Source organism: Manis pentadactyla, chromosome 7 (assembly GCF_030020395.1).
Source record: "Manis pentadactyla isolate mManPen7 chromosome 7, mManPen7.hap1, whole genome shotgun sequence".
Lineage (NCBI taxonomy): Eukaryota > Metazoa > Chordata > Mammalia > Pholidota > Manidae > Manis > Manis pentadactyla.
In genome coordinates this window covers 4,629,577-4,701,665 of record NC_080025.1, presented here as the reverse complement: position 1 = coordinate 4,701,665, position 72,089 = coordinate 4,629,577, and the positions used below count along the sequence as shown (strand labels likewise).

General features: G+C 39.9%; 2 long non-coding RNA genes across 3 annotated transcripts; both read right to left on the bottom strand.

Moving 5' to 3' along the window:
* Positions 1-24,043: 24,043 nt before the first annotated feature.
* On the bottom strand, positions 24,044-38,881 carry LOC118916995 (uncharacterized). 2 transcript variants are annotated; one of them, XR_008998665.1, is made up of 6 exons: positions 38,711-38,881; positions 37,666-37,859; positions 35,531-35,703; positions 30,420-30,580; positions 24,212-24,397; positions 24,044-24,123 (listed from the first exon to the last, which is right to left on the bottom strand). It is a non-coding gene; the product is annotated as an uncharacterized LOC118916995 (long non-coding RNA). The 2 variants fall into 2 exon arrangements; XR_008998664.1 differs by lacking the exons at positions 24,044-24,123; positions 24,212-24,397; positions 30,420-30,580 and adding an exon at positions 31,580-31,802 and having other exon boundaries at positions 38,711-38,870.
* A 23,185-nt stretch (positions 38,882-62,066) lies between these two features.
* On the bottom strand, positions 62,067-71,149 carry LOC130684409 (uncharacterized). Its single transcript, XR_008998663.1, has 4 exons — positions 70,931-71,149; positions 67,041-67,176; positions 65,366-65,495; positions 62,067-62,639 (listed from the first exon to the last, which is right to left on the bottom strand). It is a non-coding gene; the product is annotated as an uncharacterized LOC130684409 (long non-coding RNA).
* Positions 71,150-72,089: the final 940 nt, after the last annotated feature.

Here is a 72,089-nt window from a genome sequence, read left to right as displayed (position 1 = left end):
TATCAAGGACAGCAGCGCCAGGTCAAAAGGGCAGACAGGCCTCCAGGGACCTCAGAGACACCCCTGGTGCACTTGGGCCCCTGCCCACCACCCCCAGCACCACAGACTTGAATGAGGACTTGGAAGACTGGAGTTCCTTGCATCAACCTGCTGCCAACCCTCTCCAGCTCCCCCCACTGCGGCCCACCTGGCTTAGTATCTGTGTGGTGGGCCCCAGGCGCACCCCATCCAGAGCAGGTGCAGCTGCCAGAGGGCCTCATCTTTCCTGGCCCACTCCGACCCAGCTCTGCACCCCCAGGGCCACCCGGTGACTGCTGCCAGAAGCAGGGGGTAGCTGGAGGGCCATTCAGCATCCAGAGCAAGCGAACTGGTGGCAGGGAGGTCAGATGACCCTGTCAAGAAAGTCTTCGGCTCCCAAGACTACCCAGATCAGTGGGCAGCTGGCCAGGTGGGCAGCCCAGCAGACTCCCTATCTACCTGTACCTGGCCTACTTGCCCCAGGGGTAGACATGGGGTCTTGTTCCCAGTATTTGGGTCTAGGGCAAGCACAGGACCTGCGGGGCTGCTGGCCACAAGCAGCAGGGCCACCATGGCCTCTACGTGAGCCCTGACCCTCACCTTTGATTTGGTGGCAATGCCTGAACTGGGCACTAAAATGATGATTTTCAAGTGACAACACACATCTAAATTTGTGAGTCCTCTCGCCCCACCCTATCACTCTGCCTGTGTGCAGCCTACGGGAGTCATCATCCCAGATGCCTTTCACGCATTTTTATGAAGCTTTAAGACATATACCCATAAAAGGGTTATTAAAATTCTACCTGTCTTTATGTTTCTACATTGGTGTTACATGGCTAAGACTCAGCCCTAACATCACACTCCATTCAGTGCTTTTGCTGACTGTGCTGCACAGTTTTACGTGAACATACCAGTTTATTCATCCACTCTCCTGAAGAACACTGAGTCATTCAAGGAGACCAGCTTTGAGCTTTTATACAGTCTTGTATGCCTCTTTTCCACGCCTCTGTTCCCAATGGGCTCAGAGTCCTCACTGCTTTCAGAAAAGGAAGATGACCCAATGCTCTTTACACATATTCTTCCCATCCAGGCTTATGAGATACATATTTCAATCTAGGTGATCTATCAAACTGACTATTGATCTTGAATCCACGAACAGTCTCTGTTTACAGAACACCAAAACAACAAGCTATTTTTGCCTAATTTAAACTACTGGTTAACTCAGTGGAAAAGTAAATTACTTACACAAATTATTGGAACTAACCCATCAAATGAGTGCAAACACTGCACACAAAAGCTCCACAAACCCCCAGCAGTGGTAGGCTTGAGGCTGTCTCTCACTCTCAGATGAGAAGTTGACAGAAAAGGACTTCTACCCCTTAAGACTCCCTGCTCCTGACTGACGCAGAGATTCATCCCCAGCCTGAAGTGACCAAATCAAGAACGCACAGCCGGCACAAAAAGACAAAAATGTCCTCCTGTGTTTCACAGCACTGAGCAGTAGCATCATCCCATTTCTTCTTCAACAAGCCTCCCCAGAATCTGAAGCAGACCTCGCAGAGCTTCCCCGCCTGGTTGCATCCCTGGCAGATGTAAGTGCACAGTGCTAATCAGCGCGAGTGCACCGAGACGCAGACAAGAGGGAAATGAGGATGTGAATGCTCCCAACAGGACACCACCTTCTGATCTCAAAGACTTTAACATTCCACAAGTGGTGCAGAACCAAAGAATGTTTCACTAGTTAAGACATTTGTGTTTTGGACTGCTCGTGACAGGATGGGGGCTTGGTTGGGGAGTGAGTCCAGAGGACGTGTAAGCTCTATTGATTCCAGATGACTTAATCCACTTAATATTCCCAGAATTTCTGTTTCAACCAAGTTTGAACAAAATATTCAGAGTTTCTTATTCTCTACTCTTTCCATTTCCTATAATCTCTCTGGAAATTGGGACTTTTTCTCTCTAGCCTAGCAGATTATATAGTAATCATTTCTTTCACTCTTTCGATAATTATGTATTGAGTTAGAATGATGTACCAGATACTCTGCTAGATCCCAGAGATATAATGCCAAAAAAAAAAAAGAAAAAGTCTTTTCCCTTAAGAATTTTAATTATTTTCACTGTGACATGTCATGATTACAAGGAGGCAGTGGTGGTCGCTGATCTATTCTGGGCAGTGTGTGAAAAAGAAATGCTCCTTACAGAAGTCCAAGTGCACTGAAGAGAGAGCTGAATGACGAGCAGTTACCTAGGGAAAGGACATGCCCTGTCGCTGCTTCTCTTTCTGTCTCTTCCAGGAGGTAAGCGGCAGATCAGGACCCACACCCACGCATTTTGCTTTAGAATCGGTGCTCTTAGCTAGTGCATTAAACTGCTTCTCAGAGGGTAAACTGTGTGCCCGCTGTTTCCATATGCTAGCTCTCTAATTGTAACTCTGTAAGTCAGAATCATCACATGAGGAAAATGAAATTACAAAGTGAAGATACTGGAGTTAACTGATGAAGCAAATGTCAAGGCTGTAATGCAAGTAAGTGGAAGAAACAATTTTTCAAACCAGATCTGCTTGATCCCTAAACCAAGCCTTTTTCTGATATTCCTCATCTACTCCTCCTTGTGGATTGAATCCAAGTGGGTCCATCCAACTCTGAAGCCAAGTTCCCAGTCACAGATGAAATATAATCTCACAGTTACGGCGTAATCAGGATCATGGAATTTCAGTTAGGTCTTATTTTTTCTATACAAAATGTATGGAGCAATGAAGTTGGATTAAGTATGACTTTTATGCAAAAACAGTTTTGTATTTCTCACTTCCCTCTGCTTTGATAATTTTTGATGGCAAAAGTTCATCATTTGGAATATCTAATTCTAGTCACGTATTTATAGCTCAAGACATTTATGCGGTGATTAAACCCAACTGTGTAGGATCACCAAACAGTGAATGAAGACCTAGTCCCGAATCGCTGAGCGTCCAGCTTTAACTACGTAAAGACTGTGGCAGTTTAACAAGGGTTTAATAAGGGTTGTCATTAGCTAAAACCCATCCCACTGTCCTCGGTATTTCTAGAATTTTGCTTTCATGAGTGGAGAGGGCTAAGCTTGTGAACCCAGCCAAGCAAGCCAGAATTCTGAGTCCACCCACACATGCTTTCAAGGCCCCTTGAACAGGAATAACACAGCCTTTTGTGCAAGTTGCCTCAAGTACTACTGAGGTCATGGGCTTGATCCACTGGATTAGCAAAATGAAGCAGATGCCAACATCGCTTTCAGCCAAGCCCCACGCACTGAGCAGGACACCTGCAAACACTGTCCCTACACACCTGTGCCTACATTTCATTGTGCATAATTTCTCTTATTGGGTAGGTTGCTTTAATAATAATTTTAAATATTTCAACCCACTGTTCAAATGTCCATGAGTATACATTCGCTTAATTGTTTAAAAATAGATCCTGGGGATGACTGTTTACGTTAAAAATATTTCTCCTAGATAATTATATATTATTATGATTGTGGGCTTGCATTTGGCACTGTCTGTGCAAAGTAATAACCAATACATTAAATATGACATTATAAATAAACCACATTAGGTAAATGGGCAGCTGTGAAGTGTGTTTCTCAGCAGATAATTCTGTATAGCCTAGTTTCCCATCTGCCCAGCAGTTTCCTAGAAGCTGCCTAGAATGCCTAAAAATAATACAAGAGAAAGCAACTTTTTCTTCCTTAAACATATTTCCCCTGTTTTAAATATAATATATAACAGTCTACTAGTGCAAATGGATATTTCCCCAAATTTTTTGCTTTCTTGGGCAGTGTAGACTAAGACAGCTATGGCAAGAAAAAGCAATACTGATCTTTTCACTGTGAGTTTTCACTTAAAAACTTCAGATAAATTGAGGTTTGACTGACAAATGTTTAAGCCTATATCCCTGGAGAAGCTCCTATCCTTTACCTGCAGATGACACAGACTAAAAAAACTTTGTACGACCAATTCAGAAATAACTAGCCCACTCCTAGGATGGCCTTGGACTCTGATGGTGACACATGACCAAGCACACTGGAAATATCCTTAAAGGTATTTCCAGTCTGTTAAGTCTGTTAGTTGCAACAAGAAAAGTCCAGCAGTATTCTTTACATTCACAGTTGTGTTATTCTGACATGCTAATAAGAACTCAAAGAAAATAATCATTCTGGGGTTAAGTCCCACCCATCTTCTAATCTCTCATAATATTGATGGGCCAGGTAGCAGCCTTTCTCCTAAAATTTGCTTTCATTTTCAGTCCCATTATCTTTTTTTATGGCTCTCTAAAAGATATATAAACACACTGTGCCAAGGAACATAATTCAGTAATTGTAGCTCAACAAGGCATTTGCTCTATTTCCCTACGGAATGTCCTGCAAATCTTTATCTCCCTTAAGAAACTGACCGAGTCATACCTGTCAAAAACAACACGCTGCTATGTTTGGCATTTTCCCAAGTTGTACTAGGGAGACTTTGAATTTGAATTTGCTATCTTAGCTTGAAATATCTCAACTCTACTATGAAATGGGACAAACAGCCAGAGAGGTGGGGTGAGGTGCATACATATGTTTTGGAAGAGGAAGCTGGAGTCTTATCTTCTGCAATGTGTCACTGGCTAAGATTTTTAACTTAAACATACAAGTTCAAGTTCACACCAGACTTTACTTCTTAAAATTATGACTTACTGAGGTACAGAAAAATGCAAATAGCTTATAAAAATGAAACTGCTTTTGTTTTGCTGTCTCATGGGTCTTGTAACTAGAAATGTTTCCAAATTCCCCTACAACATGTATTATTAAGCTATTGCCACACCCCTTCCCCAATCATTAAAAGAGGTATATTAGAGAAATAAGTTAATTCCCTCATTACATGATAAAAGCATCTTTTCAATGTTTGCTCAAATTTACTTCTGTGTATAAGAGTTGTATTTATAAGAAAATGCTTACCTCAAATGTCTGCTGAAAGAGTTGCTTTTCACCTTTGGTTCACAATAACAACTTCTTGGAGAGCCACACAGAGGTTTTTTCATGGTTAAGCAGCGCTCCTGACTGAAACCCAATATCCAACACATTGCAACTGACAGAGCCTCCAGCTGAGAACATTCTGGAACTAAGGCACAGGAAACTGAAAAGTAACAAAGTAAAATTTACTTGAAATTCAGTGAGCCAATAGACACTTGTTAGCCTAACAGGACCCAGCAAATACCAAAAGCATAATAGTATGAATGAAGCATCAAAATACAGAGTTTGAGGAAGTTCTGGGGGAAGTGTAGCACAGGATGAATTAAAAGCAAGGAGTTTGATCAATGACAAGGTTTACCACATCAGGAAAACTGCTTGAAAAATATTTCAAATCTGTATCATTTTACTTTCAAATTTATTTTAAACTTGCTTTTTCAAATGGAAAATAAACTACCTGTATGCTTTGCAGTAAACTGAACTTTGATACTAATTAGTTACAGTTGAGTGTTTTTCAGTTGCCATCTGTTTCACCTTCCTGAAATAGATTTGGATTCCACATAGCATCTACATTTTAGAGGAGTTTTTTTTCAAGTAATGTATGGACTTTCTAGATATTCTGTAGCATGCCAGAATTTCATAATTTGGCAGTAAAATGTATAGGTGGTTATGTATAGACACACACACTCTCTCTTAAAATATACTTTAAAATTCATGCTTTCATGTTATCTTAAAGTATTATGGTCTCATGAGACCAATGTGCTTCTTTAAAGAGCATCATTCACACTTTATTCTGTTTTCCACTCCAAAGACACTGTTTTCAGCATTAGACCCTAGCTTGGAAAAAAGTCTGCCCCCTGTTCACAAGCAGCTTTCCCTTCATAGTTCTCCACATCTCACAGAAATAACTAAGAACTAAGAAAGGCACTGGATCCTTCGTGGTCTTCAGCACAGCCACGTGATGGTCCTACAGAGGGGGGTAACTCTACTGATGGTACCAGCTTTCTCAGCTTCCTGGCTACTCAAGTTCCACAGAGTCGGGCAGTGCTTTTCCCACATCCTCCCTTTCAGCACCCAGCACGAAGGCTGCAGCGCTGGGTAGAGGACAGTGCTGCCCTGGCAGGGGAGGAGCTTGAGGCTGCCATCAGAACAAAGGTGACAAGCAGGGTTCTGAAGTGCCAGTCATCAGACCCCAACCCCCCAAAGATGACAGGTACTAAGGCAATGATTTGGGAAGCTGAGAGTACTGAGGCCACCAGGGAATGGGGAAACAGTCTGAATTCAGATAGAAATGTCTTCTAATTCAGAAATGGGGACATTATCCCCAACTTTTCATATTCTCACATAACATTTCTTTCTTACTCTCTGCATACACTTCTGTAGATACCAAATTACTTGAGTTGCCAAAATAAGAGTTGATCAGTCTTTGAATAAATAGGTGGTCATCTCTGGAACCTACTGAAGAACTGAAATGTGAGTGAGCCAATGCTCATTTAGACTGATACAGCTCACATACTGAGCTACATACGTGAGCTGTACTGGTCATTCTTTATAACAAGCCAGTGAGACAGGTTCATTACCCTGTTTTTCCAATAATGAAAAAGAGAACAAGAAAGATTAAGTAACTAGCCCAAGGATACACAGCCATTAATTCCCCAAACAGTGTGGCTCCAAATCTTATTCTTTCTTCTCTTTCCAGTATAAAAGTCAGACAGAATGCTCAAGTGAACTCAGTCTCATCTGAATTTCTGTTGGCCTCAGGTGTCAAACTTGGTAGCCCTTAAATCTACTCAGATGATAGAATGACCATTAACTATAGTAGATACAAATATTGGAACTAGTTACAAATAAGTAAAACAGGTAAATATCACATCAAAATATCAACTTCTGGCTTCTCTTGAAAACATCCTACACCCATTCATAGACTATAAAAGAAGCTACTATGGAAGTCCACGCATCTGAACTTAAACTCCATCTAATACCAGACTGTGAATATGGAACCAGACTATTAAGGAACATGTAGCTGCCAGTCAGGAAAAACTACACTAAACATATGCTCACAATTTTCCTTGCCCATTGCCACTTTCATCGTCATTCGTGGAGAAAGCATCTGCTTTAAACAAAGATCTAACCATTAAATGGGAGCAGGACTCTGCAGGCTTAGGATCCACTTAATCTTCACTTGACAAATACCATGTGAAGTGCTGGGGCTGCAGAGCAGCTGGGCTGCGTGGGCTCTTTGGGGGCTCTGCATAGCGGCATTCCTCCCTGATTCTGCCCGGCAGGAAAACCCACCTGAGACCTTCAAGGTCTTTTCTATCCAAGATCTACTGGCCAAGATCTCTGCTTCTCACTGAAACTAAATGCCCATTGAGCACTCCTGCACTCAGCAGAAGCTCTGAAATATAATTCTCTGGTCCCAAAAATGTCCAAATGCTAGAATTATGTGATGATTGAGATGTTTATCTCTTTGTCAAAGGGAGGTCCATTTCCCGTAAGTAAACTCTTGGTGGGCAGGAGGGTATCATTTATAATCCTACATTTAAACACACAAAATTGAATAGACGTTGTGGGACTTTCTGTTTAACTAAAAACAAAGATGTTTCCTTTAACCTGATAAATGTTAGCAGTTTTCTATAAGCCCATGCCTCTGGTCCCACCCGTCACCCCCTTTCTCATGTTTATTTCTGCTTTATATTTTTTATATCCTGAACCTCTGGCTTTCTTCAAGAACTCTTCCCATTGTACTTCGTGGAATTCATGCTTCCTCCAATAGGACACGATCCGCTGGTTACCATACATCTTTATTTCTGCTCTTGCATTTGGTTATCAGAGGCAGCATGATGTGTTCAAGAGCACTGGATCTGAGACAGTGAACAGTGAGAGCTGGGATGATTTACTCTAAGCCGGATGTACATGGATATATAGCTTCAGTGTATGTGAGGTTTCTGAATCTGTAAAATGGGAATAGCACTGACCTCATATGCTTAAATGAACATGAAATGCAATAAAACATAAAAAACACTTAACTGCGGTGCCTGGCAACTGGTGCTCAATAACTTTTCTTTGCATAACTATCAAGAAAATGTTGAGTTCTCTTATTCAGTTGATGTGGAAGCTAATAAAAACTGTGTTACTTGTCTTGCATCAAGAAACATTATTTCGTGGGAAGTATTTCGTGAGGAAATAAAAAATCTTCAATCTGTACACAGTATGGCAAAACACACCTCAAAAAAAAGTACAAATTTTCAAACATGACTTTTAACCTTAGGTAAAATGCTTCTGCCTTTTTTTTCCAAACCCATAAAAAGTTTTTAAAGATTGCAACTGAGTCTTACCTCAAAGACTCTTTGATAATCCAAGTTAAGTAAAATATTTTGTGCACTAACATATTTAATTCAATGGGCTTTTTTTTTTCCAACTTAACAATACAGGCTTTGGTGAAAGAAGCTATAATTCAGACAGTACCTGAAAAAAAAAAAAGAGGTTAACATTACATGTTCTATGTGCTATGATTGAATAATCGAACCAAATGAGAAGGAAATTACAAACAATCCTTTGAGGATCATAACTTACAGAAGTAGAAAGTAAGGGTGAAGAGGTTAAGTAACTTGCCTGAGGCCATGCCATTAGCGGTCAGTCAAAGCAAGTAGCTGAGGCAGCGTTAGAATCCAAGTCTGTCTGACTTTGAAGTTCTTTCTACTACATACACCGTTCAGCACTCTCCCATTGGATTTTCAAGGCCCTCTTCCTCAGTATCGCAAAGCTGAAATCTGAAGCAAATGCACAAAATACGATTATTCTTAACTCATAATATACTGCAAATAGTTTCAGGAATCTTTATTTTTGAATACCAATACTCTAGGGCATTGGTTCTCAAGGACAATTTTGCTCCCCAGGGGCTATCTGTCAATGTGTGGAGACATTTTGATGGTCATGACTAAGGGGAAGCGGGTGTTGCTACCGCTACAGGCCTCTAGTTAGCAGAAGTTAGTGATACTGCTGAGCGGCTTACAAGGCACAGAACAGTGACTGAAAAACCCTGATCGAGGGGCTTCTGCTTCATGGCAAATGATACAGTTTAACTCACCTTCCCACTGACAACAAATTTATAAGTCAATGCAATATAAGGCAATATTTTTCAAAATACTGAAAAGATAGTGAAGAATTATGGGAAACAGGCAATGACCTCAGCAAGGGCAATACTCTAGCCTAGCACACAGAACTGTTTTGCCTCAAGGGCAATCTCTCTTCAGAAGAAAAACCACTATCAAGCTACACTCTGGTTTGGGTGGCTTTTCAGGAAGAAGGGAACAAATCTCAGGGACCACTCAACATAGAAAATTAGTGTGCATCCTCTTTCAATGTAATATGGGAAGCAAGGGCTGTACAGCAAGGGGTGCTCTGAACTAGACATTAGTCAGCCTTTGTGCAGACCTGAGACCCAAATTTGTATTTTCTTACGCTCTAATTTTTACTTACTATTAGACTAGTAGTACCTAGAGGTGCTTGGCAGAAGCTAATGAAAATTGTCTTTTCAATATGGTACAGTTTCATTAGGACTCAAAATTTCTTAGAAGCAATTTTTCAACTACAGTGACCATCACTCCATCAAAAACCACCTGATGCATAAGTAAACAAATCCCCGTGACATAATGCTATCAAAATAACAGAGAACAGAAACTCAACATGTTTGGATAACCTGACACAGACTATAAAATAACTGTGCTCACTATGGCTGGTGGGCATTCCTACAGGCCACCCTATTTCGATCTGTCCTGCTTCCAGCACAGGAGAGGGTTACACTTCCCCTTCTCATTAGAAATTAGGAACACCCATGTTGCCTTTCTGTCTCACCTCTTGATGGAGCAATTTTGGCTTTAGTTATATCCAGAAATTACAGGCCCAATGGTTATCTGAAATGTTACCTGTAATAATTCACTTCTGCATTAATGTGCAACACACCGTGACCAAGTCAAAAGCAATTACTCTGCGGACAGAAGGAGCACTTGTTCGCAGACCATCAATACGCCTGATCACAGGAGGTCCCTGTGGGCCTCCAAGAGGTCTGTCTGTCTTCAGGCATTCCGCTCACCAGCCTCCCTGACTCTCCAGACGAGCCTGGATGTGTCTGAATTACAAGGGACTGTGGAGTCCAGACACCAATTTAATGTGACACTTAGATATTTATGTTTGTTTCTTATCTCCCTAAACAGCTTTTAACTTCTTGATGGAGGAAACTACTCTTGGTCCAGACTACTTCTCCTATAATTCTTACAAGGCTCAGGGCACAGTACATAGCAGGCAATATACTTTTGGGTGGGAGTTGGGGATGAGTGAACAAATCCTAAAAAAGGTTTTCACATAATGACCCCAAAAGTAATGTTCCAAAAAGGAACAGTAATAGTAACATAAAGTTTCAAAAGAAGTTGAAAGATGCAACCAAAAATACAGTTTTAAGACCTCAAATATGTGTATTGCAGAGATCAAGAACAGACCTTTTAAGCAAACCCAGGCAATTTGGGGTCTTTGTTACTTAGCAGAAGGTCTTTACCACGAAGGACACTGTTGAGATGATAATATTCTCTAAAAAGTAGCCTTACCTTAGGCTTGGCTTAGATCTCTACAGGAAAGAGAATTCCATAAACAGAGTTCAAAATGGTCTCTGCTTTGTGTAACCAGGTTTGTCTAGGGAATATGCTCTCTATAGTAGGAAGAGGCTAAAGAATCATTTAAAGCAAGAAAATAGTTTCTCTTAAAATCTTGTGGTTGTCAATGCCCACTTCAAAACCATTAGCTGACTAGTGCATCTTTCCTTTTGAAATATATTTTATTAAGAGACTGTGTATCTATTTAATGTGAACTTTCTTTTTGTGGTGATTTGTTATGCCATTTAAAGTGCTGAATGTCTTAAGTGAGGTTTGATTCATCTTGAATCATAGAAAACATCTACTACGCTAGAATTTCACAGCAAATAATACAAGGGATTACCTTGTATGTATTTAGTGTCTAGAAACACAGGTTTTCTTAAATATACGAAACATTTGACTCCCTTTTTCCTTTCACAGATGGAAATCTCTCACCGTTTGCAGAAACATCTTTCCTTCAGGGTGCATGCTGCAGTAAGAGACGGGTACACATCAGCTCCAAGGAAGAACAGCTGCTTGCCAGGAGCAGCCTCATAGGTCACCAGCTTTCGAGCTGGCAATGCACACAGCAGTTGGGCCAGGAAGCCTCATTTTTCCTGCTCTGAAATCATCTGAAAAGCAGGAGCCATACTTGGATTCCTAGGGTCCTTGACACTGGAGGTTTAGAAGAGGTCATTTTTTTTTTTTTATTAAATTGATCTAAAACATCCCTGCATTTGTTGCCTACCCCTGCTGTAACACAGAACCACAAAATGAGTGTTTTAAAACAACAAAATAGCATTTTCCCACTGAAGTCTGAAATCAATGGGATCTGCAACCTCTAGGGCAGGGTCCTTTCTGTCTCCTTCCAGCTTCCGGCAGCTTCACTCCATCTCCATGCGGCCTTCTGTCTTCGTCTGAGTCCCAATTTCCTCCTTTCTACAAGGACACTAGTCATAGTGGATTAAGGGGGCCCACCCTGCTCCAGCATGTCCTCACCCTAACTACCTACATCTGCAAAGACCCCATCCTCAATTAAATTCACATCCTGCAGTCCACGGGTTAGACAGCAGCGTATCTTCTGGGGAGACACGGGTGAACCCCTAACAACCCCCAACGAGGACGGGCAGTTTCAGGCTGAAACACTGGCGTTCTGGCTGTTCTTTTTTCCATCAGCTGAACACCAAGGAGTCTCTCTTAGGCTTCCCCACGGAAGTGGCTCGTGCAGAGCTGCAGCCACAGGAACACAGTTCTGCGTGTGTCTCGAAGCTTCTGCAGAAGACGAGCTGCCCCGAAGAAGCAGGAGCATAAGGCGGTGGGAACTTGAGAGCCAAGGGCCGCCGCGCCTTGGCCTGGGCGCTCCCGCCGTGAGCACACGCGCCCCCGGCCACCCAGCTGGCACGAGGCGCTGCTCGCGGGGCGTCTGTCCTCGTGTCGGCCGGGCTCGCGGGCCCTGCGACGCGCCCTGCGGCCCCTCACGGGCCTCGTGCCGTTGCGACCCTCGGGCCCCGGGCGCTGTGCTCGCGACGCCGGTGTCCCTCCTCCCTTCGGACCCTCGGCTCTCCTCGGGCGGCAGGGCCAGGCCGGCCTGCAAGCCCCTCCGCCACCCGGGCCAGCGCGGGGCGGCCTGCCGGCGGCCGCCCCCCCACGCCCTGCTCTCCCGCGCGCTCCGCCGCCGGCCCTCGAGCCCCTCGGCGGGCCTGGGCGTCGTCCTCGCGCGGAACGCCGGGAGCGCGGGCGGCCCTCCTTCTCTTCCGCTTCCGCTCGTGGCGGTGCGGCCGGCGGGTTGCGGCCGGAGAGTACGCGGAGCGCCACCTCTCGGCGGCCCCGGCCCACGCCGCCTTGGCCGGCTCGGCCTGCAGCCCCCGGGACGGCCCCGCTGGGCGGACCCTCGCGGGGCCCAGGCCTGGGACACCCGGCCCTGGCGGCCGTCCACCCGCTCCCCTGGCCCAGGCCGTCCGGAAGCCGCTGCGGAGTCCCGGGAGAGCCGTCGCCCTCGCCACACGGGGCGTTGCTTAGGGTCACTCACCCTGAGCCATCTAATGGCCCCGGCACCTACTGCAATGTGAGATTTGTCATCCTGCTTTGGGGCCATTCTTTCCTCCACTGAAGCAGAGTGGACGGTGGGTGGGATCGAAGGAATGATACATTTAATAAAGCCACCCAGTTAAGGACATAGGAGAACAGTCTCAGATTCCCCAAACCGTCTAAAAATTCTTTGCTACTAGGTCAGTCACTATGCAACATGCACAACTGCTTGCTTTTAGTCTCCACACCAATTATTTGCATTTTTTAAGGCTTTTTCAAATTCTGTAGTTCTTTAGTTCTTTTTAACTCCTTCTGCATATTTTTCTTGAAAACGCTGTTGCTTTTTCTTTGCTGGAGAATCATTTCACTCCTCTGTCTACATTTTAGACAAATTTAAGTGGAAAGTTCCTCCTCACAGCCTCCAAAGTACATTTGTGCTGTCCCAGTTCTGAAGAGAAAATGTATCTACTGTCTTTTTCTGGAACAAAAAAGAGAAGGAAAAACTGAGCAAGTGTGGTAAAATGCATTTTTACTTATCGTGAATGAGAAATGTTGCAAATACTTTTTAACTTAGAGAGCACAGAAGGAGTAATTACTTGCCAGGTCACATTTAAACAGCGCATACCTCGAGGATTATCCGAGTTATCACTAAGCTTGGCAATGAGACAAGAGCAACATGTTTTAAAGGATAAAATGTTCTTGAAAAATATCCCAGGCGAATCAGCTACGGCTTCACTTTGCTTTCATCACTCTCCATGTTACTTTAGCCTTTTTCTCTTCCTCAGCCAAGAAATAGGGAGTCTTTTAACATAAAGGTAGGAAAATGTCATCTCTAACTCCAATTCCATGTCTTGGATTAATGCTGGTACTTTAATAGAGACATCATGGAGCTAATCTTCTGAGAGTGTGCATGTGTTTTACATCTCCTGAGGTTGAATAACAGCAAAAGACTGTAAATGGAAACCAGCAAGCCACAAAATTCTGAGCTGAATCCACTGGGAGCTATTTTGTTTGTTCGTTTGTTTGTGTTTTTTAATGTCAGTAATCAACACAGACACACTCTTACTCACAGGAAAAGATTTCAGGAAATGAAATGAGTGAAGGAATGGCTGAGTCAATGAATGAATGAAGAAAGAAAGAGGAATATGTAAAAAAAAAGTACAAATGTTTTTAATGCTATGACTTTTTCCCTTCTTTCAGATTATGTTCTAATTTTGGGATTGAAATTTACTATTTTAAGTGAACTCGAGGCAATCCTAGGTTGTAATAGCATTCTAAAATATCATTTCCTGGAAAAATGAAAACTTAGAAATTATACAGTCCCCACAGGTCTTTTCTTAAGGTGAATATTTTTGAAATTCAGAAAATCACGTGACTGTCCATTAGTGAGTTGATTTTTCTGGATCCTTGCTGAAGAAATCACTTTTACATATTTTTTCCTTTTGCTTTACTTGAGCAAGAGATTTCACGGCTGATAACAAAGCAGACTGGGGACCACCAAACTGATAGCTACCCTAAGACCCAGTTATTCTGCATGAATAGATGCCAAAAGCCTCTTATTTGATTAAATGAAGCTAGCTGACTAAAAGGAAAAACAAAAGTACTCATGTAGACAAATGCTATTTCAGTTATCTGGATTGCTGAGATAACCATAGGGTCTCAACAAACTGAGAGACTTGACCTCAATACTGCCCTCAAAGAAAGGTGAATGAAAGAGAGGGGAGTTTATGTAAATGAACTTTGGGATTTCTTCAGTAAAGGACAGAGTATTCCCATTAAATGCATCTTTCAAGTGTCCCATACGGGACTATTTATTGAATTCCCATCATGGTAGTACAAGGAGCTAAGAATCAGAAGTGAACAAAGTCCCTGATTTTATGGAGCTTAAACTCCACTAGGTGAAAAACAGTTGAGCATCTCTCTGTGAAATTTTAGCACATCAAAGATAAAGCAAAGATCCTAGGAGACTGTAAAGAGGAAAAAAAAATTACAAAAAAGCAATCATCTCATTGGCTTCCTAATTCTTATCCACAGCCCAGAATCTTTGAAGATATTGTTGAAATGCCTTCAATATTCTGAAGGAAAATGATTTTGAACTGAGAGTTCTATACCTGGCTAGATTAGCAACCGAATGATGAGCTTTGCATTCAGGACTGCACAGCACAAAACACTTATTCTTCCTTCCTGCCGCCCCTCATGTTCAGTCTGAAGGCTTCCTTGTGCTGGTCCCTAGGAAATACCTCAAAGAGATGCCATAGCATCTTATGTCCTTCAAAACATATTAAAGAACAGTCCCATTTTTAGGTATTTAAATGTTTAGTCTTATATCTTGATTTAAAACTAGAAACGTCTCTCTCGCCTATCTAACTTCCCCCTGTTCCCCCCGCCCCCCCAACACACACACACACACACACACACACACACACACACACACACACACAAATTCAGGTCTGACTCAAGCACAGGAAGCGTAAGGGAACAATGTCTTTTTCTCTCTCTCTCTCTCTTCACTCTTCTCTGCCCCAAATATTTCTGCTCATTCTGAAAACTCCAAATTGGGCACAGGTAACCTAAGTGGCGTGACAGTGTCTGCTAACAACGGATGTTGCTGCCTGAATCCCTATAGACTAGTACTCTGTTCACATTAGTTAAGGTAGCAACATTTATGTGTTATTGGGAAGAGAACCAGAAATTTAATTTTTGTTTAGTGAACTTAGCTAGTTCAACCCTATGACATTATCAGAACACCTCCAAATTCTGATGCTGGGCTTTCCTCTTGTAAGGGACTTAATACATGCATTCTTCTGTGAAATGGGCACACCAGACATTTTTGTTCCTGTATTATGGAATAGACAACCGAGCTTCAGCTGGCTCTATGCCAGCCCAAGGCCACAGGTAAATAGTAGAGCAGAAATTTAGCTCTGTGTCTTTGGACTGCAAAATTGTTCTCTTCATTTTACAAATCCTATCTTTTCACCTCATAAACTCAATATTGTATCAGTATTTTCTTTCATACTAGTAAATTAGTGAATCTCTGAGTAGATTTACCAGATACATTGAAATCTGAAAAAAGAGAAAACATTATTTCTGCTGTCTTCTTTGTTTCCTGGCTTGAAGAAATGCCTGGAAACTTCTTAGAGATGCATTGGAGCATGGTGTGTTCACCTAAGTACACAATGTGCTTCTCATGGCATGTTTAACAACTGTCAGAATGCAATAGGTCATTCACCCAAATGTTAGCTGTGGAGTTACATGTTTCAGCATTCTTATATAGTGTATATTTGGATAATAACATTTATTATGTGTACAGAGCACAGTGTTTCACATGAATGATTTATAGTAAGGTAATATTATCACTTTCATCTTACAGGTAAGGGAACAGAGGCACAGAGAAGATAGGCAACATTAATGTACACTGTTTCCATTCATCACCATTCAGCTCATGCCTTGCTAAGCCTATGTCTACATAGTAAATCAGTTATGAAAATTATTTAATTCATCTCACTTTCTTTTGGATAATTGAGGAACCTTGTGAAACCACAAAACAAACTTGTTTTTTTTAATTTTGTTACCACCAGCCTCCTTATATCACTGCCACCTTTTCCTTGTTGCAATTAATGCCAAAAATACACAGAAACAAAGTCTATAAGTCAAAAAGAATCTGGAAAATTGTTCAGCCCAACAACATCCCACTATTGGAACTTTTACTACAAATTTCCTATCACATCTGGCTGCTACTATAGGACTTTGGAAGGACAGCAAGACCCCTCATTGTAGAGATAGATTCTTCCATGGCTAAAACCATGCTAATTATTGAAAAAAATGTCCTTACAAAGAGTTGCAATTTTCTTCCCTATAACTTCTTTCCAATTCTTCTCTAAAAACACAAAAATAACTCTACTCTTAATTTCAACATAAGAATTGAAAAACAAATGGAAGCCTAGAATGGCCTGGCTTGCAGACCTGTTCATTCTCCTTTGAATGCACCCAGTGTGAGCATCAATATCAGAGATGTTCAATAACCATAGTTGCCTGGACATGATAACAGGTTTGTACAATGTAATGCCAGACTCTTATCTGCCTAATTTTAGGTACTGGTTATCAATTAAGACATGTTATGTTGAATTAGTTATTTTGATAGCCAAAACTCACCAGTGAGGAATGCTGATCTCAGAGCATGGTTTTGAAGATGAAGTGACTCAATGACCACTAAGGAATTAGCTGAGTGCCTAACAAACAGGAAGTACTCAGGAACTGATAAGCAATTTTATTATGATTCCCCTCCATTCAGTTCTGGTCTGTGAACCAGTTCAGATGTGGAAATCAAGTGTTTCAGTCATGTTCATGGTGACTTATGTTGGGCTTCTGTTCATTAGAGTTAGGGATTTTTAGGGTAGAAAAATGCTGTATTAACTTCAAACATAGTAATCCCATGTAAATTAGCCACAACCAAAACTTTCTTCAAGCCAGAACATTCTGATTAACCAGCATTGATGTTTTATTAGGGAGGCCACATCGACTTTGTTCTCGATGTTTAAGTTCTACTACTTTGCCCAGAATCCTCCTGTTTTGGTGGGAGGGAGGAGGGGGAAGAAGGAGATTGGATAATGGGATATTGGATATTTTTGGAAATGAAAAGAAGGGAGACAGTTACCATGATAAGGAAACTTTTGATGATGGGAATCTTTAGACTGTTCAGGATATAATTCCTCTTCAAATGACTGAATAAAGACCGTTATTTTTCATGTTTTCTGTTTCTCATTTATTTTTAGAATGGTACTTAAATGTCTTTTTGATGAGATACCAATAGACAGAGTTTTATTAAGGTTAACATTTAAATAATCCTCTGTCCCATTTAATTCCTTTGTAGGTGATTTTTACTTTGTCTAAAAATGATACTTTCCATAGAAGACATGATCTTGCAGTCTATTGACAGTGCCATGCGCTTTCTGGTTGACGTCTATTTGTTAGGGGGCCACCCTTACTCCAGACTTCCAGGGTGCTGTTCAATGTCTACTGCAATGTAATGCTTCTTAACGCGACGGCGTCTTGTTTCACTTTGCTCAACCTCAAATTAAAATGTATCCATACTCTGGGAAAGGTGAAACTGACACTTGGTATCTGGTTTGGTGATGTTATAAACAAGTAGAAGTCCCTGCAAATTACAGTCCTGCACTGCAGTGCTGCCACCGGCCCCATCCAGGGGCTCTCCTTACACAGACTGTATAGCTCTTGCACGTGCTAAACTACGGTCAGCTACATTTTCTTCTGCTGTGTTTTGACAATTACATTTGCCAAGTGTTTTTAAAAAGAGCTGTTCTGCCTGAAATGACTTGTCCTTGCCCCTTCCTCCCCTCTACTACCCAGCATACCCAGTCTGAAATTATTCTATAAGCTTAGTCATGAACCTCCTTCGTGATTCATGATTTTGCCACATTTCACTATCTTTTTTTAGTGATATTGGCTGTGACTAAGATTTCAACGTGAGTATTTCCAGCATAGCTTGCAACAGTCATCATTTTGTGGCTACCCCTGAAATTCTGTGGGTATGTGGGAAAGTGAAGGAAGCATTCACAAGATCTCAACACAGCTCATTTTTAATAACGGTACTTTCCATAACTCGATACCTTGATTTTCTGACTGGACCTCCTTTCAGCAAATGGGTACAGAAGAGTTTTTAATGGAAATCACAAACAGTTATTCCCTTAGAATTTTTATTCTAATAAGTCTTAGGAAAACTAAGGAAGAAACTCCACTAGAAACACTACAACCTAGGCCTAGATTTGTCTTGATGTGGGTTCCAGGGTCTTCATATAAAGAAAGGATATTAATTACACCTCTTGCTTGCCTCCATATGGGACAGTTTTGAGGAAATACTTAGCTTATATATGAAAGGCTGTAGGTACTATAATACATTAATTCAAATATAAGGGAAATTAGATTTAACATCTATATCTGACAAACCAAAACCACAGACACACACTCATAAGGTTCTCAAGAAACTATTCAAAACTCCCAAAATAAGTCATAAATCATAAATTCAATCATAAGGATGCCTGTGTCATGTGAGTATTGATGATTTTTAAGAGATAATATATACTCTGAACCTGTAATTTCAAAAATACTTTAAATGCAACTAACATGGAAAACAATAGTTTAGTAATGTCTTGTTGACTTATAAATGGCTGGTCTTAGATCCTTCCAGAGGACATGTATTAATACAGAAAGGCAGAGGATGTGGGAGAGGCTGGGGTCTTTGATATGGGAAGTGAATATCACATGGAAACTAGCTGGGTGTGTTTTATCCAAAGAACCTCTGCTGTGGACTCTAGCTGCCACATAGAGCCAGTGGTTTTATCCACAGTGGCATAAACTCTAGGTGGCTGGAAAGAAAAGATTCTGGTGCATTGCAGATCCTGGTGACGTCACTACATGTGATAAGTTAAGACTCTGTCAATAAGTATTGCCTTCCTTACTCAGAGACTGATAGTGTTCACAAATTTATATACATAGCTGATGTCACTCTGAAACGCAACTATTGGCTGCAATCACACAACACCAGTTTCACTAAACTGGACTCCAAGTAGGTAAGAACTATCTAGTAAGTATCCTCCAAGAAAGGAAAAGAACTCAGTCTTTTAAGTCTTCAGCCAAATATTACATCCTGGTACACTTATGACTCAGCTGCTCCAGGCTTAAATAACACATTGATTCCAGTATTTTTAATTTTTTACTCAAAGTTCCAGCTATAGAATTGTTAATCAGGAGGTTCCCCAAATTGTCCTCTTTGCCCAAAAAAGGACACATCTAAAACTGAAATGCAGTACTTCTGTGATAACTCATAGTCCACAAGGAACATCTAACTTCCATCATTTTAGGATTTAATTTGAATCCTAAGACTCCTACAGAGACTTAAAATAAGTGTCCCATGGTTGAATGAGGTTCAATCTACTCCTGCAGTTATTTGCACACTTTTTTTGGAAGCACTAAAGCAATTTGCAAATCAGAGGGCATCACATTGTTAAGCTGGCCAAAGTTTCAAACCAGACCATGTTTAATATAGATTTGTTGATGGAGTCTATGCTCAAAATATATTTCTTGTCTCTGCATTGTAGTTTTTTACTCTACTTGCTTTATGTTAAGTAAGGAGAGCAAAGACCTGGACTAAATAATATCTCCCCTGAAAATTCCACCATGTGAGGCTGATTCAATCAACACTTAATTTAAATGTAACAGTGATAGTTCCTATCCAGAAGGGTAAAATCTACACAGTTCATCTTTCTACTCTTCCCCATGTACCTGTACATGTTCGCTGGGAATAAGCCAATATCTTTGTTTAGGGTTTTACAGGATTTGAACCACTTCTTTATCTCCTACTTTGATTGACAGAGTACATCTGTAACTAGCTTTTCATATATCCAAAGACCCCTGTGGTACTTTGTTATTAATATACAAACTTGTAAATAATCTATCTTTCAGGGTGATTCTAAAAATTGTGTGGTTCACTTACTTTTCCTAACCTTAAAAGTAACTATATACCAAGAACGATACATCCAATATCTATCTGTTCAATAATATTAATACATTCTAAATTGAGAAAACTCAAAGTCAAATTGATGTTGTACTTTTTGAAGTAAAAGCCACAAAAGCACAACTAACCACCAGAATGCTTTTTTCTATTTTCATACTAGCACAAAGGAGAAAGTTTTCCATGAACTGAAACTAATGCATATTTTTGTCAAGATATACTTTCACATAAGTCATTGAAAATTTGTTCATGGTTTATGTTAAATATCTATCTGTTCTTCTTTGGGTGCATCTCCAAATTCCAATTTCAAGGCCACACATTCTCAGCCCAATATCTCCAAAAGTCATAATACTCTGCCCTCAGTTGCAACATAATATGAAAAATAGGGCACTTTCATGACTAGTGAACAGTCATTTTCCCCAAACATTTTCTTCCCATCAGCCATCTGCAGAACACCCTCATCCGGTCACCATAATGATTAAAGGCACATGCATTCAAAGTGATTGACTCATCTCAGATCCAGTCAATGGCTATGCAATAGTATAACTCATTAGTCTATAAGAAGCTAGTGAGGTTTTAGTGTGTGACCCAAACTCAACAGAGAAACATGCGTCTTGGATTCTAGTAGGCTTCCCCACTAACTACCTGGACGATCTCTGATAAGCCGCTTAAATACTCTGGGCCTCATCAAACAATCAGTGACTCTACCATCATGTGTATATTACTCATGAGCTTTTAAATATACGTAATGCAAAAATAAACAAACAGATCAATGGAGTACATAGAAGGTATATAAACAGACCCAAATAACTACATGCATTTATTTTATGAAAAAAGTTGCATTGCATAACAATGGGGAAAAGACTGTATTTAAAAAGTTATGTTTGGGTGACTGATGACCTCTTAAAAATGACTTAATTGTATCCCCTACCTACTTATTAAGCCAAAATAAACTTCCAGTTGACCCACAAATGTAAAAATAAGAAAACCATGAAACCATAAAATTCTAGGAAAAAAAACATAGATTTTTATCATATCTGAATGGGAACCCTTTTATAAGTTTATCACAAAACTTCCGTGATTTTACAAAAGGACATACTGATGCATTTGATACATAATAATTTAGGAATTCCTGAATAAAACCACAGATAAAGCCAGAAGGCAAACAGATGACTGAGATAAATATTTACAGTACTTATCTCATAGGGTTAATTTCTTTAACATGTGAAGCTATCTTACAAATCAGTAAGTAAAGTTAAGTCTATTACTGTTAAGTAGTTAAATATGAAGATACAGTACACAGAAAAGACTACGCAAACGGCTTTTAAAATCTGAAATATACTCAACCTTACTCAAATGTTCAGACATCACTTCTGGAGATAAGGATCAAAGCACTGTCCTTTGGTTCTTTTTATTCTCTAGAAGAAATTTCATTGATTGTAGGTTGAAACCCACTGAACTAGAAATTGCCTAAAATCCTTTAATTTCTGAAGTTCTGTGTGATTACCTTGTCTTTGTGACCCAGCCTATTTCACCTGCCACCACACCCGCACCCTGTGGCCTGCGAACATCGGACACTGTAGCAATCATACGGGCAGCCCTCCTCATTTCCTTAACCGAGGGCAGAGGTGGCCAGGGGGAGAAACGCTCGTGTATTGGAGTCGGGACCCATTCAGAGTCAAGATTTCCAACTCTGTGGCCTTGGTTGCATTCTTCAAGCCTGTCTTTGCTTTGGCCTTTCCTCTTGCACTCACTCCAGCTTTATCATCCTGAGTGACTTCCACTTCCTTATTCCTCCTAATCAGCTTGCTGCTTGGTCATTTTTACCAGACGACCTAATCTCTTTAACACACAGAGGAAATACAAGTCATCCTTCGACTCCCTGATCACTGTTCCATCCCCAAATGCAAATTTCCAAGAATCCCTACGTTCCTTTTCTCCTTCATTTTGGTGTCAAAGGACAACGTGTCCCTACTGTGCTCAGGAAGTACCTTTATCTATGTTCTGAATCGCAGAGCTCCCTTCTACCTCAGTGGATCCGATTATTTTTTTCTCTTCTCTCTCTGGTGTGGTCAGCGCTTTCCACTGCCTTCTCTGCCAGCCCGGCGGTTCACAGCAGCGAATCATTCTGCTTCCCTCCCCAGGATATCTGACGTGTCTGGAGACACTGGTAATGTTTGTGACTGCCACAGTGGGCTGAAAGACCCTGCAGCCTGTGAATGTGTGTGATCATTCCTTCCTCTGCCTCCCTCTCTCTCTCTCTGTCTCTCTCACACACACAGAGAACTACATTTTAAACCTATTTTTCCCTAACCCATCATCTCCCTCAAGATAGTCTTATCTTTCTCTTCCTTTTCTCTCAGCCAAACTTCTTGAAAAAAATGACCAAAACTCCTTGCTCTCACATGCTTATAACTCAACCACTTAAGGTGATCTACCTTCACTAAAATCATTCTAGCAAAGGTCACTGATGACTCAGTGTTGCCAAATCTGAAGAGAAGTCTCAGCCTTATCTCAGAATACTTCTCTGAGGCATTTGGCCTCTGTTTTTTTTTCTTGGATAATTCTCTCTAAAATCTTATTATTCTATGTTGTCACACCTTACATTCTTAGATCTTGGTATACCATCTTTTAAGACTATATGTTCTATTTTAATCATTTGATGCCTTCCAAGGTGCTTCCTGTGTATATGTCTAAATATTTAGGTATCTACCACCCAAAAGCTGATTTCATGTGAATATTTAACTTTAAACAAAACCTTTTTATGTAATTCAAGGCAAATATCCACTATATTTATAACCCACTCATCTGTTAAGCGTCTCATCCTGTATATATATATATATATATATATAATATATATATATATCCCTAAGGGTCTTCAATTTGTATATATGACAAGATATGCATTAAGAAATATTTTTACACTTGAAAATAAGATCCCTTTTTCTGTATTTCCTATCTCATTGCAAACATTATTATCTAACCAATCTGCCAGGCAGGAAGTCATACACCTGGAAGCCATCTGCGACTCCCCCATCACTCCATACACTCCAATCAGTACATGTATTATTAAATCAACACCTATCACTACCTCAAACATGTCCTATCCAAATATGTCACTTGCTAACGCCTTGGTTCAGGATCCTATCACCTCTCATATAATTTTTAGACCTACTAATTGATTTCCCTACCTCTAGCCTCTCTGCTCTGCTCCAAAGGTCAGCTTTCAAGTCGTTGCTTTATCATGGCTTTCCGCTTTCTAAAAACCTCTCACCATATTTTATCACATGGGTCAGACTCTGAGCTTTTACAAAGCACATGAACTTTTAATAATCTGACCCTAGCGAAGCTCTTAAGCCTTATAGCTTTCTACTCTGCTTTGTACTTCGTGTTCCAATAATACCAATTGCTTACACTTTCCCACACTCATCAAATTGTTTCCCAGCTCCTTGCCTTTGATATTGTGAACCTTAATGCTACAGACAAATGGCGTGTTGCATCTAGCAAACTTCTCTCCTGCTTTCAAGACGCAGGTAGATGTCTCTCTAGAAACATTCCTTTGCATTCTCCCAGTTCTCTCTCCTCCTGTCTGCTTTGTATTTGCTTCAGTGTTACATCTGTCACATTGCATTCCACTTTTAAAATACACATTTGTTCCTCCTATTAAATCATGGCTTGTTAATAAAGGCAGGGTCTGTGTCTTAGTGGCCGATGACGTAGCACTACAACTTGGGAAATCCTTTGGACTAGGCACTTGGTCAATGTTCGCTGAAGGGAGGAAGGAAGGAGATAAGGAATCGGGCAGCCACAGAATTTTTACTAACAAGTTACAAACACAGCCCAAACTTTTTTTTTACCTTCAGCATCCAAAGCATGTATGAAATGTCTACGTGCCTTTTGTGGTTCACTGGGCACCATACAGGCAAACTAATACAACCGGTGTAATGTGTTCTAGGAAGATAGAAAACAGTAACTAATAACTAATATTGCTCCATTTGATGAAATTCTGTCATCACAGCAGCACACATTAGTGAATTACCTTAGCCGTAAAGTTTCCCTTTCTTGAGGGTCTTAGTGGATATTTACTTTCTTCAGTTAATTTAGGCTCCTTACAAACACGAACCAAATCCCTGACGTATGTTCTAGGGAACCCAGTCCTGTGACACTTCCTCAGGTGAAAGGGTCTCCTCCTCAAGCAGGTATGTGCGCTGTGCTGATTATCTCTCTGTTGGAGATGGAGAGCTCACATTAGCATATTAACAGTTAGTTCTGAGAAGGTCCCAGAGTAAGCAAATCTGTTTATATGTGTCTAATATTTCACAAACTCATTTAATCATACAACATTTTTTCATGCCTTATCTATAATACTTCATGAAACTAGTGTTCTCTTAAACAAGCTTTGGGGAACAGTGGTCGGAAGGGTAGTTTAAAAAGCATCAGAACTTCACCCCGTTCCCCGGTCCCCAATCCTCCCCAGCCCCAGTGGCTCAAGCTGGGGATGGGCTGGGAGCGAAGGGGGAGAGCAGAGTGGGGAGGTGTATGTTAAGTCCTAGAATCCCAAATAAAGCCCATATTTACTCAAAATCATTTAACCTAGATTGGTTTAAGTAAAGAAGTTGTCCCTCACTTTTAAAAAAAATCCGCTATACCTTTTTTATAACATATCACAGAACCAACACGACATTATAATTTTGCTCTAAGAAACAGCAGGCAAAGGAAGTGCCTTAAAGTCACTTAAAATGGGATTTGATCACGGCAGTTATCTGAAAATAAAATGAATTAGGATCCTGTTTCATAGTTAGGCAGTGTGACATCAGGCTTTCCTGCCTTATCAGCAATGTCTACTATAGCGACGGGGAATTACAGCGCTGAAACGGACTTAGAGATCACTTGACTCAGCCACCAAATTTTGCCAGGGAAGATTTAGAGGCCCAGAGAAGATACGTGACTTATCAAATATTATTCATATTCTTAGAGGGGTTGAAAACACAAGGCTTGTGACTTCCATCTTCAGTGCTTTTCCTGCATTCCACTTCCTGCTAATGAATTTTAAGTCGGGTGATGGAGTTCCGGGTGGGCATCCAGTCCGCGCACACCGATAGGATCCCGATTCCAGCGCCGTTTCACGCCGCCTCGGAAGCGCCGTCATAGTCTTTATCGCCTTCGACAGGCCCGTTTGCCCCGCAAGGTGAGCCCGGCTGTCCTCGCTTCCTTCTTAACAAGATTTACGACCTAGCCCGAAGTGGAAAGTTTCCTGTCCCTGTGAGATGGGGCCTTGGGCAAATGGAGAGAAACAGTGCAGCTTTCCAGGGACAGGCCCAGAAATAATTCATACGGACCAAAGATAAGGTTGCTACTCTTCAGTGGAAAGTCTGGTGCAGAGAAAATCGGGGCAAACCAGAAGCCCTATTAGTTTATTTTCTGCTATTGCACAGTACAGGCAAGATTCCAAACTCCTAGTGGCTAAAAATACACACATTTCCAGAAATCCAAAGTGTTTAATTTGAATCATATCTGAAGTAAAAGACAAGCAGTCTGCTACATGGGGATCTCTTCTGAAACCACTCTCTGGAAGACAAAGAAAACAAGAGTGGTTTGGAAGTGGAGCCATTCTCCAAACAGCTCCCATCAACGGGATCTGAGGCCTCCCTAAATGCCAACGATTAGAGCTTTGCAGAAGATTAGAAAACATTCTACTGCAAACAGCACTCCCAGATCCCCAGAAACCAGGTCACTACTATGTAAACAATTTGCACCACTTCATAAACAGATAAAAATATCAAGTCGGTTTGGTGTAAACAGACCAACAGCAGGAGAAGCCAGCATCCTTCTCAGATGGGGCTCTGCGGAGAAGCAGAGACACAGTCTTAGCCAACTGAGCATTGCACTGGACTGTTCTCATTTAAATGATTACTTTTCTGAAATCTGGCCCATTTACTGAGAAGCCAGTGGCAGGATAACAATAAAGTCAGGGTGGCCCATAGCAAGTTCCAGACACCACTGCATAACCACTAGCTTGGCCCCATTCAACTTTCGCAACCATTTTCATGCTATGATTTAAAAATTTGAGCTGAACAGGGTAGACATGAAAAAGACAAATCAGTGAGACCCATGGGCAGACTTTGCCAGGAAAACTAGGAGGGAGAGACTGCCTGAATGAGTGAACACCATACACTGGGGGCAGGACCCATGACCTGTAAAGCATCTAGTCTATTCTGGCTCTTGTCCTGCTCCCAGAATGGTGCTGACTCGCGTTCAGACCGTCTCTCCCTCCTAGTTTTCCTGGTTTTTCACTCTGCCAGTCCCTCGGCTCTGCTCCCTGGAAGCATGCTCCCCAGAAGCAAGCTTCATCTCAGGGCTGCCTTGGGGAGACCTGGGGTAAAACAATTTCAGTGCCTCCAATGCCTGGTTGTTTAACGATGCTCAACACAACTGGAACGTTTGCATTTTTTTCAGTGATATTTTCCCTAGGCGTTATTTTATGAACCTAGCAAACATTTCACTCAACGATTGATCAGTATATTTTATAAAGTGACTCCATTAACTGACACCTTCATTATTTACATGGAGCTAGATCTAAGCACTGACCAAAGAATAAAGGAAGGAAGGAAGGAGGGAGGGAAGGAAGGAAGGAAGGAAGGAAGGAAGGAAGGAAGGAAGGAAGGAAGGGAGGGAGGGAGGGAGGGAGGGAGGGAGGGAGGTAAGAGGAAGTAAGGGAGCGAAAGTGGGAGGGAGGCGAGGACAGAGTCAAAACAGGTATGTTGATTCCTTGACAGATTCAGAGAATCCATGGCATTTTTGAGAAACCATTCTCTATGACTCTGTTTTTGTAATAACAAAGACTTCCAAGATGTTAACTATAACTATGCTTTGTTTCCACTTCCTTTCATTTTCTCTCTCCCAGTTTCTACCAGTCTTCTCCCTGCCTGTTGTGCGACGGGGATACAGCAGAGGAACAGAGACGGGGCCGGAGGGGGAGCTGGCGCGGGGCCCATCTGAGCCATGACCTGATTCACACCAAGGGGCAAGGGGGCCGAGACCGTGTTAGAGCCACACGCTAGAGCGGAAATAATACTTCATTTTGTATTTCTTTAGAAAACATACCATTGTAGTATACCCTGCAAATTAAATTTTTCACTTGCTATTCATGAAAACTTTATGCATCTACTTTGTTCTCTTAAAAAGCAGTGTAAATATTCTATAGTGTAAAGATGCTACATTTCTTCAGTCATTTTTCCTACTGAATGATATTTCAGTCTTTTTGTGTACACATCAAACTGACAGTTATTTCTGGGAAAGGAACCAGGATTGGCTTGGTAATCAAATGAGCATTAACCTGCACCTATGAATTTTAATGTCTTATGAGGAGAATATATTCAGAAACTTAGAAGTACTAATTCTTTTCAAACTCAGGTGCCTTAATTTACATAAAAAGGCAGGCCAACAGATTTCACTCATATGTGGAGTATAAGAACAAAGAAAAACTGAAGGAACAAAACAGCAGCAGAATCACAGAACCCAAGAATGGACTAATGGTTACCAAAGGGAAAGGGGCTGGGGAAGGTGGGTGGGTAGGGAGGGATAAGGGCGGAAAAGAAGAAAGGGGGCATTATGATTAGCATGTATAGTGTGGGGGGGCACGGGGAGGGCTGCGCAACACAGAGAAGACAAGTAGTGATTCTACAGCATCTTACTACACAGATGGACAGTGACTGTGAAGGGGTTTGTGGGGGGGACTTGGTGATGGGGGGAGCCTAGTAAACATAATGTTCTTCATGTAATTGTAGACTAATGATAACAACAACAACAAAAAAGGCAGGCCAACAGGCACTTTAGAAAAGGATCTGTCCTCCTTTTACGGCCCCACAGATCGCTGCTGTGCTTTTGTGACAACTGTCCCTTTGCTGAATCTCCCTTTACACCCAACATTTGTATCTTGTGTTGGATGTTAATTATAATCTGATCTGATGTGTACAGTGTTGACCAGGCACCATGCCACTGCTGTCCCTGGGCATTCGTGTGGCTTGCTTACCTGGTGTCTCTGGTTCCTGCCTGCCCCTCAGAAGCCTGCTTTGAGCTTTGGGAGTTGCCGGTCTGCAGACCACATCTGCCACACTCCAGTGTCACTTGGCTTCCATTCTGTCTGGCATTTGAAAGCGTGGTCAGGAGGACAGAGGAGTTTCTGCTCCTGGTTCCCACAGCAGTGGGCATTGCTGGCGGCTACTGACTGTTACTGTTGGGGTGTTGGGGTCAGGCTGCAGTGGGCTCAGCAGCCCCTGGGCAGCAAAGGCAGAACCTGCAGAGAAAGCTCAGGTGCAGGACTGGGGATCTGCACGTTCCTGACCTGCGCACATCACTCCTCCCTATTTCCTCCCCTTCTTTATCCCTTTTGCTCCTCCAGTCCTTACCAGTCCTTTGTGTCCAACTCTCCTCTACTTGTAACACTTAGCATGGCTTTGTTTTCCTGCTGGGACACTAACTGACAGGTTACTTTTAGCTCTAACATCCAATGCAGTTTTTGGTATAGAAGTATTGACCCGAACTATATTAATTTATCTTCTACACCCCACTTCACGCCTTGATGTGGGTGAGGAGCAGTGTGTTTCTCAATTCACTGCAATATAGGAGGCTGAGTGGAACTTGGAAAGTAATGATCTGGGCCTCAAAGCAGAGAATTCTATTTTATAAATGCTAACAGTGAGCATATCAATAAATGCAAGAATAAAGCAGGAGTGCAGACATTTTATGTCCATGATGCAAAGCCTAGATGATTGACAAACTTTCCAGGTCACTTGACATTATGCAGGCACATGGAAGAGACTCAGATGCAACAGTTTTAAGTTGTGTTTTTAACATATAAGAGGAAAGGGCCTAAAATACAGCATCATCTTCCCATCGTGTGGATCTCTGTGGCAACCAGCCCATTAATAAAGCTTTTGGGGGGACATTTCATGAGTCCTCTGTGGTTTTAAAGACAAGGGGCCAGCAGCCCACACTGTCAGAATCACATGGCACTAAGAATAAACAAATAAAGAATGCTCAGAATACATATATTAATATGCCACAGTTAGTATTTCTGCAGTTTGTTTTCTCAGCAGTATTTTGCTACCTTGGGACTGAAAAAATGCGTTTTGCTTTACAAGTGAGAAATGATCGATGCTTTGGTAGGAGAGGCTTTTCATAACAGAACAGATGTCTCCTGAAGAGAAAGTTATTGGTACAAGAAAACCACGTTATTGCAATAATGTTAAGGTTTAGGCTTAAGCAAAAGATAGTAAGAGAGTGTGGGGGTGGGGGGCAGCAGGGAGACGGAGAAGGCAGATACGAGTAGGAGTGAGATACAGTGTGGTCGTTGCACAGCCTTCCCCTCCCATCCCGACTTAACTCTGATCTGCTGAGGCAGCCCAGAGCTCTCAGGAGGCTAACACGTGCACGCTTTAGAAGGCCAGTCTCTGCACATAGCCATTTGTCAGTATCTTCTATTTTTCCGAAACATCTTAACTTTCATGTATCATAACTTTTTTATGTGCCAATTAAAGGTGATATTTCTCTCACTCTGTCATGGTAGATTCATAGAATTATATGCAATGTAGAGGATACCGAATCATATCACTTAGAATTTTATTGTAGTGTTAATTTAACTGTAATGTGTTTGCATTATTATCAGTTTGTATAGGACATAAGTCCAAAAGAATCAAGAGGGCAGGTTTTAGACCAACAGGCTTTCTGGGGAGAGGAGAAGAAGGAGGCTATATGTCTCCATAGGAAATGGAAGCCTTACATTTAAAAAAAGTAACAGAAAACCAAGAGCTTAGAGTTTGGGATATGAGCTAAAGTAACGGATCCAAGTGCAATTTATTTCAAAAACTTGATTACATAGTTTCATAGAAACCTGCTTTAACTCACCAAATACAATTATTAAGATCCTTAAATTACAGCAGTGATCCTACTGAAGTACGCCACTATATATATGCATGGTTCCAGTAGGAAAGCTAATGGTATTTTCCATTATATACGAAGTAATGCACTCCTTGGGCAGCAAACCGCTCTCAGAATATTCTTTAACAATTGTTTGCCTCTGTCGCTTAGATTCATGTCTAAACATGCTCATTAAGAAGTCATCTACTCCTGATTTCTCTATTCCAGGCTAACTGTTACATGCTATTGTTCTTTCTTAGTTATTCACTCCCATTCAATATTGCTGAGGATGAATTTTAGGGGAATCTGAAAGCATTTCTTCCCCATACCTGGCTTGCAGTCATTCCATTTCTTATCACACTGCGGTGCTCCAAAACAACCCGCGTGCATCATCTTTTGCAGGTGTCCTGCCCGGCAAAAAAGCACGGGACGAAGCTGCCTTTGGTGAAGCTTGAATGGTCTTGTCTTGCAGTGCAATAGTAGTCAGCAACTATTAATGCCAAACCAAATAAAACCACTTCCAGAAATGTTTTAATTTGGGACTTTGTCAATCAAAACTACACAGCCACTTAACAGCTTAAATATGTCCAGGATTACTAGACCTTCAGTTGTCTGGGAAATCGATGCCAATATCTCAAGCACCCAATAAGGCATTTGGAATCCATGACGTGTCTTTCTACTTCCTAACTTACTAAAACAGGATTTTAACAGACTTTGATGATGGATTTGGGTCTAGTTTCTCTTGTGACAAACCAGTCTTGTGACTGATTTCTCCAATTAATAAATACATTTAAAATATTTTACTATCTTCTTAGACATGAAATATTAGCATATTAACAGATTCTGAAAATGACTCAAGGAGTTTGGGGAATAGTATACTGAATCTCGGAATACCAAGTGTCATACACTGAAGCATAGATGGGGTGAAAACCACAGAGTGGTGTCCATTACAGATACCCTTCCATGAATGTGAGATTGGAAGTTGCTTGTGAATGTAAAAAAAAAAACCTAAGAGAACAAACAAACAGAAAAAAAAAACATACATTTAAAACTTGGAAGCATCAACAGAGGATGCTGAATTAGTCAGGTCCCACAGCCAAACACTGTTCTTGTTCTTGTCATTTATGTGAAATCAAGGTTCAGCCTAGGGGATAATGGCAACCCTCACTATAATGAGCCAAAAACTCAGTAAAAAAATAAAGATACAAACCGGAATTTCCCTGAACCATTGTTACCAAGAGGGATACTAAATTGTGTAAAAGAAGAAGAATCTTAATGTTGGATTTATTCATTACAAATCGCACTTCAAGCCCGGAGGGAACTCTCCTCATGAGAAAGTGTGGAATACAGCCCGTTAGCTGCAGCAAGACAGGCAGTTCAGAGGGGGCTGAGGATTTAGCTCGTGGCCCAGAGGCCGACCCTGGGAAGACAGCCATTCCCATGACGACATTCCCGACTTGGCAAACAGAGCCCTCCAGAGCACTCTAAATTTGTATGAGAAGTTATTTATAAACGTTTAATATTTGAGGCATACTTTGAGCAATTGCATATCAACAGATTGGAGAATCTGAAAATAGTTGTAAGGACACTGGATGCTAGGAGATCAATATTTCAACTGGGAGTACAGACCAGACTCAGAATGGCAGGGGAGGCACCGGGCCTGGGCAGGCTCAGCCTCCCAGTCACGAAGATGAATGTCATTCTAATTCCCACTGAAGAGGAAACGGAAATGGAAACAACTCAGAATTACATGGTGTAGGCATTTGGTTCTCTTTCTAGCAGAGAGTCGTTCTCAGCAAATCTCTTTAAATATTTTTCTATAGTGCTTGAGTCAAGAACTTAGAAATACCTGCCCCGATAGATTCTGCATGTCACAGATGTCCTTTATGTCCTTGAGAGCATCTTTAATAACAAGGAAAGACTTCAATTTTTAAAAATTAATGTGATTATGAAATCAAATTTAAAATATATATTTTCCTAAATCCTTGCAGCTCAACCAGTAAATTGTTTTATTCTATTCAGTAATCTGGTAAATTTTCACAAGCATCCAGAGAGAGATTTTAGTAAAAATGTTTAATTTTATCTCTCAGTTTATTGTGTTTGATTTTCTTTTGAAAGACTTCAAATACCACTTATAAACAAAGCCTTTTAAGGCTTATAAATCTAATAAGTTTGATTTACAAATACAGTGAGCATGAAGTAATCCTAAACTTTTGACATTGTTTATGAATGATAAAATTGTCTCATGCTTTCTAATTTAAAATCATGAGTCTAAGTCAATTGCTCAATTACATTATAAACTGCAACATAAGTCAAATACCCTACATTCTCCTACATGCCAAATTCTGTTATAAATACTTAAATACCACATATATCAAGATAATTTCTAAACTTACAAAATTATTAATTTTTTATTTAAATTTATCTTATCATTTCTATACGGAGTTAAGCCATAAGCCCAATATGCTAATCAGGGAATAAACAGAGTTGACCGGAATTCACTGATGCGGGAATAGTGTCATCGACAGCTGGCGTCTGCTCCCACCGTATCAGCATCCCTGCCGATCAGCTGGTTCCAGTGGTGTGGTAAACCAGGTCTCCAGAACCCAAAGCCCTGATCTGTGGCGCTTGCCAAGTTCTGCGGTGAAAATACTGACCAACAGGCAATTGCAAACTGCCACAGATTTAACAACTGGCTCATAGGATTCCTGAATATTTAACAACTGGCTCTCATGAGCCAGTTTAAGTCGGCTGCCCCACAACACTGGTCTGTTGTGTATGTGGCATTCGTTTTTAAATATTTTGAGTATCACTTCTGGGTAGAACCAAGAAATTTGAAAAGACATTTGTTATAAAAATATATAAGTAGCAGGAATGTAAAATGCTACAGCTACCTCAGAAAATAGCTTGGCAATTCCTCAAAATGTTAACCACGGAGTCACCATGTGACACAGCAATTCTAACCCTGTCATTCATACACCCAAGAGGACTGAAAACCATGTGCACATAAAAGACTCGTAAACTAATGTCCATGGTTCTTAACAGCCAAAAAGTGGAGTGGCCTGACCACAGAGGTAGACCCGTACAACGGATTATTATCTGGCCATAAAAAGGAATGAAGTATTGATAATGCTACAAAATGGCTGAACCTCAAAACCATTGTACTGAATGAAAGTCAGCCACAGAAGTCCATATGCTGTCTATATCTATCTATATCGTGTACATTTACATCCAAAATAGGCAAATCTATAGAGACAGAAAGTAGGTTTATGGTTGCCTAGGGTAAGAAGGGTCTTGAGGGCCTGGGGGTTATAAGGATAACTTACCATTGGTAGCTTTCTCTTGGGGCTCACAAAAATATTCTAAAATTAAATTTTCTTAATTGGAGAAATGATCTAAAATCATGGTATTGGTTGCATGACTCTGAACATATACTAAAAAACCATTGAATTGTACACTTAAAACAGGTGAACTTTACGGTAAATATATCTCAAATGAAATATATCTTAGAGTTCATTTGCTTAAACAAGGTATAGTCTTATTTTCTCACACAAGAGTTTAGAAGGAGATGGGAAGTGGGGTGGCTCCTCCATTATGGGCCGGCTGCACTGAATTTTCCATCTCCAAAATGTGTTTTCTACTTAAGTCCAAGGCAGGTGCAAGTATCCCCTGCCCAAGAGAAGAAGGTAAAAGAGCCAGGGAGTGCACAGTATTTTGTGTATAGCAATTGGTATACCAAGGGAGCACGCCAGTATTTTGATGGAAAGGCCAGGAGAGTACAACTCACTACTGTTTGCATCATGTTTTCCACATGCACATTTAGTGACACGGTTACAATGGTAAGGGAGTTAGACAAGTGTAGATGGCTGCTGTGAACCCAGCTAAAGCTGAGCTGGTCCAGTTATCAAAGAAGGAGGAAATGAATATTTTGATTCCCCAGGTAAATCTGTAAAACCCATTAATGAAGTAATTCTATTTTCTCAATAACTGGGACTGTTATCCCAAGAAAATCAGGGTTATCTTCTTAGATAATTCAGTTTCATACTGACTAGAGAGACTTTTTTTTCTGGGTCAAAAAAAATATGCATATTCAATTTTTTGTATGTTCTTAAATAAGAAGCCAAGCCTCTTAGATGCAGTGCTGACAGGGACTCAAAGTTCATGCCTTCTACATGGGTGCTCTGGAAGACTTTGTCTCTGGGTTCTGGCAACACGTTATCTAATCTTCCAGTCTGATTCAAATCTGCAAGCTCCTTGCATAAATCACTACACAACTGGATTGGATTCAACTAATTCATGTTTACCCTATCTGGCTGACCTCATATTTTATTCTGACATTTAAATGGCATGCAATTGTGTTGAACATATCTCTAGGATCTACATTTGCTCTTCAATTGCACCTGCAAAGATCACTCAAAGAACAGTGATCTCACAATCAGGATCTCAGCCCCCATGTGTGCACAACCAGATAAGAAGCATCATTTAGTGAATGCTAGCTTCAAGTTCATGTTGTTTTCTGTAGACAAGAGTCAAGGTCGTTTTTGTTCTCAGCAAGGACAAAACATGTTAATTTTTAAAAAATCAAAATTATTCATTGACATTTAATATGCTTTTGTGGGACCTTCCTGTTTTATCCTTGTTGCCAATTGGTGTGGAAAGATCGCTTTGATAAGCATCTTGGTTTCAAGAATTATTTTCTAGCTCATGAGTATCCTCAGTTGTAAGTGGGAAGTGTATGTGTTACTGGCAGTCTCATTTTAGGATCGTTTCATTTTAGGATTATGCACAGTTACTCGACAGCCATTTACACTCTTGGCCCACCATTAATGATGTCTGACCTGCTTAGTGTCCTGCCCTCCTTAGGCCTTCTGAGTAAAACAGAAGAAATTAAAATGCCTTCATCACTGGGTGGTAGTGAGTGTTTAAGTGAAAATACAAAACATTTAGCATGTAGCAAGTTCTCAAAAATGTTAGCAATTATTATTTTCAAATGACCATTTGCATATTCTGAGACAAATGTTGGCCTAATCGGTCTTATCACTGAACAGAAAAACACTCTCCTTTCAGGAGAAAAAAATCCCACATCAGCCAGAATTCTCCTTGGTGTATAACGATCCTTCACATACAAGTAAACATCATATTTGTACTGTGCATGGTAATAGCATCATCTTTGATTTCAGTGCAGGTCCTCTCCCCCCTGCTGTCCCATACTACGGGGTTCATTTTGAGCTTGGTTTTCTAGTTTTCCTCAAGTGACCTTGGTGTGATAAAAGTGGAAGATGATTCGGACATCGTCTTTCTTATCTTTGTCTCACCGAAAGTAACTGTTGGGCATTAAGCAGTCATCCAAGGACACATTAGTACAAGATGTGTCCAAGTACATCCCATCCTTAGCTGTCTGGGTGTGCTCTCAAAGGAGGGCTTGTACTTTATGACTCACCTTGTAAGTAACAGCACTTCTGGGAAAGTAATTTATATATTGGATGAAATATTCTCTTGAGAGTTTCTACACTGAAAATGGTCATTGCCTTTTACTCATCGCATATGCCAATGTCAACCAAGATGCCTTATCACCAAGACAAATTTTTCTCCATGAAAATCTAGAAATCAGGGCTAGAAAATAGAAGAAGGATTTTAAAATTAGTATGTGTGAGAAAATATCTTTGTATCATCTACCTATTTCTCTATATCTACACAGATCCACACACGTAAAACATGCTCTTATAATCACAACTGCACCATATTCTTTTACTCAGGGACTAAAATTCAGATTTTATATGGTGTGTTCACATTTCTCCCTTAATTCTGTGTGGTTGGTGTCCCTTCCTGAATATCCAAAGAGTGAAAATATCAAACAAGTTTCAACTCAAGCAGGGCTGAATATTTAACCAAGAACTACAAATTTCCTCTTATCAGAAATACAGTTTGACTCAAATTCCTACATTTGAAACTCAAATTCAGACCCTCATGTTCCCCAGAATTGCTTTATCTCCCAATGTCAGACCTATGACTTAGTTATCCAAGGAAGGGGTCAGGTTAGAAGGAAGAGGCATCTTGAAAGCTGGCATGCCTGCAATTGTGGGAGATAAGCCTTCCCATGCCATCCCACGCCATCCCACGCCATCCTTCCAGAGTTCTGGTGGCCCATGTTAGGAAACTGGTCAGTAGTGTCTGTATAGGCCAGAAACACAAACGTAGTCAAAGGAGTCATTTAATTCACAATCAAAAAAGATAGCAAATTGTGAATGAAAGATCAAAGGCTCTAATCACACAAGCCATGGCTTTCTTATTCCATGGTTTCCACGTGTCAGAAGGGAAATGAACATATGTCTAAAATGATGAATGTATAACAAAATAATCATAGAAGTTCCAATATAGAGTAAAATCTATATTGTAGCCTAAGTTTTCCTGATATGCTATATTCTACATACCTGCAAAAAAGAGAATCAAAACCAAAGAAATAAATTAACGTATGCAAAGCAGCGGGGCAGCATCAGTAGGGCGGGACCAGCCCTGAGCTTGAGGTCAGAAGGCCTGGGCTTTGAAGTGACCAGTAAGTAATTGTGTGACTCGGAGGAAAAGAAGAAAACTATTACACATGGAGCACATTCTGTCAGCCCTGAGCAGGATGCTGTATATATGCTATGCCATTTAATTGCTTAAAGCTTCTGTGAGTTACATAAATCACTACTACTTTATAGCTGGAAAAATCTCACACGGCTATTGCCTGTGTTGGAAGAGAATCAATGGCCAGATTCCTCAGCCAGTATAACCCTTTTCTTGGGAAGCAGAAAAGATTTTCATCTGAATCCTATTACACGACTTGTTTAAAATTGTCATTTTAAGATAATTTATGATATCTTGATGCCTATCTTGATCAGATGTTCATTAAAACCTTAAAAAGCAACTGCATTTTGTTTTTTATGTTGAAGCTAAAATTTAAGGTGGGAATCCTAGGTCTCTCAGAGGGTGGTTTGAAAACCACTGTTTTAGTTTTTTGAGTCAGAGATTCTGTGTCTTAGCAGAAAAATAAGAGACAGAATGCTTTAAAATGAGAAAATGGGTAAATGGCACCTAAGCTGTATACAAGGAAAGCTTTCATTAATATTACTGTAGATCATTTCTTCTCTTCTAGGCCATGGCAAATATGCTCCAAAAGTGAAGGGTAAGCATTTGTGTGTGTCAGAGGGAGCTGTCTTCTGACCTGACAGTAAAGGTGAAATCAAGCCTCAGTTACATGAGTGATCCTTTAAGATGCGATACTCTGGTCTCATTGTCAGAAAAAATAAATTCTTATAGGCCAACTCATTTTCTAAGTATCTCTTATGGGTCATAGTTCATATATGGGTCATAGATGGGCATGCTCAAAACAGGTGAATGCAGAGTTTAACGAAGAGACAGAGTTTAGGTAAATAAGGGACAGTGAGCTGCCACCCCTTGGCTTGAAGAGGCAAAGGAAGGAAGTGGCTACGGGTTACCTGTGGAGGCCTTATGGAGAGCAGGACAACCATGGCCGACCCGTGGCTCGGCTCAGGAGGAGCTGACAGAATAAATTCTACTTTTCTTTTCTCTTACCTTCTTATTTCTTATGCTGCCCCTCATACAGGTCAACTTCTCAGCGTCCAAAGCAGCCAAGAGTGGAAAGCAAGAAGTATATCCAGAACAAATGCTTTTCTAACAGCAATTCACTGATTCAGTAGTTCATTCCTTCATCGCATGCACGCTTGTGAGCACCAATTGCATTCAAGATATAGTACTTTACATAAAGGCTGATAAGGAAGAAGGCAGAGACAAACATTACGTAAGAAATTGTCCATGTTTTTAAGGAGGTAGAAAACACAAATAGGCAAGGCAGGGTGAGGGAGGCACAAGGAAGTGTTATGAAAACTCAGAGCAAAGAAAGAATGAATGAGGCAACCAGGAATGGCTTTGCATTTGACATTGGTCTTGTAGGATATGCAAGACATAGAAACAGGTGATGGAGATGGCCCACATGGAGGAATAAATGATGGGAAATGGGGAGACAAGGAGGTGGGAAGATGTAAACACGTCTGGGGTAGTCTGAGTGGAATACAGTGCTCCTTTAAGGAAGACGTGGGAGATAAAAACCAGAAATGAAAGCAGATAAAACCAGAACACCTGCCCATCCCAAGTACATGTGTGTTCACATGTACACACAACCACACATATTTATTAAAACAAGACTGTGCTAGGCCAAAACTTCAGCAAGTTATTTCTGAGTGAAATGCAAATGCTGTGGGAATGAATTATATAATCTGATGGTAGTGTGCCCTCTGGCGCAAGACAAAATCCAGTATGCACCCTGAGCAGTATGCCCCCTGTTCCAGCTTTATTCTAACTATTCCAGCACTGTTTCCAGTGTTCGATGGCTGTCAGGGTAACAGCACCATCTAGTGTGATCCAGTCTTACGTTAAGTTCCGGGGCTTCTGATCCATTTCTAATGTTATTAGAATAATCACAAAGGTACCAAAACAAAAATAAGACAAGCACCATGGCAAAACCCTCTACAACTTGCAGTTTAATAGACTGAAATGCGCTGGGGTTTGTGGTATTGCTAAGGAAACCCCCTGAGGGAAAACTGCCACGTCTAATCAGTACCTGAGATGATGGAAGTCTAAAAAGTAGTTTCTTGCCATTTCTTGGTTTGCCCAATCTGGCAACTAAAATATAAAAAACAGTATTGATTCTTCTTCAGAGAAGTACAAATGACGATCTTATTTCTAAGTACAATTTTGAACATGTAACTTAAAAAATGCATATCATTACACATTAACTATCAATGATCACGACTTAAATATATAATGTGAAACTTAACAGATAAGTTGTAAGGATTATTTACTGTAGTAATTGGAACATGAGGGTAAACTTTGAGTCATCCATCATAAACTCACTCTGGAAAATAATCAGATCATGAAACATGAACCGACGTTCAAGAGAATCTCAGTTGTGTTTCTCATGCTGTTCCCTGTTTGAACAGCAGGCAAAGGGAATGACGGGCCAGTGGAGTAAACCAGTCATTGATGAGAAGATAACACAAAGGGAAGGTACTGAAGGGCAGCAGGGATTCAGGGAGGAAAGAATGAGAGCCATTTGATCTCCTCATTCCCCATCATTTAGAAGTTTACATTTCAACATCAGATCTGCAGCACCCCAATGTTTTTTAATGAAGCCAATAATTTCCTTATCATCATCGTTAAAAATATAACATAACCAAAACAGATCTGCCTAAGCAAATACTGTGCAGCAGGGTACAATGCCCACCCCTCTGCCAGGTGTTCAACAGTGTGTCCAGACCCCCTGAAAGAGAGATCACGGCTTGCTCTTTGGTGTCTCAGCAATTAAGCCATTCTCCTAACTCTTTAACTTTTTGTCTGTTGATACATCTGAAAAGAGCTGATACTAGCTCAAAGGAAAACCAATCCAGCATTTCCTGATTGGAATATTTCATGTGGTGAACATGTAAATTGAATGTTTGCAAAGAGCAAATGCACAGAAGCAGTATTTCCCATTGCTTCATAATCTATGGTTTCAGGACCACTGGTATCGACAGGAGTTTGCCTTCAATCACAGTAAGCTGCTGCCCATGTGGAAAATGCTTTCTCTGGGGAACGGCCTCACACAGCCACGTCTTGTTACGGGCAGGCTGATCTAACTGGAAGATGATTCCCACTTTCTCAGTCAAATATATTTGAAGAACGTGACTATGCTTTAAAGTTCACAAAAACTAGTACTGAAAACATTTTTCCTGGAGGGGGTCTGGTTCTTATGCCTCAGTGGACACACCAATCCATGGGGAGTTCATTAGAAATGTGGAGTCCACAGCCTCATGTTCAGACCCACCAAGTCAGTCTCTTGGTGAAAGACCAAGGATTCGGTATGTTCAACAGGCATGCCAGGTGATTCTGAGGTGGACTACTGAAAATACGCTTTTATGAAAACAATGTGGATCCCCATGGGGTTGTTTTTTTCTTGACCAATAGAAGACTTTTCTCTGTCCGGTCCACATAACCACTGTTGTGTGCCCTCTGAACAGTAGGCCACAATTTGATAGATTAATATTGCATTATTTTTAGCAACTGTCATTCTTACAGTTGGTGGTATATTTGCTCTAAGAGCTCAGTTTCAGAATCTGGAACCTTCCATTCAAAGCTCTGAATCCATAAGTTTTTTACTAAAAATTCAGTAAGGTTTTACCAAAGACATAAAATATTTTATCCAGGGTCCACTACATACTCCTACAAGATAGGCTCTTTCATTTTTCTCCTACTAGAAGTCTCACTACAGTCCAATCACCAAGAATAATTAGCATTCATCTGTTCTTAAGTCTTACTTCATTCCTGTGTCTCTGTTTCTGCCTCTTTCTCCTCACACCCATCTGCCCAGGAAAATGCAACACATCTTTCAAGACACAGATCGAATGTCACTTCTCTTGAATTCTTTCATGAGCTCCATTAGGAAGAACTGACCACTACCACCCTGTTCCTTCTGCTGAGCCCTGGACACACATAAAGTTGAATGGCACCTGTTGGTTTACATGTCTCTCTCTACCAACCATGAAGTAAGCCCTTTTAGAGGATGGTTTCTTATTCATTTGATAATCAGGACCTAGCCCAGGGTAGACTGTCAATAAGTGTCTGTAAACAGTCAGTAAGTGTTTCACGATTCAATGTGCAAGCAATGCTGTGCATGTGGCCATCTCGAAACCTGGAGCAAGGTAAATGTTGTACTGAAGTAACAGTTTGAAGCATTATGGAATAATAACAAGAATTTTTCAATAGTAAAAATACCAAAATCCTCATTTTGCTTCAACATCTTTTATCTGAAAACAGTTCCTTGTTTCTTAATCTACTCCTAATTAAAAAGAATATATATTCAAGTTAAATAAAAATGTGTGAAGTGGCAGAGAATGCAGAGGCAGCAGCTATAAATCCCTTCCCCAAAAATACTAATCTGGTATTCTTTGAGATGCTTGTTCTCTTTCATGTCTAGTTAACAAAGCTGCATAGAACTGTTGCTATTTGGGGATAAAATTTACCACACAGTTTTCCTCGTTGCCCAGTCAGTTAGAGGAGCCCCAGAATTCTTCAGCGTTTCTTAGGACAAGAGATGTATCAGAAATGAGCGGAGAGAGCTCTCGAGAGCATGTGTAGACCCCAAAGTGGCAAAACCGTGGACTCCATCATTTAATTTATCACTTTTACACTCTGACTGCAAAAACATACATCTGAAATGAAGACATGTTTCCCATGTAATTCTTTTTACTAGTACAGAAAAATATGCTATAGTCACCAGTGAAATTCACAAGCATCTATGCTGAACAATCACTGCTTAAGTTTATCAATACTAATCAACTCAAAGCAAGAAAAGATCAAATTAGTAATTTCATGATGAATAAGTTTAGCATTTTGACATTTTAATTATTTTCCTTCTGATATCATTAAATGAAACTCATGGGGAAAACATTAACATTTAGGGTATGTAGCCTATAAAAGCAGTTGGGATAAAAGATTTTTAATCTATTTTTAATGCTTCTTGATTATGAGCACATTGGAAAAATGTTCTACCTATGAAAGAAAAAGACTTGACAAGATTATTTCCTTAAACACGAACTGTATCAACGTTGTTTATTTTAGAAAATGAAAATCACAATTCAATAGTGAAATGCAACCACACAGTAGTAAGACCAATGACTGAAAGTTTTATATAGCTGGGTCTATCAAACACATAGATGCATATAAAAGTTATGCATGTAAAACCTTCAATCATTGGTATTACTACACTACAGTTGTTTTTCAGCTCTTGAAATGTGACCTCAATTTATATATATACAAATTTAGATGTGGAAGATTATGTGCCTTCACTTGGCTTCACCACACCCAAAAATCTCAGTGTCCTCACAATTCTCTTATATTCTTTTCATAAGGTGCAGTACTTAAGGCTCTACTTGTATGTATGGCTACACAATACTTACTCATTCGTGCAACCCCAGTACCTTTCTGAGGTTGAGTGTTTCAGTGATATCTGCTATCAAGCTAGTGTTTGGGTTAGGGCTGGATGAAACTACGCAGCCCATTTGTGTATGAGGGCCTGGGACCTAGTGAATGGCCCATTCCTGCCCGTGGGACCTACCTTGACAATCTACTAGATTCAGTGGGCATATTATTTTAGTCACTCCAAATAACCTTAAAGCTATGGTCTTTGTTTGGAAGTTCCCACAGGACTTGATATGAAGTCCACAAGAGCCCTGGCTTCCGCCTGATGTCCAACAAGAGTGGCTTGTTGTGGGTTGCTAATTTAACTTTGTTTTATTTTAAATGGAATGAGGAGGAAGAGCAGGAGGATGAGAAGGATAAAGAGAATGAGAGCCAGTAATTCAGGGTAGGAAAATCAGCGACGTTATGTTATAGAGCTCCATGTTTTCATTTGATGAGTGAAGGACTTTAATCCAACCATGATTTATTGCTTTACCACAATTATTTCACATCCACAGTTATGTCAATTCCTAATCTGTTAGCAATATAGTATAGGTTTCACTAAGGACTACCCAGTAAGTAATCTGACCTTTATGGAGAATTATTTGTATAGGATAGTGTCATAATAATTAATAAAATACTTGGAAGTATTTTCCCAAGCTTATTAAATAATTTTTACTGTGAAATAGATAGCCCCATCACTAAACTTCATATCCAAATTATAGTTCCATTATTCTTTTCCTTTTAAAATATAGTATCTTTAAGTATGAAAAGCAGCAGATCAGTCAAATTAGATTAAAGCAAAATAGCCCTGAAGAACTTTATAATCAAAACTGAATGGGATCCCATTTTTCATCCAGGATAAATTATATGCAGGGACATAGTGAACTCCAAGAACGCATCTCCAAGACAATAGGGCTCAACTTTGAAACTGACATTAGTACAAGATAACACTTGAAATTATCAGTGATCTTGCAATACTCTGGAGTTAAAAAGAATGTATATCTTTTAAGGAAATAGGCCTGCCTTTTTATATGACAGTAAATGGCTCAGAAAACCTGTTTGCAGCTCCTCATTCCAGAGTGTTTGAGTTAGGAGCTTGACAGTTTCCAAGTGTACTGCATTATAATGGTTTGTTTCAGCCTAATCCAAACCAAAAATGCCCATGTAAACTTAAGTTTCTCTTCTTTTGTAGAAAGCAATTATCTTTGAACAGAAATTAATATATCCATTTTCAAATGACATTCAATATACTATATACTTGAAGGTTGCTAGGGGAACAGATCTTAAACATCCTTAAAAAGAAAACTACTGAAGTGGTGGATGTTTTAATTAATCTTATCGTGGTAACCATTTGGCAATATATATGTGTATCGAATCATCACATTGGGTTGCACAATTGTAAAATGTACTAAAAATCACTGAGTTGTGCATGCACTTAAGATGGGTAAATTTATGGCATGTGAATAATACATTAATATGTATGAAAATTATTTTTAAAAATCACATTGTATATCTTAAATTTGCACAATACTGTATGTCAATGATATCTCAATAAAAGTGGGGGGAAAAGATACTCATGCATGATAAAATATAGCTTTCCACAGAAATCAATCATAATATTTAACATCTCTCTCTGACAGAACTATTTATCCATATCTCACATGGTACAATTTTGAACTAATTTCCCGATTGGATTAAAGGATTATTAATTGGATTAAAGGAAGGGGTAAATCAAAAGACAATATGCTCAAGGTTCTAGAAACACCAACCCAGGTAAGTTATTGCACAGCACTTGACAAGAACAATGTTTCATTATTGAAAATGAAGATCTTACATTTAGAAAACTATGCCTTTGATTTCAAGATGAATAAGGACATACTCAGATATAAAAGACATGACATTTCAAGGTAACTGATTTCCTAGAAATTAACATGAATTAAATTCAACAAATATTTATTGAGCGATAACTTTCAGTTGGCTAACATGCTGGGATTAGGAGTATACCAGAATTAATACAACAGGCTTCTCTCACATTTCTTCCATCTAAAGCATTGATTTTCAATCTTTTGATCTATGACTCTTTCGACAAACACCAAAGTTCCATACCTTTCTTTGATGGCATTCAGGATTTTAAAACATCATATTTTGTAAATGCAACACAAATCTACAACACTCATCATGTTAGTATTTCTTTAAAAAATTTAAACAAACTTTACAGAGGTATAAATTATACATAATAAACATATGGGCACTTGAGATGCACTATTGACGAAGACAAGATCCCTACCTTCGAGAAATGTGTGGACCTTAGTATGATCGGAATATAGGGAATCACTGGAACACCTATCGCAAGCTTTATATCATAAACTTCTCTTCTGAAGAACAGGCCAACCAGAAATACAGAAACAGAATCTCAGTGCTTACGGACTTGTCAGTATCTCCCAGCGTCCTAGGGTGATGCTCCTGGAGGGGATCAGCACAATGGTGGGTTGGGCTTCCTGAAAATTAAGAGAATCAACTGTAGATTTCAAATACAGGTTGTTTCTCAGAATGCCATCTAGTGTGTTAGCAGAAAGGAGAAGAAACTAGAAAGGAAGCGTTCTAAAGACTGACCATCTGAATTTTTTAACTCACAGGGTTAAAAGAATAGGAAGTTTCATAATGAATTGCCTCTTTACCTTCTCTTGCCTACACTCCACCCCAACCCCTCCACAAAAAGAACAACAGTGAGCAACTAATATACCACGAAGACTTTGAGGATATAGAAGATACAGAAATAAACAGGTACACCATTTCTTGCCAATAAAATATAACCAGCACTTAAAAAGGAGAATACCTAATTTCAACACTAATGCCTTAAAAGGGACTCTGTCTTATATGCTACAGAAATACAATTTGATAGGAGACTTTTGGAAAGCAACTTCATGATTCTTAGCAAGACACAAAAATATTCGTGTATTTGACTCAATAATTCTACTGGTGAGATGTATATTTTTAACTATTTACAATAGTTAAAAATATAAACATGAGATCTACCCTTTTAACAAATTTTTACAAGTACAGTACAGTATCATTCACTGTGAGTACCTATGTTGTACAGCACATCTCTAGAACTTTTCCACACTGCATGACTGAAACTTTATACCCATTGAACAGCAACTCCCCATTTCCCCCCAACCCCAACCCCAGCCCCTGGCAACCACCATTCCACCCTCTGCTTTGATGAGTACTAAGATACATCTCATAGGTGGAATTTCTTTTTTGGGGGATCAGCTTATTTCACATAACATAATAACTTTAAGGTCCATCTGTGATGTAGCATCCAACAGGATTTTCTTGTTCTCAATGACTGAATAATATTCCATTGTATGTACATATTTTCTGTATCCATTCACCCACCACTGGACATTCAGGTTACTTGCACCCCTTGGCTACTGTGAATAAGGCTATAATGAACGAGGGAGTGCAGACAACTCCTCAAGATCCTGATTTAAATTCTTTGACTAAGTAGCCAGAAGTGGAATTGCTGGATCTCGTGATAGTTCCATTTTTACTTTTTTTGAGGAAACTTCATAACGTTTTCTACAGTGGTTGCACCAATATTCAGTCCCACCAACAGTGCACAAGCTTTTCAATTTCCACACATCTTTGCCAACACCTTTTTTTAATGACCATCCTAAAAGGTAAGAGGTAGTATTTCATTGTGGTTTTGATTTGCATTTCCTTGATGATTGGTAAGGTTGAGACTCTTTCATATTACCTGCTCACCACTTGTATGTCTTCTTTAGATAAATATCTGTCCAAATCCTTTACCCATATTTGGCTTTTTTGCTGTTGAGTTGTAGGAGTACCTTATATATTTTGGATACTTATTGCTTATCAGATAAATGATGCACAAACATTTTCTCCCATTTTATAGGCTGTCTATTCACTCTGTTGATTGCTTCCCTTGCTGTGCAGAAGCTTTTTTGTTTGATGCAGTCGCACTTGTCTGTTTTTGCTTCTGTTGCTTGTGTTTTTGGTGTCATAGCCAAGAAATGACTGCCAGGACCAATGTCAAGCAGCTTTCCCCCTATTTTCTTTGAGGAATTTTACAGTTGCAGTCTGACACTTACATGTGTACTCCATTTTGAGTTGACTGTTGTGTCTGGTATAAGATAAGGGTCAAATTTAATTCTTTTGTGTGTGGATATCCAGTTTTCCCAACACCATTGTTGAAGAGAGTATCTTTTCCCTATTGTGCATGCTTGGCACCCTTGTCAAAGATCCATTGACTGTATATTTGCATAGGTTCACTTCTGGGCTTTCAATTCTACTACCTTGAGAATGGAATAGGGATAGTATATAGTTGGATCTTATTTTTTAATTCTTTCAGCTACTCTGTATCTTTTCATTGGGGAGTTTAATCCATGTACATTTAAAAGAACTATGGACAGAGGAGGACCTACTATTTATTTGTTAATTGTCTTCCGTTGGTCTTGTAGCTGGTTTCCGGATTTCTTGCAAAGGTAATGGCATCTCTGTGGGAGGCAGAGTTTGGGGCTTCATATTCAGCTATCTTGCTAACTTCCTGCAAAGATCCAATTTTTATTAGTCAGCACTATTTCAGGCTTCTAGTAGTATTCAAAGTGAAACTAGCTTAAGCTAAAATAACTGAGTAACTGGTACAAAACACTGAAAATTAGTGGCATAGGGCTTTTCAAGCAAGCAAAGCTTAAATGATATAGTTCAAAGCTCTATCTTTTTCTCCATCATTCAGGCAGATTCCCTCCTAACAATGAGCAAAGCTGCCTCCCAACTCGGCAGCCTGAATGAAAAGCCCAGCCAACGAGTCCTGGAAAAACTCTCTGTCCAGGCCTGCATCACATGCCTCTCAACCCTGAACCAATCCCAGTGCTCAGGACAGTGGGCTAGGGTTCTGAAGCCCAGGCCCACATGTGCTCATGTACGGCGGCCACTGATGTCAAGGAGGTAATGAAATTGATACCCCACAGGAAATGGGCTTCTGTTTCCATGAAGTCAGAAGACCTGCGGGCTATAAGAACAGATTTTCTGTCTATCCCACTCATGAAGAAAAGCTTTACGACACAAAACTGTTTCCAGAGTCATTACATATAATGACTAAAACTTTAAAACACACCACAATACCTAATAATAAGGGAATGGTTAGTAAATGATGATATATTCAGATGACCATTAAATTTTACATAGAGTTTTATTAATGTGGAAAATGTGTTATAATGTTAAATGACAAAATAAGGACACAACTCTACAAGACTTGATTGAGCAGATTATAACTATATGCAAGGCTGTAAAACACTTGAGAAAACATCTAGAAAGGTTATAATACAAAGACTAGATATATTTGGAGGGTAAAATATATCCCTTCTTTTTTTGTATTTTCCTATTTTTTATAATGCATATGGATTTTATATTTAGAGAACAGTGAAGATTTTACTTGAAATAGAAACAAAGAATTGCTTATATTTATATGCATTTAGGACACCAGAATCACACAGGAATTACAAGATGGGATAAATGATTAAAAGAAGAGGCTTAAACAGACAAATTGTGTTTCAGCCAGGTGAGAGGGGTTTTCATAGACTGTATTAGCAGGTACTCAGGGACCTGGAACGGTTCCCATACATGACACTGAGGTGCCTTTCCTCATTTTCTCTAAAAGGAGTGAAGGGCACATGGGCAGCTTGCTTAAGAATCTGAGGTGTGTTCGCTGTGATACAGCCGACAGTCCAGTGTTAATAGAGGTAGAAAAGGATGCTTCTGTTCATTCAATCCACAGGGCTCACATTGGGCCTAGAACTTCAACAAAACCAAGAAATAAATGAGACTGTGACATAAAACTGCATGAACGCTGGAAAGGTATATGCCGAATTCTACAGTTAAAGCAGAATTTCTTTTACCTGAAACTATTTCTAAGAAAAGTTAGAACTGATGATTCTCAGAGTGTGAGAGACCAACAGTAATTTCAGAAAACACCTTCCATCTGGGTTCCTGCTGCTAATGTTCTTGCTATTTTAATTTTAAAAATTTATATTGATTTGTTTACTTATCATAACTAGCAATTCTATCTCAGATTTAATTTTTAACATCTTAATTGCCCTACTGTGAACATCCTGCCTCCCACCTTCCCTCTGTTCTTCCCAGGCAAGCAAACGGCATGCTGCCGGGAGGAGGCCATGTGTTTCCTTGCACAGTACCACCAAAATAGAAAAGAGGCCAATAATTATCAAAACATAAACAAATTAATTTGGCAAAGAGGCAGAATTCACAATTTAAAAATCCCAGCCTAGAGTGTCACTGGTTGCCAGTTCATTTACATAAGTGTTTCCTCGTCATCTGCTGTGCGCTGCTGGCTTAGAACTGTGTCCAAAGACTCGGCACACGGCCCCTCTTCCCAAGGAGCGGACAGTGTTGTTGCAGAAATGAACATTTAAGCCACTGTGTTGAGGCTGAAAAATGGTGAGGACAATAGGAGGAATAGCTGCTAATCCAGCAGAAAGGGAAGAACTTTTAGCTCTTATCTGAAGCATGAACAGTACAGAGAATTTCAGGCTGGTGGATTTTTTTTTCTTTTTTTTTGCAGGGAAGTCCTGGGTTTATGAAAGTGAACTCGGGCACAGTGAGGACTCCCGGCGTGACTGCCGTCTGTGTGTGATGAGGAATGCAGGCTGTAAGCAGATCATCGAGCCCAGATGTCGTGCTAGGGACTGAACATCATCTCGTAGACCTTGGGGAGCCACCAGAGCATTAAAGCAACAGTGTGGCAAGAGCAATTCTGCGCTTTTGTAAGAGAAAGCTGCTGGGACAGTATGAAGGGTGGATTTACAGGCTGAGAAAGTATAAAACAAGGAGGCCAGTCAGAGGCCATAACCTGCGTGAGAACAGAAGAGGAAGTAAGGAAGGCAGTGGCAGCAGGAATAAAAGGGCCACAACCGGGAGACAGCCCGGAGGCAGCACCAGCACGTGCAAAGTAGTGAGATGCACGCGGGCTGGCTGCTCTGTGCCCGTCTCTGTGAAGGACTCCGGGCACTATTCTCACTTCTCACTGAATCCTCCTCATGGCCCTGCGAGGCACCTTCCTTACGTTGATCGTGCCTGTTCACGGATGCTGGAATTGAGGAGGAGAAGAGTTTAGTAGCTTTCGTTCAAGATCCCACAGCCAGGACTGAAGGCAGGCCCAACCCACTCACTCTAGAACATGGTGATCCCTACGACACACACACACACACACACACACACACACACCGTACGGAGCCTTCACCCTAAGGTTTGCAGCAAATACTCTGAGGTTTACACTGGACCAACCCTAGCTGTCCTGGCATGGGCCAGCACCTTTACAGCTCAGGGCACACGGTGTTTCAATGTGGTTTTATGAATGCAGATCATGGCGTATTTAAGGGAAGGCAACTGTTTATGGAGGGAAGCCTAGAAGGGCCTTGACAAAGATGCTTGGGGGAAAAAAAGCCTTCAGCAGCACTGACAGCGCAGAGCTAACGCTGTTGCTTTGTGACCTTGAAATACACTTGCACATGATGCACAGACGACGAAAACCACAACAGATGCCAGAGGCTGCAGAGGCCTGGGTGCTCAAGGGCAGTTGAAGCAAGAATTAAGTCATGGAGCTAATTGGAGTTTTTCTGTAAACCTGCTGACCTTGTTATACTTGCTTTTAAACTACAAGGCAGCTGAGTGTCCTGTGTGTGATGGCGCACGTCTCGGGTCTCACCAGAGCCCAAGAGCACAGGCTTCAGAAGCATCTAGAGTAGTTTCATTTCAAGAAAATGTTGCAAATGCTTTTCTGACTGAAATAAATATGAGGACAAGATGAAAACCATCACTGGAAGCAAATTTCCCAGGCCTAAGTAATTTCACAGCAAGAGACAGAGGCATTAGACTAGGGCACAGGGTTCAAAGGTACGTCTCCAAGATCTGCAGGAGCCCTATGACCCACAGAGCCTGCTGTCCATGCAGCGCTCAGGCACCCAGGGCACCAGGCTCAAAGGAGGGGTGCCCATGAAGCAGCTCTACAGGGGCAGGTTTCTCCCCCGGAAATGGAAGGTACATTGTACTGAACCCTTACGCTAGAGATTCACCCCATGCACTTTAAATTAAGAAGTTCTACAGTCTACTTGATTTGTATCGACTGACTGCTGTGGCATCATGGTGAGAACAAAAATTAAGGCTTTTTTCCCACCTTTTTTGGGGGGCCAGTCCCCAGAGGGCCCTGGTGTTTCCTGGCTCCTGGTATTTAAACCCTGTGTAATACACTCTGTTGGGGTATTACTGGACTCAATGACTCATTTCTAAGGAATAGAATAAGACAGAGGACAGTGTATGGCTCAAACTAGGCCGTAAGTGTCAGTGCAATGCTACTCTCCTGTCAGGTCACTGGCTGTGTTAAATTAATAAAATGTATGAGGCCCCATTCTCAGGTATCCAGATAAACTGAGAAAACCTCATGTAGTTTGAGCAGAACATAAGTTGGTAATTACTTTACTTTCTTACTTTTAACTCATATTGTCACCAAAATCAACTGTGAAACATTAATTTCCTTAAAGTTCAGCAGGTATAGCCTTTGTTTCTCCATGACTTTGGCAGCAGAAGAGAGCATCTACTGAAGCTTACTGGAATTTTATTATTGCAGAATTTATGTATTTTATTAAATCGTGTGATAATGACATTAAATCTCATTGCAAAGTCAGTGATATGTTACATTGCAAAGTACGGTTGGACATAATTTGGGATGGGAAGTCAAGTGGGCAGTAAATTTTCAACTTAAACAGAGGAGCCCTGGAGTAAATTAAGTAATTGAGTAGAAGACCCATTTTAGAGGTTTCTCAGGGCAAAACGCACATTGCCTGTGAGTGGTCCCAAAAAGATGTTAAAGAGCAGTGGCTGTTCTTTGAGAGACAGGTGAGGTGGGTGGAGAACGTGGCGGCCCACCTGGGACTGCTGACGTCCAGGACAGGGAGCCCCCAGCCAGCCACACAGGGGCCGGGAGGCCGCCCCATGAGCGGGAAGAGGCAAGCAGAACGGGGCATGTCAGCAAGGACGATGATGTCTTCTTCCTCTGAGGGCAGTTCTGCTACTGGGAAGCCCACCCGCCTCTGCCCCTTTACTCTGCTCTGGGGGATGGAATAATTTATCTGACTGACAGATTTCAAAAGAGACCTGGGCACGCAGGGCCAGCCCAACCGTTTTCCTTCTTGAGAGCCTGGGGCTCCCAGCTGTAGACTTTCTCTATTGCTCCTGGGGGCAGGCTTTCCCCCTAATTCCTTGACCGAGTGGGTCAGTCTGACTAATTCTGGGATTCAGTGACTGGGCCCATTTCCCCCTTTATTGCAGTTTTTAAAGCAACATTTAAATTTTCCATAAACCTTACTCTTCACCTTATTTATTAGTTTGTTTTGAACCTGGAAAAGGATGAAGAGGGTTATGTCCTCTACCACAGAAACCAAAACTTCTGCCAAAATTCAAGAAACTGAAAGAATTTAGCCTGAAATGTTCAAAGGCAATGATACAAAATTTCCTTTCAATTACTTGCTTTTATCATGATCAATTTATTATGTGATCCAAGTGTTCATTGGCTGCCCCTTGGGTTATATCTTTTCCTTGTTTATGTAACAAAAAATAAAATGGGAAGTGGTATAATTAAAGCCACATCCAACCTTTGCAAAAACAGTGAGTTTTGAAGCCTGGCACCTGTGACTACAAACCCAAGGTCTGACAAGTCACACAGCCTCCCAGACGTCTGTTTATTTACCTGTATCATCTTCGCTGTACAGAAAGGGGGACAACTACTCTGCAGGTTTGATGGGAGGATTAAATGAGATAATGTATGTAAACAAAGCACAGTATACTGTAGGCACCCAATATTATGGGAGCTGTGATTATTAGATCCTAAAGTCTATTTTGTTTTACTGTAGAATAATTCATTAGGTGCAAAATCTCACACCATTTTTATCCAGAGGATTTTTACATCATAAGGAAATTTCCCAAAATTGTCATTTCCTTAAGATATTCTCATGCTCATAAACAATTTTTTTGTTAAGCTTGCAACTAGTTATGTGACTTAAGGCAAATATTTCATCATCTCTCCTGCTACTTTAAATTCATAATGTGTCACTTTACGGTAATTCAAGCATTTGCCAGTTTTCACCACTTAATTTGTATGAATTTTGGATCTAGGGGCAACATGAGGTCAAGGAATAAAAGCCCCTGTGGATATTGTTGTAAAAGAAATATTTTAATATTTTTAATATTAGATTTGCTTGTAGAATGTCCATGGTATAATTTAATAAATTCTAGTTTTGGCACCTTAGTAAAAATTTCTTATATCAGTCCTTAAGGAATTTGGGGGGTAAATTCCTTTCCCGGTTAAATTATCCCATTAGCCAACCTGTCCACGTTGGGGGACTCAGTTGGGAAAATGAGACTTTAATAATTCTAAGTGTCTAAAATTGATCCCTTTCCCAGCATGTACCTCCACTGCTGCCAAGCTGTACAAGGACCCTCACCTTGTATCTGCGCCCACCGGGAATCTTTGAGGCCCCACCTCCTAAACTGGCTGATAGATCCTCTGTAAGATACTGGACTTGGGTCCTGTTTGTACACTGCCTGGTTTACAGACCTAAGTTTGCAGACATTCCTTGCTTCCAGTTTACTCTCCTTTCCTCAAATCTCCATTTCCCTTGGTTCTACGGCCGCAGCGCAGCAGACACCACACCCAAGTCCCTTTTTCACATAGCCGCTCCCCAGCGCCACACTCAGTGTGCGAGAGGAAGTGCTTGCAGTGACCACAGAAGCAGTTATTTAATTAAGAAGATCGTATTTCTATCAACATGATTTCAATACAATGTCATTAAAACGACTGTAGTGTTCATATGTAGGCTGCATTTTATTGGACTAGCTTATTTGAGTTTGTATTTTTTTACTTTCAAAAACTACTGTTACGTGGAATATAATAGTACAGCTTTAGGATAAGAATATTCTCCTTTTAAAGAAGGAAAATCAAACCAAAGATTTCCTAATTAAACATTAAAGAGCATATGCAAATAGGAACACACCTGAATACTACAGTTTTAATACATTTCTTAAACTCTTTTACTAACTATAACATAAAACAGATTTTATATTTCCCTAGCACAAAAAACAAAATCTTTTCAAACATTGAGAATAACTCATTACCAGAGATAAACATATTCCTTGGTAGGAACTGGCTAAACGATTATATCTAATGTTTAAAGGAAGCCTTTCTTTATAGATCTGAGAACACTGGCACTTTGAATTTAGTAACAAGAATAAGATAAAGTTCTGGATATTAATATCAAGAGTATGTTAGTCTTCCAATGTCTTTTTTTTTTTTAAGCATACCTGGTGAATCCAAACAGGAATAGCATGTGAGAGTGTGGCTAAGGGTGGGAAAGATTCATGGGCCCAAGTCTTGCCTTCTGCTTTATAGCTGTATGACCACATCAGAATGCAGTTTCTCAGTTTTCTCATTACTAAAAGAGAATTAAAAATAGCTTCATCTCATTAGGTTGCTGTGAAAATTAAATAAGAAAATGTGTAACATAATTAGCACATAGCTGGTATATAGTAAATGCTCAATAAACATTAGCTCTTACATCACAGAAAGGGAATGCACACTTACACAGCGAGCATTTATGATGTAGACACTGAGCAGGAGTTTTATAAGCCGCCCAATATAGTCATATATTGGCTATACTGAAACAGAAGTTTTTCTCAGTTTAATTTCCTTCGAACACAGTTGCTTAACAGCTCAAACATGTACACTGAATTCTTTCTGACATTTCATTTACTATTACATTCTTTGGGCTAACAGCAGGTTTTTAATCTCAGGCAGATTTTCATGCCTGAATCATTTAAAAATATCTGCTGAAACTAATATTAAAGAAAACTAATATCGCAACACAAACATGCTTTAGATGGAGGTTCTCTTTCCACATAGTACAGGAAAAAAATTTCGATTAGACCAATTTCAACCTAAGGTAAACTTGGGGCCATTTTAGCCATTTTAGCTTACTTAGGAGTTCTCTTACACTTTCCTTGATAACAAATTCAGTCTGTGCTGAGCTTTTAAAGTTAATAAGGGCAAACATCATTTTTCCACTAGTACTTAATTTTTATTTTTTACTGTTTTTACTGCTTAAGGTCTTGGTTCTCACAGGAAAAAAAATGCTTCCATTTCAACCAACTAGTCTTCCTTGTATTTCTTCTCATTTAATTTCCACGTATTTCTTTTCTGTTATCTTCATATTAGAATCTTTTAACTTTATATAAGAAGTCCTTTTACTTCCTTTTAATTGTTAAATAATCAAAACTAATCTTGTCCTGTTCCTAGAAGATTCACTCACAGGACTGTTCTTTCTCTTCCAGATGACTGTGAACCACTTTGGGAAATTTTCTCACTGTCATTTTAATCTTTAGCACTGTCCAAGTTGATCCTTTCCTCTTAGATTTTCCCCTCCCAGTGTTCTTCTTCAGTCTTCCAGTTAATTCTCCAATTAATTTCCAGTGGAAAATAATTGCTATTGCTTTATATTTTGAGGATTTTTTTAAAAATCTCTAATTATGCTCTTAACACACAAGACTTGGCAACATGGTCAGATTCAAGCTTACCTGCACATCAGGTCACAGTCCCCTTCAGTGTGTGGGTTTTGTTAGAATCACTACATTTATCGTCTATAATTGGAATATAATAGGCACTTACTTAATGTTAACTGAGTTGAATATCATCTTTAAAATTAATATTACTGATTCAGCCACATATATTTACTGGCCACATATGTGTCAACCACTGTACCACATAACAATGTTCCTACAGATCTAGTGCTCTGACAGTGGAGTTACAGGACTAAACAAAACAAGCAAGGATACTGGCCTCATGGAGGATTAGTGGACATCTATTCTGTGCCCCTCTTTATCCAAAATATTATTGTAGCTCTGATAAATATCTTTAAGATAATTAAAAGAAATTATATAAGGGGCTATACAATCCAATTGTGCTTCTGCCAAAAATATTCTACCCTATTTCCCGGCCTCCTTTGCATCTAGGCTTGGTCACATGGTACAGCTCTAGACAGGAAACATACATTGATAGATGCAAGGGAGCTTCTGGAAAATCTTTCATTAATTAATTAATTTTTTTGGTAAAAGGGACAGGCATCAATGACATCATTCCTTTATCCCATAACCAGCCTTGAATAAAGACATACCTGGAGCTGTGGCAGCCACCTTGTGATGATGAGGAAAAGAAACATGATTCGGAGGGCAGCTAGTCTTACCATCACCGGAATGCCGAATCATTGCCCATGGGTGCCTAACTCCTGACTTTTAGTTATGAGAACACTAAACCCTTGTATGATTATGTTGCTTTTTTTTTTTATCTCATTCTTATTTTCAGAAATTCATTGTTATCCACTTCTCAGAAAAAGAAAAGGTGATTCAGAGAAACTGAAGTGTCAAAGGCTGGGCATTTGTTATACGGCATTGTGGCAAAGTTCACTAACGAATGCAAAATCTGACTTTTATACAAAACTCTATTCAAAGTGTTCTAGCTGATAAGTTTGGCAACCTGAACACTATCTATACTTATATACTAGCTGGAACACTTTGTAGCCAGTGGGTTTCAAGTCATTCATTACTCAATCTTACCTCTGAATCTTCTCATTTGTAATATAATTTTTTCTTAATAATTTTGAATAATGTGTTTAAGCAAGGAGTGTTAGAAAAAACCTTTTTCACTTTATATATTGTTTTCCCTACTTAAAATAAAAGCATACTGGAAACTTGACCCACTAATGCAAAATCAGGATGCCTGGTCTGGAAATGTCCCTTCAAAATGGCAGAAACCAATGTCATAAAACAACGGGTGGATGTAATTCCCATAGATAAGTGCTATGTACTAATTTATCTACAGCCAAAATGCTGGTTTTTCCCTCATGAAAATACCACCCTCAAATTCCAATCATCCTGTGAAACAATTAACCTGTCATGTTTAAAAGTTTTTAGCTCATAATTTGGACTGTATCCTACCATTGATATTTATTTTAATCTCCTATTGATTTCTCTGGGAATTCTTCTGGTAGAATTAAGGCAGGATATAACTCCAAAGGAATTTCTGCAAAGAAGGTTCCCACTTTCATTCCTTTGTGTTTGATTTTATTAAGTTTAGGTCATGACGCTGTATATCTAAAAATAGGCCTACAGGCTAAACCTAGGGTAAAGTCTTCTATTTTTGCATTCAGGCTGAAAGGTCAACGAGAATGCTGAAGCCTCACGGGGAAGAGCCAGATTACAAATGACTAGCAACAGAGTTTTGGTCCAGCTTCTAAAAAATGAAAGGCATTTATATTACTGAAAAAATGTCTTTTTTACTTCATACATCCCCAAATGTCTATCTCCCATGAAATTCATTTTTAAATGCCCATTCAAACCATGTTCAAAACATTTTAAAACAGTAGATATAGTATCAGTCATTTAAAGTTACAGTAATGATGTCTATGGAATTGTGGATCTTGGAAATTTTTTGGAATGGTGTTAGGTTTTAAAAAAGAAAAGTAGAAAATCATATATACAAATATATAGGATGTACCTAAAATGTACCTAAATAAATAAGAAGATAACAGAAATTTAAAACTTGTATTATAATTAGTGGACTTTCTATTTTATTGAATTTCCTAATGTTTTATATTTTACATATTAATGTTAAAATTCAAAGGCAGACAAATAATATAACTTACTTTTAAATTCATCAAATTCAGATGAACTTAAAGTGATGACAAAAACTGAAACTAATGAGCGTAATGTCATTAAGAATACACTGGTATTTCCATTTTTAAATTAGCAGTTCTTGCATCACTTCTAGAGCAGCTGAGGACACATACGGTCCTGTGGTAACCTTTTCTTATTTTATAGTATCATGAAAATATGTTTAAAAATTATGGCTTATCAATAAAAACTGACCAAGAGAATTTTTTATGCTGCTCTGCTCACCTGATAGGGTTATTCTGTGGACCAAAGGAGATCATGTTTATGTAAGCATTTTAAAAGTACACATGAGAAACAGCATGACGATTTCAATATTACTCCACATGCCCTCCAGATTAGATCTGTAATTTTATCTCAGTTGTATAAGGAAGAACTGTCCTTAAAAGAAACAAATATCTAAAGTTGTACTGTAACACAAACTCATATTGTTCTCTGTCCCTTAAGAAGGAACAGATCCTAAAAATGAGTTATTATTTTAAAGCCACTAGTCCTGGGAAGCTTTCCTAAAAGGGGAGAAATGTCCTGACTCCATTATTAAAAACTGCAGATCAACTTCATCACTGATTTAACTACCTGAATTCATGGGAATATATTGGAGAAGTGGGGCTGAGTCCCTCATATCCTTATCAAGGTAACAGGGACCCTGCGATGTTTTCTAGCTACATGATGTCAGTAGGGTAGTGGTCAGTGTGATGTCCTGAGTATTGATTAGGCAATTACTTGTTTCTGCAGAATCACCTGGGACACAGACCTAGAAAGTTAACATAACCCCATGGCAAGACAGTGAAGATGTACAGCTATGTCTGTCACATGAAAATAAATGTCTGCTATTTACTGCTTTGGGGATAAAGAAAAAAGCATTTGTCAAGTCAATGGGTGATTAGGAAGGACTATATATTGATTTGTTCCAATGAAGAGACCACATCTTATACAAAATTGCAATATCGAATTCCCACTTGATTAAACTTCTGATAATCTATTGTTATTCTCGGTGATCCATCTCTCTTTTTCATGAGCCAACTGGACTGCTAACTATGGAAGTGATAAGAATTTCCACCCCTACATCTTTAAAGTCTTTAACGATGTCGCAAATTTTTATAATTTCACCAAGTCTGTGGTATCACCTTTGATTTAATCCTATAGTGGATAGAAAAAACTCCAGAAGATTCCACTTAGCCATTCCTAACAATGATAGTAATAGCAAAAACTTTACATGGTTTTACCACTGTCCAGACACTGTTTTGAGAAATTTACATATAATAATTAATCTAAGCTCACAACGTAAGAGACACATGGTATTATCATCTGACTTCACAACAGGAATTATAACAGGTCGAGGAACAAAGATGGTTTCTATCTGTTGATGGAAATATACTTTGCTAATTCTTGTTACTCATGGTAGTTACGTAATACAAAGTTACCCCCACATGAGACATGAGATTAGTGAATACTGAACCATTTCTCCTAGGATATATATATATATCACATAGATCGTAACTTTAAATCCTAGAAACAACTCATCCCGATAAATTCTGTATTCTTTAATTTACAAAAGCAAAAGCAAGGTTCAAAAGTGTTCGATGACTTGCCTGAGACCACCCCACTAACAGGCTGCAGTTAGGGTTCAAACACCATCCAACCAGTCCAAGAGGGGGCACTTCTTGCACTGCACTGCCCCCTGCCATCTCCGTCCTCTGGTATTCTGTGTCTGAGAGCTGGAACAAGAAGACAGATCATTGCCTGATGGATCTCAGTTGGGACCAAATGCAATGGGTAATTAAAATTTTTTACTGCCCTGGACATCCATGTGTGGCCACAAAAGCTCTGTCAGTATTAGTTGTGGGGTTACAAATAAATTAGTGAGTCTATAAATGCATAAATATGAATCTGTGGATAATAAGAACCAATTGTATTTTAATTTTACATTCAGTAATTGGGGAAATAGCCGCAGGCTGGGTCATATCTTCTGGTCAAAATCCTATCATCAGCCTACCTTCGTTCGTCCCACTCTTGGCAGACAGTACTCGCCGGCCTCAGGAATTAGTTATAAGCAATTGTTGAACAATATCATTATCAATCAAATAAGGACAGGATATACTGTACACACTAGGTCTTCGGGAACAGTGCACGTTGAGAAGCTTACAGAGATCAAAGTGATAGCAAGTGCATGATCTTCTGTGGCCCTTTGAAATCTGGACCAATAGGATGTATCTTACAGGACCAACATTTGATGCTGAGAGAGGTACCCCAGCTTTCAGGCCTTGGGGCCTTTAACATCGTGATCATGAAGTATCAGCCCTTCCCCTGGCAGACCAAAGGCCGGTGCTCAAGCCTTCTAGCTGTGGCAGTATAACAAGACAGACCCCTGGCCACCAAGGTCCCACTCTGGTGTCATCAGGGCCCTGGAGTCCAGAACCTGCAGCCTGAGTCCACGACATCAGTACTCTTACCATCCTAGAGTGTGTAAACATGTGGCTAGAGCAATTTTCAGGGAAGTTTTCAGGAGGCTAGCCTGCAAGGAGTCAGTGTTAGGTTAAAACTTACCTTTTGACCATAAAGATCTGGGTATCTCCCTTTTCCTTCTTATAGTTTTCTTTATATAGCCATGGAGTCCTTTGAGGAATGCCAACAGGGAGATTCAAAGAATATTGCTGGGTTGCTATTGTACCGTTTTTCTTACGCATTCCCTGGCTTCTCCTTCAATCCAAAGGCTTTGAGCATGGGGATCAAATGAAGGGTTATTTGAAGCCATCATGACTATGTCTAAGCCAGACCTTTGTTCATCTGACCTGTCCTCACTCAGATATAAAAACCAAGTAGGACCTTAATGGATTCACCATCTGCTGTCACCCTAGGAATTCCAAGCTATCTAGCCACCGACATAGATTTTGCAGGAGACTGGATCATTCTGATGACCGCACAGTGCCTGATGCCTATCATACTAATCACATGTGCCTTGCTTGGGTGGTTAAGTGTGACCGCATCTTCTCAGCAGTTCTAGGCTACAACGAGCCAGGAGAGATCCCTGACCTGCCGGGACTCCCCTCTGCAGAACAGGTATCAAGGCATTGATGAATCCTGTCTTCAGAGCCCTCTATGGGTCAGTGAGGTGGGGAGAAGTCAACCTCCTACATTCAATTTACTCCAAAACATTTTGTCTCCCTATTTCTTTGCATTTCTTTACTGACATTATTCCAAAATTTTTCTGCCCTCTCAGTTTGATTTAGCAAGAGCCACCTGAGACTTTTAGTCACTCAACCAAACAACTGTCATTACTTCCAGCTGTTGAGGTCACACTGAATCCAGAATTCTGGCACTCACATAAATTCAGCTCAATCTAAAATTATGTTTTCCCTCTCTGCTCAAGCAAGCAGACATACTCCCCAGATTTTTCCTGATATGAACTAGAAAATTGCTCCAATTCTTTTGATGGGTAAGTCACATCCTACTAGTCTTGACGTTGTAACCCCCCTGCCCCAGTATGATGGGATCTAATTTTGTTGTATTTTTAGATATAATACAGTGTGATGCTGAGGTTCACTGGCTTCTCACTGAAATACAATTCCCTCCAGCCAGGGAGATTTTGAGTCTTTAGACAAGGCAGGAACAAGGTCTTAGAAAGTTGAAATGAGTTTCTTCACCCCACATGGAAAGTTCACTGGAGTTAGATGCTGGGGTTTCTTCATTTCTCCGAGGAAACCTAGGTCACCCCATCCCAGTGCTAAGAGTATCACTACCAATGATACTGTCTGTTTTGTAAGATTTCTTCTAAGGTTGTAAAGTCAACTGGTATGGAAACTGCAACCTGCAGAGACACACAGCACATTTGCTCTTCAGCTATTTGAGTTCTGCTCATGAAAATGTGAAAGATTCATTTGGCAATCACAGGAAGCCCCTGAGATTTAGTCCATACTGGAGTCAAGAACTTTAAAAAATCAAATACATCATTTTCTTCCTTCAATTTTTAATCTTTTCGGTGTCAGTAGAATCCTGGCATAAATGCTCTTTCTTGAAATGGCCACTTGGCCTCTCAAATTCTTGCCTTTGATGGACACCTCAGATGAAATCTGACTTAGCTGTTCACTGCCAAATGCCTCCGACCGCCTCATTTCCACACCTTCATCCTACCTGGATGCCATGTCCTTCAACCTCTGATGACCAAACGAACCATTTCAAATACCTTCCAGTTCACTGGGAGCTTCTAACTGCACCTTTTCCTTGTATCAATTTCTAAATCCATTGAAATATTTGTATCTGGAAAGAAACAGAACCCCTCACAAACACCAGTGCAACGACTATAGGGTCGCACATAAAAGGATATCCCCACGGAGTGCAGGCTGCGCAATCATTTAATCCCACAAATCAGGGTTGCCGACCAGTCTCAGATTATCTGTTTCTTCTTTCTGCTTTGCGTAATGCTGGATTCACTGTGAGGCTATGTGACCTCAGGGCTCCAGGAAGTCAGTAGGATGCCATCAGCGCAGGTCCCATGGAAGAAGGAGTGGTTTTCCTTGGCTCTGTGTCATGAACTAAGAAGAACTTGAACAGAAACCTAGATTGAGCACTTTCCTTGTGTCTTTTTGCCATGTGAATGAGTTAAATCATTTAATGTGCATTCATAATTGTTTATTCTCCTTAAAAGTAACTTTTGTATTTGAAACAACACTCTGGAGAAGGGATTCTGTCTGGATTCTTTATTACTACCAGGCAGCCAGATCAGAGTGAATTCTTTTAAGGTGGGGACTTTATTTCATAATTCTTTCACTGTGATACTACTAGTTCAGTAGGTATTTAATACACATATGTGAGATGAATGACAAAGACAAGTCTTTAAGAAATCTTCCCTGTAGCACCTGGACCTTCCTAGGTGATACCTGCTATGCTCTGGATTTTACAGTATAAAATAATCTTTCCCTTCATGTAGTTTTTGTACGGCTTATTTTTCTTTGCCTCTTGTGACCTGACTCAGTTGTATTAGTGGCCACTGTTTGGATGTGGATAAAAAGGAAGGAGCAAATGAACCACATTTTTAGCCTGTACTCTTGTACTCTGTCTGGTTTATACAAATGCAGTCGCGCTGGCTCTCGTTTCCAGCAAATGAGAGGTTGATCTTATGCAGGAGTCACATTAAGATGGGATTCCAAGAATATTCAAGTCCCAGTCCTCCTCAAAAGGCCCTGCATGCACAAGTGGGGCAAAATAGGAAATATTGTACTTTCTTACTAGCCAGGATTTTGTGCCAAAGTAGTACCCCAGTGAGTTGGGTTGGATCATATGGAAGCATTTTATTCTTTCGATGGCTGGTTAGGTCTAAACACTCCTGAGTCAAGGACGCTATCATGCCTGCTGTTCCTCCCTAAGCTGAAACCACATCTCAGAACTCAGAGTAACAACGAAATGCAGGGCCCCACCGTCCACATCAGAGATAGACACCATGTGTCCTTCCCAGGAGTCGCCATCCCTAGCAAAAGTGGCTTCAGTGAGTAGCCTGGAGCCTGAACAATTTCAAGCCTTGCTTTTCCTCCTTAGGGAAAAGTTGAGAACAGGGTTTCCTTCTCCAGAACCCAACACTGAGGACTTGAGGCCAGACTTAAAATAATGAAGAGTATCCATTTCTTTGCAGTGTGTCCTCTTCGAATCTTCTCTGTGCATCTGAGCAGCAGGGGGCAGCTGGTGCAGAATCGAAGGGTTTGGGAGTCCAGCCATACATCCGTTTTCCTTTCTCCTTGGAGTCACATCTAATAGGAGAGATCAATTCCAATTAAAATGTGTGTGAACATGTGTGGAAGGAGAATGACATAGCTTAAGGTAACCTTTGGATGCTGTGTAGTCTATCTTCCTGCCCCTGAGAGAACACCCCTCAAGTAATTTAAAAAACATTGTTATGTCTAATTTTCTTAGGGCTCTTGTGTAGAGGGGAGTTTTGGGTTCTGCTAGAAACAGATGATGCTATAGGGATTAAAGGGCAAGTTGTTGATGTGGGAGGTGATCTCAGGAATGAAAGGTAGGGCATGGGTGAGACAGAAAGGGGAAGATATCTGTATGGAGTACGCTAATGAGCCAATTTCTGCAGAGGACCTCCGGGCGATGGTGCAGAAATGCACTAAGTTCTCCTGCCTCAAAGGTGAGGGAGGAACAGGGTTACTTATCACCCAACTCCCGTCCATCACCACCTTGAGGCTGCTTCAGGGGCATCAATTTCTCACGCATAAGCATGCCAGAAAAAGCCCTTGGGTGGAGACTTCCATGGGATTTTCCAGAGATCTACAAGGAAGGCTCATTCACAGAGGGAAGGCGAGTGCCCCCAAATGTGGACAGGAGCACCAACAGTTTCTACTACAACGCAGAAACCGCCTTGTAAAGTTATCTTGGATTAACGCTATTATCTAATTTAACTCCTTTTTGATATTTCTGTAAGACTATAAAACAATAGTTACATTTTTCAGTCTTCATCATTAGAAAGAGTAACATTTCTTTATGTACAGTTCTTGGTGATTATTGTCTCTGCTCATCCTCTATGAACCATATTTTTAAAAAGACCATCTTCATCATGAACCCTTATTATTTTTTATACTATTTGTTAATATTCCACATTTCTATCCCCTCTCCTGACAAAGAAGTGTTATTAGATAATACTGTTCTAAAAGTTTACTAGTCTGAGGCATTGTTTTAAGGTGCACACGTGATTTAAATCAATAAATCCAAGGTAGGAGGGAAAAAAATCATTCAATCCTCAAAATAGACCTGTGAAAGAGGTGTGATTGTTCTGTGCCCAAATACAGTAAGGAGAATGAGGAACTGAGGGCTCATTCACAGAGCAGGTAAGGGCCTCCCCGCTGCCAGCTGACCACAGAGCCTGCGTGTGGCTGTGATCTCTGGCCTGTGCTACCAAGCGAAGGGGAGCCCAGTGGATTCTGCACATAATTCTCAAATTGTTGTTACCCCAGAGCTGCAATTCAGTCCTTCTGCAAGTGAGGGCCAGCAAGCTGGGCATCTTCCTCTGTGGCTGAAGAGTCAGCCTGGTCCCCTGTGCATGGGGGCGGCTTGAGCACAATGAGGGACGTCCCACCTGGTCCTTCTGCTTATATTTGCCAAGCTCTTCAACACCTAATCTCTTCCAGGATTTTTAAACATGTTAGTTAGTACATCTTCCTGGTCTGTGACAATGACACATTAACACAAGGAGAGACTCCTCACCCTGTGTTAAGGGCTGCTAGAGTTAAGCACTCTGCTGCTATCTTTGTCCCTTTTGTTTAGCTGATAAGAGGGGCAGAATATTTACCAAACTGCCATTTAGTTCTATGGGAAAATCTCTGGGATTAGAAATGGATTAAGAGGTATATGGGCAATGGCAAGCATTCTAAATCCCCATATTCAAAATGCAGATAATTGATACTAGAAGTAATAACATGATATAAAAAGTTTTTGCACATAAACAGAGTGTCACCAAAGAGTATATCAGGAATCAGATGCTCTTTGTATTTCATACTATTTATTAATTTTTCCTTGGTTACATTATATATAGTATACTGGAAAACAGTGTTGGATATTGGTTGTTTGAGAAACTAAGTTTAATTTGAAATGTATATGATCCCATTCACTAACCTGTTTTTCCACTCTGATAACAAAATGTGTGGACATTTTGGGAGGCACCAGGGGTTTTCAAATTTCAAAGCTTTTCACAGAGATGCCTTGCAGCATTTTTAAATAACAAATACCACCAGTATCCTTTTGGTTCCAAATATTTGTAATTTATTCCCACTTTTAAACCAAAAAAACTTAGTAAAATCTTGCAGTTCTTTCACTTTTGACTTATATAAACAAAATTCTAAAAAGTTTCCATGGACAAGAGCAGCAATATGGTATTTTAAGTTTTGTGGCCATTTTCTAAGTATAACTAGAATCAAAGTTCTTTCTTCATAGGAAAGATATGTGTCAAAAACAGCTGCTATTTAACTTGGGGAAAAATTGAGTAAAAATTCTTAAAATATGGCAGCAGTTGTGTTTGCATAATGAATAGTCCAACTTCTAGTCAATTCATTCAGAAATCTTCCAAGAAATTTTCTGGCACTCCATTCCACTTTGATGAAACAAGTAAATGGCAGCTAGGATTGCACACTAAGGGGACCCATTCTCCAGGTTGCAGCCTACTGGCAGATCAGTTTATACACCATGTTCAGTTTAGTTTATGTCCTTTAAATTACCAGTTCTTCAGTTGATCACCAGCTATATGCTCCATACAATTTATATATCATAATTGTCCTTTGTTATAGCTCTAGTAAATATTTTTTACTATTTTTCACTTTTCATCTTGCCATTCACTTAAACAATTCGTAGTGTTTAAAATGACAAAACCATTAAAAAATATTCCTCCTGATAATTATTTCTGTAAGACAAGCAAAGTCTGAATGAAAATTTGGAACTATTAGGAATGACCCTCCAAATCCCAGAAAGATCAGCAAACCAGGGAGTAATCGGTGCATCTGGAAGTGAACTGGAAGACCCCCACCTAGGAGTGTGTGACAGCCGTGAACCAGGGCACAGGTCAGTGAAGGAGAACCCGCTGGGTCCAACTTGTTACAAACCTGCAAAATCTGATTACATGACAGATTTTATGACCCTGACAAGAGAGGGACTTAAGAAGTCCGTAGGAGGAACGCAAACAGGAACAAGGACCACTCCCTTCCCCACTTGGTTCACCCTGGAAATATTTTGGTCTGATTTTCGCATGCTGTTGTTTAGTTTCTTTCTACACCCAGAGGGCAAGAAGACATTTTGCAGTATTAGATCTTGTTCATGGCAAATATCAAAACCTCAGTAATTGATTTAGAATCTAATGACATATAGAGAAAAGGCTAATTTTTCCTCTTGATAATTCTTTTCAGGAAAAATAAACTGACTCATCTACCTGTCTGCATTGCTTAGCATTTTCTTGCCATTTTATTATTATGATTTGTTATTAAGGAATGTTTCACCCAACTCTTTTTTTACTTAGCTCTAGATTTTCATGGGGTAAAGTGCAGGTTTTTAACTTTTTTTTTTTTAATGTTGTAAGACATTGCATAGTCCCAAAGTCAAAGTATAAAATAAAAAGTGTGGAGAACTTCAGCTCTCATCCCAGCCTGCTCTTCCCTACATCCTAGCTCTCCAAACAGGCAAAGTTTTTATTAGTTTTTAGGTTAGCCTTTCACTGTTTCTTTCTGAAAATATGTTATATGTACATACACACACACAAATATGTGTATGCATACACACACAAATTGATTGTATCATAAGCACTATTCTGAACCCTGCTTTTTTCATTTAATATTACATCCTGGGATTACACATAGATGTAAAGATACTTTATCTCATTTTACAGCTGCATACACACCACTATGCAGATGCATCATAGTTTATTCAACCAGTCTTATAACGATGGATAATTTGGGTTGTTTCTTGTATTTTGCTATTAAAAATAAAGCAGCAATACCCTGTGCAGACATCATTTTCTGTTAATTTTCTGTCAACTCTAACCAACTTATTTTAAAGGGAGAACCACACTCACATACAAACCACATGCTTTGCAACTTACCCATCGGATGGTCTACACAGACCTAGTGGAACCATTTCAGAATTCGGGGCACAGATTTCAGGGGCAAGCTTCAGAGACCTTATCCCACATGAGAAAAGCACAGAAAGGGAACCAAGGACAGAAAAATAACCAAGATTCTGTGGGATTATCGTTATGGGAAAATAAACCCTATAAACGATGTGTTGTCCAACAGCCTGGAGATGATAAGCACTAAATAATCACAACATATATGTTACAAAGCTGAACTGTAGTGTGATCCTCTATTATTCACCTCACAGCAATAATCAGGAAGTTGAATGTGGTTTCTCTGATACAGTAAAAACTAGACTGAATGTGTTTAGGGAAACTTCTGGTCATTTTTAGTAACTCCAACTTCTCACCATATTTCATTTTTACTCACAACCATGTAAAATAGTATTTTCAATAAAAAAAACAGGAACCTACATGCAGCTGGGGATTCCCTGCCTGGTGTTCTCTAAGCATAAAACTTTCAGTATGATTTCAGGCCTTTTATGTACTGAAGGGACTGAGATTTTTAAACGTTCAACTCCACCTGATAACTTACTTTTAAAAGCAGTATGAAGGCCTTTAAGTTGTTTCTCCGCTCCAGTCCCCTGCTTCTTTGATTTTTCGTGTTGTGTGCTTGTCACTCAAGACACTCTAGTCCTGTTACAACAGCTGTAGATGCCCAAGCCGAAAATCTATGAAGAAAAGCAGGTTCCGTTTATAGGTGACAAATCTGCCCCATCCTTTCTGTGATCAGCACAAAGGTAAGAGTGTGGGCTTTGGAACATCAGTGGGACAAGCCCCCAGGGGGCAATTCAGAATTTTCCACATCCTAACACTTGTGACTATCTAACTTTTTTATTGTAGCCAGGCTAGCACGTATGAAGTGGTATACAATATTGTTTATTTGCATTTCCCTGAATATGATGATGTGGAGCATCTTTTCATGTCCCAATTGTCCATTTCTGCATCTTCCTTGAAATGTCTATTCAGATCTCGAGAAATCTGTTTAGATTTTTTAACTGGGTTGAAATTTTAGATGACTATTGCTTAATACGTTCTTTCTCTCAAGTTCTACGTTTGCTTTTTATTTGGTCTTTTGAAGACAATGCCTTAGTCCTTTAAGGCAAATTTAATGGAAGGATGACACAGGCCTTGGGTCAGGCTAACAGGAAGCAGGATGGCAGAAGGACACTGCACGCTTCTGCCTGATGTGGTCAACCCATGAGCTTGCAGTGGTAGAGGGATCAGACATTCCACGTCCAATTCCTTCCTTCTCCCTCCTAGAGAGACCACTAGGGTGATTCACGCCATCCATGTTCTGCGTGTGGGCACATCCTCCAGGTCTTCCTTGCATCCGCATGATCCCACCGCCCCTTTCTCCCCCTCACTGTGTGCTGGCGGTGCAGGGCAGAGCTGGTGGGCCCCAGACCACTTTCACAGAGGGCTTTCGGTAGGGACCGCTCCGTCGTCCGTTGCTGCAATGCTCTCTAGCCAGGCTGCTGGTGTTCTTGCCCCTGATGCAGCTCAGTCTCAGCCAAACAAATTCAATCTAGATTAAACCGCAGCATCTCAGGGAAGGAGGGGGAGTGAGGAAAACAAGGTGGCTATGACCCCAGGCTGCTCTGGGAGAAAGCAGCCGGAGAGAACTCTATCTGCCTCTTAATTGCAGTATAGAGACCATTTCAATTCAGTTAATTGTCTACTGTCTTGCTATTTATTTTCTGTGTCATGCTTCACATTTGTTTCTTTTTGCTCCTTTATATTTTTGGATTCAGTATTTTTGGATATTACACCTTTTTTCCACTGTTGAATTATTAGCTATGCTATTTTTTAGCATTTGCTCCAGAATTTACAATAAGCATCTTTAACATATAACTGGCTACACTCAATTACATCACACCAATTTATGTTTAATAAAAAAACTTTACAACATTACCCTTCTGGTTTCCATATTCTGTCCTTTGTATAAGTATTGTCATGGTTTTGCTTCTATTTGTGTTTTCTTTTTAAAAATCTAAACAATTACCTTTTAAAGACATTTAATTATTTATCCACATATTTACTTTTTTATGATTGTCTTCCAAGTTTCCGCTTGCTATCATTTTCCTTTTACCTGAGAGAAATCCTTTAATATTTTATGTCCTATACATAACAGCACTTTTTGTGTAAACAATTATTTATTTCTCCTTAACATCTAGAAGATATTTTTAATCAGATATAGAATTCTAGATTGACTCTTTTTATTTCAGAACTTAGTATGATTACTTCATTGGATTTTGGTTGTACTGTTTCTCTTAAGTCTGTGGTCATTTTTATCTTTATCCCCTGTAGGTAACATCTATCTTTTTTCTGGCTCCTTTAAAATTTTCTCTTCTCCCTAGTTTTCAGTTTATTCATTATGATGTGACTTGATGTTTTATTTGTTTATCATATTTGAGATTATTTAAGCTTCTTGCATGTGTAAACCTTTGGTAATTATTTCTTCAAATTTTATTTCAATTCCCCTCTTCTTCTGAATCTCTATATTAACACTTTATACTTGGTTACAGGTAATTGGCTCAGTTAACTTTTTCTCAGCCTTTTTCTCTCTGCTTCATTTTGGGATTTTTCTCTTCCACTGTCTTCAGTTTCACTGGTCTTTTTTTTTTAATCTATTAAGCCCATTCAGTTAATTTTTCATGTCAGACATTTTATTTTTCTTCTCTAGAAGTTCCATTTACTTCTTAAAAAATACTCTTCCATTTCTCTTATTATTTGGATGCTTTTTCTCTAAATCCTTGAGATGTTTTGAAGACCTTGTTCTACTTCTATTATCTTTGTCATCTCTGGACCTGTTTCTGTTGAAGATTTTTCTCTTGGTTATGGTTCACATTTTTCTTCTTTGTATGTCTAGAAATTTTTTATTGGAATGGTAGATATTAATAAAATGATATTGATAGCCTGAATTTTTTTTTTCTTTAAAGAGGGTTGAGTTTTGTTTCACTGGCAGATAAGCACTTTTTAGCAGAAAGAAGGGACAACTGATGGGCTGTAGGGCTTACCTCATTTGTTCCTATTTTAGACAGTCCTGTATTGTCATGTCTAATGTTCATTCTAAAAACAGGTTTTTTTCTATATTTTTTTTCATGTTTCTAGTTGCTTATGGTGAGAGGACAAGTCCTGTACCAGTTAATTTACCATGGTTGGAAGCAAAAGTCCTACATTCATGATTGAGTTATGGTCTGGCTAAATAGACCAATCTAATAAAATGGCTTAACATTATAAATTCTGAAATTTGAAGGCACCGCTTCATGATCAGAGTATCTATTTTGAAGGAAGGCTTTCAGGATTAAATGATTGTCTACATTCATGAGTGCTTAGGAAGGTTATTTAGCATCTGCATGTCTTAGTTTCCCATCTGTGAAACTGTGGCAATCATATCACCTACTCCACAGGTATTGAGAGGCAAATGTTAGTTCCTGAAAGTGTTCCTATTTGGAGATACATTGTGAGTCCTTCCAATATGAAGTTTTCTTTCTTTCTTCAATTTTGAGATGGACTTTTCTCTCTTCTCTTCTGATATTCCTGATAGGTGGGTACTATAACTTTTTTTATAAAGGAGTAGAGAGTAAATATTTAGACTTTGATAGCCATATGGTCTTTGTGGCAATTATTTAATTATGTTGTCATGTTAAAGCAGCCATAAATAATATGTAAGTGAATGGGCATGGCTGTTTTCCAATAAAAACTTATTATATGCAAAAATAGGTGGTGGGCTAGATTTGGACCATGGGTCATGATTTGCCAACCCACTATAAACGGTAATTAGTGGATCTATCACCTCCAACTGCACTGTAAATTCCTGAAGTTCTGAAGTCAAGTCCTTACTCTGTTTGTATTGTTATATCTCCTAGCCAGTCTCTGGCATAAAATAGTTGCTCACTCATTGATCTTTTACATACCCATTTATTGAACTACTACCAAGCACCAAGTGCCAGTAAAATGCCTGTGTGTATTCTGAGATAATCTCTTTCCTCTTGCTTTTCTACCCAAGGGAGCAAGATGGAAATGCTACCTGAAGAGTAAGAAAAAAATGAGCCTATTCTATAAACAATCCTGCTACTAAGCTTTATTTTCTTCCAGCATTTGGATCATTTATGTTTCCTTTGCACCTTGCAGAAGTAGTTTAACCTATTTACACTGTCACCAGGCCATGTTTAAAATCCTCATTATCTGGCCACATTCTCTAGACAGGACATTACAAGTTTCCTTGTATGATCATTTCACTTTGAACCTAATGGAAGGGTGGGTTCAGTTTCTGGTCCTCTAAGTGTTTGAGCCAGGACACTTTGTATAATTCTGCTACATTAATGATGAGGAAAGCAATGTATGTTTGATGAAGAGGATATCCTGTCCCTGCCCTATCCCCCATCCCTGTTCACACGCCTATCACGCAACTCCGCTTACCTCAGTAAATACTCCCTGATGGGGTCCAGGTCCCTGAGGGTCATCCTTTATCACAGGGCTCTATAAACTTCTTCACCAGGCTATTTTATAGGGCGTAGTAGAAAGTGATTCTCACCTTTAACTCTCTTTATGGATAAAGTAAGATGATTACAATGTCACGAAATGCTCATTTTTACCCAAGAGAAATAAGGAGTCATCACAAAACATCAAAGGATTCCACTGCTATCTTTGGCAATAAAGTAAGAATATTTAAACCCATTTCAATATTTTCTGTGCATGTTCCTTTGGGGAAAAAAAAAAAAGTAGATGACTACATCACAAACACTGAAGGCCCCTACTGTGCTGTCTCTTAAGTGTGTGTCTTGTGCATGAGAAACAGAGAAGCAATATTATAAATACACTTAAAAACCGCTACATCTTAATGAAGGCAGGGTTGGCACCACTTAACTGGCTTAGGTCATGTGGTAAAAAATTACTACCTAGGCTTGTTTAAAATCAGAGTTTCCTATGTTGGCTGCGGATGCAGAGCCCACCTACAGAAGCCCAAACAATGACCTAGTAGCTGAGACATTAGGGATGGGTGTTGATGAAAAGATTTCCTTGTATTATTTTCATTAGGTTTCCTGCTTGCCTCATCAATGCTTGATGGACTTGGGTGCCAAAAAGTAGAGATTACTTTTATGGAGCATCTTGTGAATTTATTTCCTCTAAACCTTGATGATATTCACCTTAGTGATATAACAGAGCATGGTCTTTACTGCAATTAGAAACAAATGGGCCGGGATGTGCGTAATCACGAAATGCCCTGGGGAAACCAGTCTGAGGCACAAGCAGATAAGCTCCTGCCCATCTGTGGTCATTGTCTTCCAAGTTCACCGCCCCACTGTGCCGATATTCCTATTATCAGTGTTCCTGAAGATAGTGATCTGTGTTCCTGCATGTGAACAGGACGCTTTTCTATTTTATATTGGTAGTCCCGTCTTCAAGTTCAGTTTTAGCTCTGCTTTTCTCCCTTGGCTTCATCCTAACTCCTAAGTATCTCCATTTGCTCTATGCTAGGGTTTCTCAATTGCAGCATTTTTGACATTTTTGAGCTGGATAGTTCTTTGTTGGGGGCTAGGGTGCTATCCTGTGCATCACAGTATGTTTACAGCATCCC